Source organism: Pleurodeles waltl, chromosome 7 (genome assembly GCF_031143425.1).
Source record: "Pleurodeles waltl isolate 20211129_DDA chromosome 7, aPleWal1.hap1.20221129, whole genome shotgun sequence".
In the NCBI taxonomy this organism is placed as follows: domain Eukaryota; kingdom Metazoa; phylum Chordata; class Amphibia; order Caudata; family Salamandridae; genus Pleurodeles; species Pleurodeles waltl.
The window spans coordinates 187,747,096-187,819,184 of NC_090446.1; positions in this window are offsets into that span (position 1 = coordinate 187,747,096).

The window sequence follows — 72,089 nt, forward strand, 5'->3', positions numbered from 1 at the left end:
GATAGTGAAGAGTCCAGGATGAATCCCAGGTTGCGTGCGTGGTTGATGGGTGTCGGTGCGGTTCTCAGTTTGGCAGGCCACCAGGAGTCGTCCCATGTGTAGGGGGTGGAGCCGAAGATGAGGACCTCAGTCTTGTCGGAATTCAGTTTCAGGCAGCTGTTCTAAATCCATTCGGTGATGGCCTTCATTCCTTTGTGGAGGTTGGTCTTGGTGGTGGCTGGGTCCTTGGTGAGGGAGAGGATCAGCTGGGTGTCATTGGTGTTTGAGTTGACATTGAGGTTGTGAGATCGGTGATGTTAGCGAGCAGGGCCAGGTAGACTTTAAAGAGGGTCAGGCTGAGGGATGAACCCTGGGGTACGTCGCAGATGATTTTGGTGGCTTCAGAGCAGAATGGAGGGAGGCGGACTCTCTTCCGGTGAAAAAAGGAGGTGATCCAGTCCAGGGCTCTGTCGTGGATTCCTACACCGTTGAGGTGTGCGCGTAGGGTGTGGTGTAGACGGTGTTGAATGCGGCTTAGAGCCCCAGGAGGATGAGGGCCGTGGCTTCGCCTTTGTCCAGTATGGTCCTGATTTCATCGGTGGCGGCGATGAGGGCGGTTTCGGTGCTGAGGTTGCTGTGGGATCTGGATTGAGATGGGTCCAGAGTGTTGCTCTCCTCGAGAAAACGGGTCAGTTGTTTGTTGACAATTTTCTCTATGACTTTTGCCGGGAAGGGAAGCAGGTAGATGGGCCGGAAGTTCTTGAGGTCCTTTGGGTCCGCCTTGGGTTTCTTGAGGAGGGCGTTGATCTCGGAATGTTTCCAGCTCTCTGGGAAGGTGGAGGTCTCAAAGGAACTGTTGATGATCTTCTGGAGTTGGGGTGCGATGACAGAGCTTGCTTTGTTGAAGATGTGGTGAGGGCAGTGGTTTGATGGTGAGCCTGAGTGGATGGTGTTCATGATTTTGATGATGTTGTTCTCATTGACGTGGGTCTAGGAGAGCAGGAGGCTGGTGGGTGGTGAGTCTGTGGTGCCAGTGGTTGACGTGGGAGTCTGAGTACTGAAGCTGTCAAGGGTGTCTGCGATCTTGCAGTAGAAGAAGGTGGATAGGTAGTCGCAGAGGTCTAGTGATGGGGGGATGTCGTTGACGTTGGAGCTGGGGTTGGAGAGCTTCTTCATGATGTTGAAGAACTCCTTGTGGCTGTGTGCGTTGTGGTTGATGCATTATTTGAAGGCGGTTCTCTTAGCAGTTCTGATGAGGTGGTGGTGTCTACAGATAGAGTTCTTGAAGGCTGTGTGGTTGTCCAGTGTCTGAACTTGGCGACACTTCTTTTCGAGTCTTCAGCATGATTAGTTAGATTCTTGAAGAATGTAAGGTTCATCTTCATATTAAGGAACTTCGTCTGGCATAAAATAGCTCCCTCACTTGAAATGTCTGAGAAATCACTGCTGTGTCTTCTGGAGCCTGATAATTTGTGGATTAAATGTTTATTCATTTTGAACATCGTCAGCCTCTTCATATTATCAGAAGAGAAACTGGTCCTTCTGATCCTAACAATTACACCAGCTGTACTGAAAACCTGCTCAGAGGATATCCTGAATAAAGGACATGCTAGAAATATTAGTGCCAAACTGCTGAGATATGGTCATTATTCTTTCATCCCAAATCAATATATCAAAGACTTTTGATCACGCAGAACTCTGATATGTCATCCTAGTAGTTTTATAACATCATCTCTATTGCCACAGTTGTTTTTTCAGAGTTTCATGTGGCTGTGTCCTTAATTTAAGTCATGGGACTGCCAAAAACCAACCCAGCATGGAGTTTGGTCAAAGTGGTGCTGCTGGTGTTATTGATTTAGCATGTGGTGTGTCTTGGAATGGAGAGTGTTTTGCCAGTTTTATTGATGCATCTTCCCCATTACCAAGTGGGCCTTCAGCAATTTTCCATTTCCATTGTCTTTCTTGATAGGACCCAGGGCTCCTCTCCATGTCACCTTCAGCTTAAGTGAGGCTTGAAGAATATGGTGGGGTGAGTAGATTAACTTTTACCTGGACAATTTGTTGAAGATCGTGTGTCTCATTCATGAACAGTCACAAGAATCTACTGTGCGGTAAGCTCAACTCAGAAAAGTCAGGTATAGCAAGCTTATGTTAATGTCGAGTTTGCTGGGAAGATTCAGTTTTCTGGAACAATTCCATTTTGGACGCAACGTCTCAGTCATGACTGCTTTCACAACAGCACTGAGAGATACCTGTTTCTGTTGGTGGTGATACAGCTGTTAATCCATGGCTGATCCTCGTAGCATCTTCCTGCCACGAAGAAGATGCAGCATATATGCCAATTTGGGCACCTTAGGAGAACAAGGAAGAGGGCTTAATTTCAGAGGTGTCAAGAGACTCCAGTGTCAGCTAATTCAGAGACTTCTATCCATCTCATTCTCAGTCGTGTCTATCTGCAGGCAATAAACAAATGAAGGAAGCGAGTCAGAGCTGGCCATTTTCATAACTGAAATCTAAGTCATCACAACAATATTATGCCCATGTGTACACTGTTTTGGTTGACCAGGCAATAGTTAGAGAAAACTCAATGAAACGCCAAATAAATGATAAATAACTGATGTCCCTCCAGGATCCATAAGACCCCTATGTCCAGGAAGACTCGGAAATTTGATTTAATCAGATAAAAATAATAAAAACCATGGACTACTGCAGCCAGACCACTAGCAAAATACAAAAAAAGGAAAAATATAATTGAAAACAGAAGCATGAGCAAACGTTGTCTCTTAGCTTTTAAAATGTCATAATAAATGCAATGATCCCAGTAGAAGGGCATTAAAAGTGGCATAAAATGGTTAATAATCAATGGTCATATACGCACACAGAATGGTGGACAAGCACATGCCTTAGCAAGGTAGAACATATAAAGAACAGAACAAAGGCAAAATAGCCATTTGTGAGGCACACACTGCTTTAAAAAAATGGTGGAGAAGCACATGGTAAGGAAGGGGGAGGCACAGAGAACAATGACAAAATGGACACCTATGAGACACACTGGTGCACTTGCCACTCACCTGATTTTCCGGCCTTCAGCAGAGGTGATGGTATTCCACACACACCCTTCTCGGATAGCTCTGAAATCAGGGTACATCTCCCCTTGAATTGAATGTTCCACAGGGCAAAGGGATCTGAGGGAGAGGAAGGGAGAGAGGAAGAGGGAGATGGAAAGAGAGGGGGAGGAGAAGTGAGAGAGGGAGAAAGAGAGAGAGAGAGGGTGAAAGAGAGAGCAAGATCAAAATAAAAAAAGAATGACATATTTGGATTTATCTGGATCCCCCTCAGCTTCTCAGATTCCAAGTTTGTGTTTCTTCAGACTGCCCTTGAATCTTTACTGCAGGATAGGGATCTTCTGCTATTTGTTATCATTGTTACTTGCCATGTCTAATAATTTAATTGTATTCATATAAATACCTAATACCACACACCTTCAAACTGGTTGTCACCTTCTTGATAGTTTCCCAAGAAGAGAAATTACGTATTCCTTTCTCTCAGACAAATAGTTCTCAGATTTTTCAGAATCATTGAATGGCTTCTTGTCAATTAGTTCAAATACGAGAATTTTAATCATTGGCAAGCCTTTTATATGAGTCACAAGATTTGGCTTTTGGGTGTTCTCAAGGTTTTAACATTGAATGAGAAGTTGTTGAAATGCCTTCCTAAGGGCTAGTTGGATTAGTGAACTAACCTGATTTTGTATTTTCTCTAGAACACACAATTCCCGTTTTTCATCTAATGTCCAGTCACGGCTTGCTGAGCTTTGAAGGTGTGGAGTGGTGCGCGGGAGGGAGACGAAAACATTAAATTCAGAAATAAAATAAAAAAATAAAACTTACCTGTGCGTCGTGCCACCGCTCCTCCATCTCCTCAGCACGCGCAGGCTCTGAGCCTGCCCCACGGCCAATCCTGACTTTGCTCAGAGCAGCTTTAGGTTTGGCTGGGAGCACCCAGCCAGGGCACTCCCAGACAGACTGGGAGCCTGTGCCTGCTCTCTCCAGCCCGGCAACACAGTGCCGAGTTGGGGAGAGCACAGTGCACATGTGTGTTTGGCCGGCCCGAGATGGCCGGCCAAACAGACATGCGCACTGAGGGGAATGCACAGTGCACTCCCTTCATCCCCGTCATCCCACATGGCCGTGCCCCTTTAATAACAAAAGGATAATAAACAATGTTTATTATCCTTTCATTGTAAAAGGTTTGCAGCTGCTGCTGCTCTTGGGGGCACGATGCCATAGCGGAGGAGCCTCCACTGTTAATGTCTCTTTTTCTTTCTTGCAAGTTTACAGAGCTCAGGACTGGATGTGGGAGAATGCTTCCAAAGATGAGTTCTATCATGCAGATCTTCTACAGGTAAGTTGGTTTCTTGAAATCACTGGTACGCCGCCAGGAGAGGAACAGCGTAGATGCCCAGGACGTTAACTTGTCCAGGAGCAAAGCCTTGCAATGGTACGTGGCTTGGGGTGTGGTATTCATGCAAGTTCTGTCTGATTTAACATATTGATTTTGAAAAGTCTTTTGGCTCAAAACATAGGTTTAGAAAAGGGAAATGTGCAAATGTTTTCAGTGGTTTGTTAAAACAAAGTGTTGGGGCGTTGCACTGGTATCCCGCTCATTAATGGGAAAATCAACATTGTACACTGTTCTTAATAGGCCTAAATCAGTGTGTCTAAATTAAGGGAATAAACACATTGTTTGGGAGAGAAGTGTATTGAAGTGTGTATTCAATACAGACTATTTTTTACTTATAACATTCACACAGGTTTCACAAAATGGTGCACAAGCACATGGCTTTGCACGGTATGTGAAGGAAGACAAGATGACGGCCTGTGAGATACAGCCCCTAGCGCCTCCTTGCGCCACATTAGCGTCATTCTTTTTTACGCTAATGTGGCCCAACGAAGCCCAAATTCCTGTGCCATATTTACAAAGTGGTGCAATGCATGCAGTGCTCCACTTTGTAACCCTTTGTGCTACATTATGCACGCACCAGGCATAATGTATGCAAAGGGGGCATTCCCCTGTTAGGGGGGCCAAAAAATGGTGCAAAGAATCTAACAGATTTCTTTGCGTAATTGTTTTCAGCACTTTTAACACCTGCTCAGAGCAGGAGTTTAAAGGAAGCACACCATTGATTACAATGGGCCTCAATGAGCTTTGAAGGATTAGCCTCAAAATTGTTGATGGTAATCCTGCAAAGCTCCGGACTAGCATAAAAAATTCTGATGCTAGTCCCCTAACTACTGCCATGGTGTGCTGTATTTTAAATACGGCGCACACACGATGGAGTTAGGGGGTGCTAAGGGGTGCAAGAAAAGTGGCGCTGCACTGTGTGCAGCACCACTTTTCTTAAATATGTCCCACACTGTTTTCACAAATTAGTGGACGAATGAGCACATAGGACCATGGAGGAGGCATGGGGGAAAAAGAGAACATGACTGCAAGCCCTCGATCCCAGTCACCCCCACACCACAAACATGCAGTTTTCTAGGGAAACATTGCACAAATATACACCAAAGATGTGCTGAAACTATCAATGGGCCTACATACAACCAGAAAAGCAGCAACAAGAATGTAAAAGATCAACCAATATACAAAATACCAGCACAGCAACACTGACTAAAGAAAATGTTTCAAATAAATTATGCAAATGCCATCAACATCTTACACACATAAAATGTTGGCCAAGCACATGGACAAGAAGGTGGCTGAGAACATTCAAGCTATGTAGGACTTGAAACCTGGTGCCTAATTTAAGCTGATGTTGCAGGGTGGGCCTACTGGCACTTATGTTTGGAGTCCTGTGATTATTTTTCCTCATCAGACTTTGATTCAAAGCAAGAGAGAGAAAAACACAAAGGGGAAAGAAGGAGGAAAAGATGGAAAAACAGTGACACAGCAAGAAAAGAAGCATGAAAATTACCATGAAAGAGTGAAATTAAGGGGCGGGCTCTGTTGCGTGGTGGATGACAGAGGCCTGAAGTGAAGTGAAGACTACGGAGCCTCGGTATTTCAGTTTCAGCACTCTGGCACTGGACAGAGTCGGCCAGGGACTTCTGAGCAAAACTTTGGGGCATATTTATACTCCGTTTGCGCCGGAATTGCGTTGTTTTTTTTAACGCAATTTCGACGCAAAACTAACTCCATATTTATACTTTGGCGTTAGACGCGTCTAGCGCCAAAGTCCATGGAGTTTGCATCATTTTTTTGCGTGGACACCTACTTTGCGTTAATGAGATGCAAGGTAGGCGTTCACGTCTAAAAAATCGACTCCGAGGCATGTGCGTCGGATTTATACTCCCGGGCAAAATTCACGCCCGGGAGTGGGCGGGTCAAAAAAAATGACGGCCTATATTTATACTTTTTGACGCAAAACTGCGCTAACGCAGTTTTGCATCAAAAAAATTAGCGCCTGCTAACGTCATTCTGAAGCGCCATGCGGGCGCCGTATTTATTGAATGACGTTAGCCGGCGTTAGCCGCCGGCGCCGTCTGGTGTGCGTTAAAAAAAACGACGTACACCAGGCAGCGCCGGCGTAGGGGGATATGGGACTTGGGCGTCAAGAAATGGGGCAAGTCAGGTTGAGGCAATTTTTTCTCCTCAACCCGATTTGCGCCATTTTTTTTCACTCCCAACCCCCATAGAAATGACTCCTGTCTTAGCAAAGACAGGAGTCATGCCCCCTTGCCCAATGGCCATGCCCAGGGGACTTATGTCCCCTGGGCATGGTCATTGGGCATAGTGGCATGTAGGGGGGCACAAATCAGGCCCCCTGATGCCACAAAAATAAATAAAATAAAAAAAACTTACCTGAACTTACCTTAATATCCCTGGGAGGGGTCCCTCCAGCCTTGGGTGTCCTCCTGGGGTGGGCAAGGGTGACAGGGGGTGTCCCTGGGGGCATGGGAGGGCACCTCTGGGCTCCTTCAGAGCCAACAGGTCCCTTAACGCCTGCCTTTTGCAGGCGCTAAAAAACAGCGCAAAAGCGGCCGTACGTCATTTTTTTTGACCCGCCCACTCCCGGGCATGAATTTTGCCCGGGAGTATAAATCCGACGCACATGCCTCGGAGTCGATTTTTTAGACGTGAACGCCTACCTTGCATCTCATTAACGCAAAGTAGGTGTCCACACTAAAAAATTACGCAAACTCCATGGACTTTGGCGCTAGACGCGTCTAACGCCAAAGTATAAATATGGAGTTAGTTTTGCGTCGAAATTGCGTCAAAAAAAATGACGCAATTCCGGCTCAAACGGAGTATAAATATGCCCGACGTACGGCCGCTTTTGCGCCGTTTTTTAGCGCCTGCAAAAGGCAGGCGTTAAGGGACCTGTGGGCTCTGAAGGAGCCCAGAGGTGCCCTCCCATGCCCCCAGGGACACCCCCTGTCACCCTTGCCCACCCCAGGAGGACACCCAAGGCTGGAGGGACCCATCCCAGGGACATTAAGGTAAGTTCAGGTAAGTGTAATTTTTTTTTTTTTTTGTGGCATAGGGGACCTGATTTGTGCCCCCCTACATGCCACTATGCCCAATGACCATGCCCCAGGGGACATAAGTCCCCTGGGCATGGCCATTGGGCAAGGGGGCATGACTCCTGTCTTTGCTAAGACAGGAGTCATTTCTATGGGGGTTGGGAGTGAAAAAAAATTGCGCAAATCGGGTTGAGGCGAAAAAATTGCCTCAACCTGACTTGCCCCATTTCTTGACGCCCAAGCCCCATATCCCCCTACGCCGGCGCTGCCTGGTGTACGTCGTTTTTTTAACGCACACCAGACGGCGCCGGCAGCTAACGCCGGCTAACGTCATTCAATAAATACGGCGCCCGCATGGCGCTTCCGAATGGCGTTAGCCGGCGCTAATTTTTTTGACGCAAAACTGCGTTAGCGCAGTTTTGCGTCAAAAAGTATAAATATGGGCCTTTGGGTCCAGCAAATATTCTTTTACAAATTAAGCACTGCCTGGAGCCATCCCCTATCCAGCCAACATCAAAGGACTTCTAGACAAAAAAATAACAGAAAAAGGGCATATCTTCATGGTCATTCACAGCCCCTAACACACCTCTCGAACAGCCGCACTGAAAATATGAAAACCCATTAAAAACAATATGAACTGCCTACAGCATACCAGGCCTAAATCACAACAACACCCCAGTATAATCAAAAAGTGGACAAAAACGCAAAGAAAAGGAGGAAATAGAACAGTAAAAACATCCATTGACCTTATACTCTTTTCCCTTAATCCCCACATGTGGTTGTCCTGCATCCACAAGTCCAAACTCCAGGTCATTATGGAACAATGATTACCAAAGAAAGTGAAAGCAATCCAAAAAGAAAAAAGAAAAAAAAAAGCATGGTGATCCCGGCCCTCCCTCAAACATTTTGTAAAGTGATATGAATAAATTGCTCGGTTTTTCGCAAGTAAATGTGATAAATACAAGAGTCGATATTTCCATAAATCGCGGACAAAGTATGAATAAGGCTTTCCCTATAGAATTCTAAGGCAAAATGAATAAAAAATAGGGTGGAGTCTTCAGGAGAGCAAGAGTAAAGTGGTATGGCATGTACAGTATCCTCATCCTCAATGATACTTCCTCTGTAAATAAATAAATACATAAATGAAGATGCATTGCAGTGCAAAAAAAGATTGAATGGTTCACTTTGCTAGACATTCTACTCTAAATGACTGTAGGTGTTTTTTACCCAAAGTAATTTTTGTTTACCCAAAGTGGTTTAATGGTGTAATCTTGGGCATTATGCAAAATGCTGGACAATTTGCACAATTTCATGGTGATAATGGAAATTTCACCTGAAGACCGATTATTAATGACAATACCAATAATTACAGTGGGCTTTGTGCCTGCTCATTACTTACCTTTGGTTGGCTTTCTTGTCTTCTCATTTGCTTTATTCTTATTCAGTTGTTTTTCTTTCCTCTTCTTGAGTGTGTTCTATCTTTGAAGCACAGCTTCCTTACCATGCTTTGATTGGACAACATATCCTTCCACAGCTCATATTGAGGGCACTACATTTTACTTTTAGCACTCTGTGGCGGTTTTAATACTCTCTCCCATGTATGCTGCTTTCACTCTCACATCCCTTCCACCCAACCCCATGCCCTCGGTGCATTTTTTTTTTACTAGTGCATATTTTTTAGTGTCCAGCAGCTGCAATTTAATGCTGGATCGCTCTTTTTTTTTAAAAAAAAACGCTTTTGAGCACAATTGCCAAAATATTTATATTTACTAATCCAGGGTTGCCATCCTCCAACTTGGAAGAGTAAATGCCATCCTCCGTCTTGGAAGAGTAAATAAAAAAATGGCAGCTCCATCATTTACTGTGCATGCCATGCGTGGTGAGGCAATGGAGCATAAATGTCATCACTCTGGCCAGCCATACCAGCATAATGCATATTCTTGCGTACATCTCATCAACCTCTTTTTTTCTTTTTTGCCGATACTGCACAGCAGCAATTAGAATATTTGTTTCTCCTTTTGCAAATGCTGCACAGCATCCACAAAAGCATTCTCAAAGCCTGTGCATTCTCAAAAGCCAGTGCATTCTCGAAGTGGAGAAGTGTGGCACAATGGTTAGAGCGGCAGACCCTGATGCAGAGATCTGGCCCCGTCCCAGGGTTTAATTCCCAAACCCAGGGTTCAATTCCCACCTCCGCAGGTCTTGGGCTCAATTCCCTTGGACCAGATAATTCTTGCCTTGGTGCCTAATCTAATTAATGGGTCCCACTCTGTAACTCTGGGCAATAGCTTGCTTAATCTCCACAACCGCCCTGACAGTGCTTGGATGCCTGACTTCACCCTGGGGCTGTCCAGGTGTGGGTGCTTCACAGGTAATAGCCAGGAGGGAACTCTGGGCAATAGCTTCTCAACAACGGCCCTGACAGCGCTTGGATGCCTGGCTTCACTCTGTGGCTGTCCAGGAGTGGGTGCCTCACTGGGAAAAGCCAGGAGGGGTTCCACAGCAGTATAGGTACAGCACCTTGAGACCCTAACAGGTGAATAGTGCGCTATACAGGTGCGAAGTTTTAGGACTTTATTCATATGATTAATACGTAGTGTGTTGGCTTTACCAATATTTGATATTATTTACTAGTTACGGTTTGGGTAAAAAGTTAGGGCTTTTTGCCCCTTGAGTTGGCCCACTCTTTGAAGACTGCTTCACTTTATGGAATCCGGACCTAGTTCTGTAATTACATCATTTCCACAAGGGCAAGCAAAGCCGTACAAGTTAGCCATTTAAGAGGGAGCATGCTCGCCTAAGGAGCCCTGCTTCAGCGCATGCGGTGCTCATTAAGTGAACCAGAAAGCAGTGCCACTGCGTCAATGTCATCCGACCATTTAGTACATTTTTGTGACCATTTTGGCTTCAGTGAAACGGGAAGTCCTCACAGGAAGCATTCATCCTGAAAATTTGGATCATTTTGTTTTCTCTGTAATTTGTAATTGTTAAAATTAAAAGTTGTCGAGGAGCGCAATCAGCAACTGTATTTTGTTAACGTTCGCCCATCAGGAATTAATGCCTTTAATCGGGCTGAAACAGTGAAATGACCACGACACTCATTTAAAGTGATAAAAGGCTGCTTTAATAGAACAGGTCTGGCAACAAATTACAACCTTGGCATAAAAGCCTCACAAAACTACCCAAACCTCGCTAATACAAATTCATCACCTAACCTCTCCCCCTCCCTCTAAACTGACGCCACCGCACTACCCCTTGTCCCATCCCCACCTTGACCCGATCAACCCATTAACCCATCTGTCCTGCTGTCACCTTCTCCAGTTACCCTTGCCTGTGAAAACTCCCTGCCCTCTCATCTTTTCTGATCTACCCCTTCCCCCCAGAAAGGCCACACAGGAAAACCCGAGCAGGCGTTTTCCTGCCCCACCCAAACCTATCTACCTGTCCCATAAACGTTCCCCCATCAATTCAGCAATCAACAGCCGAAGCTCCAACAAATAGTGTTCATTACCCAAAAAGGATAAGTGCACACCGTCCTGCCGAAATAGCTCCACATCAGAAACCACTATATTCTCATGTGTAAGAACCGAAAAACCTTGAATCTTACAAAAACTCCTCATCTCCCGATTAATTTTTCTACGCTGCTTCTCAATCCCTTTAAATGAATTGGCCCCCCTCCAAACCCTTCTCGGCACCAAGCTCATCCAAACAATATGAGTACCTGCCCAACGTTCCTTAATCCTGCATAAATCTAACTTCATCACCTTCAACAAACCAATACCCGACAATGCGACCAAGTCATTTTCCCCTAAGTGTACAACCAATAAATCGGGACAAACCCCCTGTTCCATCCTTCTTGCCAATACGTAAAGTAACTCACCCCATCTCATACCACTCTTTCCTACCCAGCTAATTTTTATCCTTGCCCCATCTAGACCCAATTGCCTCCCAAAATGACGTGATGAAGCTTGCTTCTCCGCCCGGCGAACAAATGAGTGTCCTACAATCCACACAGTGCACACCTTGTCAGGGCCCCCAACGCAACCTACAAGAAAAAATATGTTAAGTAACATGCCTTGTAAATCATGTATACCAAAACCCCATAGAAAGAAAAACGGAATAGAAACATAAAGGGGTATTAAGGGGTATAAGTAAGGACAGTTAATAGCAGAAAGAGAAGAGATACACCAAGCTCAGATCCCCATAAAAAGCCTCCTACTACTTAAACGAGCGCACGTACCGCTGAAAACATTGCGATCTCCACCTACCCAATTCCAAATACTGATCTGATTTACCTTGTCTTCGCACTTCTGTGGCAGCCCCGATCCTAAATGAATGTGTGCCGTAGCAATTGAGATCCAAGCCCAACCTACTGATAGACATCCTCAATACAGCTAATAACTGTGAGGCTGACAAATGAGTCCCATCCTGATGAACAAATACAAACCTTGAAGAGTGGGTCAACAGTGCTGCAAAAGAACTCCCACACCGCACTGGACAGTCAGCCGAGTGTTTAGCCTTTAATATAATCTCCTGACCCCTCCCCAACCGATCCCCTTTGGAAAAACGCAACCATATGCAAATACCTTCTGCTCCTACCTGAACATCCTCGTGTGTAATACCGTCTCTCCCCTTCACACCCAAAAGCTCCGAAATACGAAAGGCCCCATGAAAAAGCCAAGACATGCAGAGAGAAAACAAACGGACCTCCCAAGCAGAAAAACAAATACAAACCAAAATCCCCAACAATGCCCTCAGAAGGTGAGACGTGATGGGGCGCCTCCGATCCCACCTCACACCACCTGACCGAGCCCAACCCGCCAAAATCCTCCTACAAATCTCACCCTCAACAGGATTGTAACCCCAAAAATACTTACCATAAAAAGACACCCCAGATAACTTACCCGATATATTGACCGCCGCTAAACCAGCTTCAATCTGCTGCATAACAAAACGAACAGCATCACCCTGTCTCCTAGAGATCACATCGAGCCCACCCGACCTTCGTACCGTACCTGAATTCAGAAACTCCAACCAGGCCTGAAAATAAGTCCTCCACGTTGACGGAGCTATAGACTGCTGAACTAGCTACAACATCCTCAATATCCTATTTCCCACAACTCCCCAGGTATGACCGTCTTCTGAATGTCTGCTCCCGGCGCCAAACCACGGAATCTCTGTCACTGAAAACGAGATAGGACATCAGCGATGTCATTATTAATGCCAGGCAGATATCGAGCCTTGAACAAAATATTGAACTTGAAACAATTCAGGAAGAAAATCCTCAACAACTTAAGTACCTTCTCATCCTTTGCCTTCTGGGAGTTAACCAAATGAACAACTGTCTGATTGTCCACAATGAAGATGACATTCCTATTGGCCAAATACCGACCCCAAACCGCCAAAGCCACTACTAAAGGAAAAAATTCCAAAAATGCAATGCTAAATTTAGCATGCCTCCAACTCGCGGGCCAGGCCTCTGCTGCCCAATGACCATCCCAGAACGAACCAAAGCCATAAGCACCGGACGCGTCCGAAAATATCTTAATGTGCCAAAACCAATCCTCGTCCTCCACCAGCATCGTCACATCATTAAAGTCCTGCAGAAACCCAATCCACATCCGTAAATCTTCCTTTACACATGCCCGAAGGCGAATATGATGATGTTGCAAAAAGGCACCCCGTATCGCGAAGCCCAGCCTGCGACAAAAAGCCCTGCCAACCCTCACAACCTTACAAGCAAAATTCAAATGCCCAAGCAATGATTGGGCCTGACGCAACTTCAGCTTGGGTTTCCTCACAGCCTTGTCCAACATGGAAATCAACTGTTGTACCTTGACCCGAGGCAACCTCACCTCCATTCTTTCAGAATCCAATTCAATGCCAAAGAAATTGAGGCATGTTGAAGGCCCTTCTGTCTTATCTCTGGCCAACGGAACACCAAAAAGAGACATCAAACTCTCAAGTTCTCGCAAAGCTCTACCACAATCTCCTGACTTGGCCCGTCCAACAAAGAAAAAATCGTCCAGATAATGAGTCACTAATCTGCCACCACCCTGAAATTGAAAACACCACTCCAAAAATGAACGAAACATCTCGAAAAAAAAACAGGAAACTGAACACCCCATCGGCAACATCCGATCAACATATATGGCCTCCTCAAACTGCATTCCCAATAAGGAAAAATCCTCCGGGTGGACCGGCAACAGTCTGAAAACTGACTCGACGTCTGACTTCGCCATTTCTGCACCTTTGCCACACTTCCATACCAACGCAATAGCTTCATAAACTGATGCATAATGCACCACTGAATCCTCCGCTGCAATGAAATCATTGACTGAAGCATCCGCCGGCCATGACAGGTGATGAATCAGACAAAACTCCCCAACCTGTTTTTTGGGGACAACTCCCAAAGGGAAAATAGCCAAATTCGGCAACGGCCACTCTAAAATAGGCCCAACAATCCTGCCCAATTCCAATTCTTTTTTCAACTTAACCCTCACCACCTCAGGATGTTCCCTTGCGGACTTCAAATTATTAGTCCATCTCCTCAACCTCGGGCCTTGATAACACAACCTAAAACCTTCTGAAAACCCACTAAAAAGAACCTTCGCATCCTCAAAACATGGATAAAACTGCAACCAATAGGCAACCACGTCAAAATGAATAGGCGTAGGGCCTTTTACCTGCCAATTGCTGCATGTGTCCTCTACCTCTGTCGCTACCTCTTGACGATGGCCCATGCCAAACCCACTGAAGCCCACCAAAGCATTGGTATGCTGGGTGTCTCCCACCACAATTGGAGCAATCATGTCGAAATTTACATTGTTGTCTATTACAAAGTCCGCTGTTGAAGGACCAGCACGCCCCATTAGCTTGAAATTGTCCTCTATGTCCGAAACCCACCCCAACTTGGGTGGGACGCCCCTGAAAGGGCTTATACTGAACCGGTAATCCACTCGCCGTGTGCGTAGTGGGCGCATTCCTTGCAGTCCGTAACCACTGCATCCATAACTCGTTATCGATTTTGCCCCACATCTTATTCGGGTCCATTGCTTTCCTTGCCCTGAATTCCTCATCGTACCTAAACCATCCTAAACCACCATAATCCATTTGAGCTCTCCTCACAATGTCCATATATTTCAACAAAGCCACACAAGAATCTTGATGCTTCTCACAATAAACACTAGCGTAGATCAAAAAAGCTGACGTCCAATTCTCAATCGTGGTTGGAACTCTAGGTCTCCTCGCTAATTCCCATTCCTCTTCCTTTGACCCTTCTTTCGCCTGAACCTCCCGATGAAGCAATTTGAAAACATCAACGAACTCCCCTTTCCAAATTTTCTCTTTCAAATTCAGAGTGAGATGCGCCCCCAAAGGCATTGACACTCCCATATAAGGCAGCCTCTTGGACTTAATCCCACCCCCTGATCCTTCCCCACCCGTATTAACACCTGTGGCCGTCACACCACCCTCACCCGAATCAGACTTTGTAACCACCACATCACCATTACCCCCACTTACCTCCAACTTACCATCCGCCTCCATGACCGAACTCACCTGAATAGATGCATCCACCTTACTCATCCTTTGCTCCCTTGAACCACCCTTAAAATTCAAAGCACCTGTCCGTATCGAACCCCCCAAAATCTGCTGCAACTCATTCACCCCAACAGACCCAACTAACCCCTCCTCACCTCTCGGCAAGTTGCCTGCCACCATATCCCGGCGGTGAACCTTAGAATGGCCGCCCTGGACCACCCCAGGCATGCCTCCAGCCATCATAACCCACTGCAGTGACATCACTGGTTCTTCCATGTCGTCTTCATAATCAAGCAAGTCCTCATCCATAGATGTCCAACCAACACCAGCGCCCTGGCTAGTGGATAGCCGTGCATCGTCAGAGTCAATTAGTGGACCCAAAGGTCTAACTCCAGCCATCTCCCGCGAATTCGGGTAAACCGCTCTGGGTTTAACCCTCCCCTCAGGCCGGCGTTCTGAAGACACCCTGACCTTCACCGGCAGGCTCTGTTCACCAACCATCCGCCCAGACTGCTGATGACTCGCCTGCACCCCGTGTCCGCTCGAAGCATGGGACGTGTCATACCCAGAGGGTCCCTCACCACTATCAGCCTGCCAAAAATCTAGGCTAACATATGCCCTACCCATCGCACCAGTACTACTCGCCTCACCACAAACTGTGCCTTTGAGCACAGCCCCACTCTTATCAACTAATTAAATTTGCTCCCTAACCGAAAAACAGCCTGGTTACCTACCTCCCAAGACTGCACCCTATGCAGCATCGGACTAACCACCCTTGGAATCCACTGCATAAAACCCTTCTGACCATAAGAACCCACATTCCCCTTTGTGCCCTTAACTAAACCACTGTCTTGGCTCACCTGCACCTCCTCGTCGTCATCATAGATAACAACCACCTCGTCTTCAACATTAAAAACGGGCGCAGACATCTTAACTGGCGTGCCCAACTTCCTTTCCTCTAAAGCTGAAATCGGCCGAGAATCCACACTGGGCGCCGCCATATTGGAAACGCCTCCTAAGGTTCTTTCCTCTAACGTGCTTATATTAAGCTCGTCGCCTCTTTCCAAAGGCGATCGAGCTTGTCTCCGTTTTCCCATCCGCGCATGCGCGAATCGGACCTGTGCCCCCATGCGGCCGCCCACCGTCACCGCAGGCATGAGGCCAGAGCACCTCCTGCCCGCCGTCACATGCCGCAACAACGAGGAACCCTGACGCCTGAGCAACCTGCTAGCACCACGCCCCCGCACCCGAACCCAAGGACTGCGGAGCCATAATGGCGTCAGTCACAACATCGGCAACTTCAGGTGAGCGCGTAACCTTCCTACCGGTAGCGCTCTTAGCCTTAAACTTTTTAAATGTCTTCAGCGGCGATGAACAAGCCGCTACAGCAGCCGATAGACCTTCGGCTGAAAGCCTTTTAGGCCTTCTTAACCCCACCCAGGCCTCCTCCAGTACCCCTTCTTTAATTAAATACTCCCACCCTTCGTCCTGCAGACCTTTAAGGGCTTTAACTACTTTGCTCGGCTCCATAATACTTTGCAAATTTCAACACTAGCCACAAATATAAAAAAACTCCGCCCAAAAAACTTTAGCCCGCCTAACTTGCCTCAAGACACACCTCACTAGCAACTCCTGACATTAAGACAAACGCCCACTGGGTGTGACAACGACCAAAGAGGCCGCCCACACCCAGCCCCTACCTTTTATACTCCTGCCCTAAACACCGCCCTATCCGGATCCTCAACCAATCCCCCTTCGAGTGCGTGGACCATTCCACAGCAGCCCGATAAGCCCGGGGGGAGACAGGGCAAGCCCTTCGCTCCCCCCAAGCCCCCATAGTTCTGAAAGAGAAGCGCAAACTCTAACCTGCAGTGCATAAAAGCTAGAAAAATTGCACGGGGCAGGGCAGGGAGGCACAGCCATTCCGATTAGGGGCCCGCAACAAACCCCTAGCAAGGTGGGGGAACCTGAAACCGGAAGACCAAGCTCGCGAAAAACGCGGACACCAGAGTGGCCAGCATTTTTTTAAATTGTCAATCAGCGAGGCCCACTCATGTGGCAGAGCCGAGTTTAAATGGCCAGGGGTGGTCAAAAGGGATCACACTTCTTCGCCCCTGGCCCACCCACACGGAAGCGGGGGTGTTGCAGCCGCAATAAAAGAGTGGGCTCAGGCGGAGTGAAACTGGCATGGATGGACAGCGGGGTGAGTGCTATAGTCAAAAGAGGTGCCGCTCAAGATAGTGCTCTTTGGATGCCTCATGCCAGGAGCACAGGGAGCGAGTGGTCAGCAGTGGGCGGACACGGCACTTGCAGCCTGGGGAGGCACGGGGGGATGCAGGGGGCTGCACCCACAACACTCTGCAGCAAGGTTTAGCCTAGAAGCTACATGAAGGGCTAGATCCTTGCAGAAAAGGGGCTATTCACTCTAGGCTCTGGCAAGAAGTGCTGGGCAAAGTAAAACTGGCAGAGCTGGACACACAAACAAGGGGGGCAAAAAAGTTTGGGGATCTGGATTTTCTAGTGTTCTGTTTGACCGTTTTGTGTTTGCATAAATAAACTGGCTGTTTTTGCACCAAGAGTGACTCATGTGTTGTCACTGAAAGAGGCAGGGGTGCATGCGCAACTGCCTTGGGAAAGCATGGGGACTCGCCACTCTTGGAGGGGGTTAACTTATTGATAGCGTGCAGCATATACTTGCAGACAAGGTCACAGAGACAAAGAAAATAGCATTTAATTAAAAAAGACTTCTTGAAAGCCAGTTAACAAGCATTTTAATTTTGGGCAAAGGTGAAATTAGACGGAGCCTTTTAATTAATCAACCATGAAATAAGTCTTAACCTTATGTGCTCTCCCTCTCTGGTTAAGGCAGAAAAAAACAAAAACAGCTTTCCAAAAAGGCGTGCAGAGTGTGCTTTTTCTTTTTAAAAGAATCATCTGTACTGAAGTGCTCTGTGCAGACCACGGTGTTCTTTTTTTAGGCTCTTTATTCATAGAAATATCGTGTGGATTTAGCTTAAGAGTTGCATACATTATCCTTTCTTTTTAGAGCTCCTTTACAATTACCTCAGGGAAACCAAGTAGGGTTTCCTCGCCTAAAATTACTGATGCTCCAGAGTATCCGCCCCGTGGTGCCTAGGCAGCTGATAAACTAGTACAAAGGTGTATTATTGTGCATCGCTTAACGTTTTACCGTTCTGTCTGGCGTCTTTGTCTAGTAAGGGACTGAGGTTTAAAGGTTTCTAAAGGAAAGCAAGAACACAAAGCCTTCCTCCAGAGGATAACATTCAAAATGATGTTTGAATTGCATTGCTTTACTGAGTAACCTTTAAAATGTGCTTTGGTTTGGGTACTGGCCTCGCACATTGCTTGAACCCTTTATTCAGTGTGTTGTTCATTACTTTAACTGTAGGTTTCATAGGATCCATATCAGAAACGGAAATAGACCCCCCTGTGAAAACCAGGACGAAGCATGACTAACTTATGTGCTTCCACTAAAATTAAACAGTATTGCTGTTCATCTGGTTCAATTTTAAATGGCCTCGTTTGATAATATTTGGAGGACTGAGGTTCAGATTTGAGAATGCATTAATTCTGTCCTGTCTTTTCAACATTTAGAAGAAATTCCTATCCACTGTTATCGCAATCTAGGTCCGAAAGGGTGTATGTGAAATTTTCAGGATAACCATTGCTTATCATTCAGATAATGATATCCTTAAATGTTGGCATGGATCCAGCCCTCCCTCCTGAACATACAGTGTACACCCCCATGCTTTAGGCATCCTTAACCACACATGTTGCATGTAGGGCTAAAAACAGTGTAAATGATCTAAACATTGCCTCCAACGTTTTAATGCCTCCTTCTGCATCTCAGTATCTCAACCATGCAGCACCAGCTACCCTCAACATATTTTATTTTGATATTTATGTATTTATTGATACAAGCCCAGACCTGGTCAGAATTCAAACCTCATTACCCGTGTTCCAAATTCTTTCATGTAGTCTAAATAATTTAATTCCAAACATATAGGCTAAAATCTATCTTCAAACTAAACTTACCAGACACCTTGGGACTCTACTGTAGAGCTTATATTTGTTCTGCATTTTTTCATGAATTCACCCCAGTACCCTCAATGCACATAACAACTCTAATGGGAATTACAGCACATAACCAGCCTCACTCCTCAGTCGTGGCTGCTAAAACATATTGAGAGTGCTTCGAACTGGACTTTTGGCAGCACAGGTGCTATACAGATACCCTCTAATGCATGGGTACTCACAAACTTTTTCTCGGGGGCCAAAATTGCAGTATGGTTTGCGGCCGAGGGCCACACTGAAGTGACAGCGGGGGTGGGGGGGTGGGGCTTATAGGGGGCACAACCACCCTGCCCCCTTTTTCAAAACATTGCTAAACAATGCTGCATTTTGAATCCAGGTATAACTACAAACCTACAAAGAGGACATTTTGAAAAACAGCGCCATCTGCTCTCACCCCTACCCCAGTAACATACACAGCGCCATCTGCTCTCACCCCTACCCCAATAACACACACAGCGCCATCTGCACACAGCGCCATCTGCTCTCACCCCTACCCCAGTAACACACACAGCGCCATCTGCACACAGCGCCATCTGCACACAGCGCCATCTGCTCTCACCCCTACCCCAGTAACACACACAGCGCCATCTGCTCTCACCCCTACCCCAGTAGCACACACAGCGCCATCTGCACACAGTGCCATCTGCTCTCACCCCTACCCCAGTAACACATACAGCGCCATCTGCACACAGCACCATCTGCACACAGCGCCATCTGCTCTCACCCCTACCCCAGTATCACACACAGCGCAATCTGCTCTCACCCCTACCCCAGTAACACACACAGTGCCATCAGCTCTCACCCCTACCCCAGTATCTCACACAGCGCCATCTGCTCTCACCCCTACCCCGTTAACACACACACAGCGCCATCTGCTCTCACCCCTACCCCAGTAACACACACACACAGCGCAATCTGCTCTCACCCCTACCCCAGTAACACACACACACTACATTAAAAACAAATAAATAAATAACCAAAGAGCCTTACCTGCCTCAATAAAGCACTGTAAAGATGCCACAAATGTAGAAAGGGAGGCAGGCGGGTGGCAGACCTGGAGCCGGCGACAGGAAGCTGACGAAAAAGCTCCGTAAAAGTTAGCTGCAAGCGCTGACTTTTAAGGGGCTTTGACTTCCAGGATAGTCATGGAAACGCCATAAATAATGGCCGCCGTAGGTAAACATAGAGGAGGGCCGCAGGAGCATGCGCAAAGAAGCCACTATTGCGCATGCTCTCGCGTCCCTCTTCTATGTTTATATACTGCTGGCGGCCCGCGGGCCATACTTTGAGTAACGTCGCTCTAATGTAACATCACTTAGTTACAGGATCACTTCACAATCGCTCCTTTGCCCCCCACTATACCCCACCATGGGTCCTGACCTATTTTCTAACCCTGCCTAATTTGTAACTCGCATCTTGAAACGTATTTTCATGAATTTTCCTTAAGTTCTGATAGTTCCAGCGGGTGTTGTCTATATGTATAGGATATCCAAGCTATAATAGTCTTTTGTGCAGAAGTCCAAATTAACAGAGGCAGCACGAAAGGAATCCACTGTTTAACATCCCTGCACACATTTATTTCATTCAATATGTACTTGTTCAGCAACAAATACCAGCGTGCAGAGAAAAGGAAAGAGAAAGCCCTGCTAGAATTAACACACATTAAAATGCATGGTTTCAGAAAATCATCACAGAGATGGGAGCCAAAAGGACAATATACCATTAGTTCACAGTTTATATGCAGTTCTACTTATAGTGTGAGTTATGTGCGATTTTCTCAGCTTCTTTATGGGTCAAGGACGCACTTTGTTTTAAAATCACATTGATTTGTTGATTGACATCGTTCAAAATGGCTTTCTCATAGTTCCTAGTATAGCTGTTGAACAAGAAAGAGGGGACTGAAAAGATTTTATTAAAGGGATACCGTCTATGAGCAGTGAGCATATCTTTAATTCATTTATAAATTAATAGGCGTTTCTCATTGAAGGAGGAAATTTTACAAAGACCTCATAAATGTTCATGGTTCTATTACGGCATACTTCAAAAAGCTTGTGGCTTTCCTATAAGGGGACTCCCAGTGAATCAGATAGCCTCTACCTGGAGTAAGTTACTTATTTTATTATCCCTCCTGTGCAACTTCCGCTGCTCTCCCAATCATATCTTCTAGCCCCCGCTCTCTTGTGTCCTTTGTCCCAGTATCCCGTCATTGCCTGTATTCCTCACTGCCTTCAGCCTCCAGCTCATCATTCCTTCGAATCTTCCTTCCCCACCTCGGATTACTCCTTCGCATGAGCACCAATTCACAAGACTGCCAGCGGAAGCGAGGCCCTGTGGGCACTGATGACATCATAGGGTTAGGCCCTTGTCCCACCTATAGCCCCTAATAAAGCTCTTGCTACTTGGGTGCTCGGGGAAGGGCCGGGTGAGGAATAGGGTTTGTTGAGCACTGCCTACTTTTTGTTCTTTTATTTACTTTCAGACCTCTGAGAAGAAGGACAGCAGAAATACTATCAAGGCCACAGTCTATAAAATATGTCCGGTTTGCTTCTATCCTCCTGATTATTACTCCCATTCCTCAACTTTGTCCGTCCTCGATCCCTTTTCCATCTCTTTCTTTTTACAATTCTGAATGTTCCAGCAGTCTTAAAGTGCCATGATTTGGTCACAGGGGCAGACTTTGTGTTAAAATCAAGGCCTCCTTTAAGGAGAGGTGAGCCCTGGAGTCACAGTGCATTATGCAGCTCACACATATTCCATTATCTAGAAAAACAATCACCTTTATTGTTCATATTTAGTGTGTTCGTGTAATTAGCCCAGTGCTTAATCTGAGCCGGTGGTTTCCACTGCCAGGCATCAGCACTAATGATAGTCTACCACATGGTGGTGCTGTCTAATTTTGAGATGAGCAGAACACTGATTAATAATTCAAAATACATTAAAATGAATAATACTTGCCACTCATGCCGTTCTTATAGCTTTGGGTGGACTAGCATAGTCTGAATTGTCACACTTGTAGGAGTGTGATAGTTAGTAGATGTTTTTGTGATGTTATTGGTAGTGCTGATTGGGGCAATGAGTATTACAAGCTGCAGTGGCCTCCTGAAAAGGGTTGTGACACTTTTTTTCACAAATTGAGCACTGAATTATCATACCATGGTTTGAATTTCATGCAACCAGCTACTAAAGTTTCTTCCTTCCCAGTGCTGCTCACAGTACCAGAAGCCAAACACTGTCTTACAAGCCCCATTGAGGTGGTCCCTGTTGTACGGCCAGGCCCAGTGTTGTGGTCTTATACTGCCATTTTAGTTCCAGTGTTGCAGTGCCTGCTGTCCCGCCACCTTGCCAGTGTTGTGCTCTACTGCTTTGATATCAGACCCAGAGTTGTGGTCTCCTGATGTCATATCAGTCCCAGTGTTGTGGTTTCGAGCTGTCATGCTAGCTACAGTACAGAGGTCTGTAGCTAGCATGTCAGTCTCAGTGTTATGGTCCTGCTGTCATGCCAGTCCAGTTTGTGGTATACTGATATCAAAAAGTCCCAGTGTTGTGATCTTCTGCTGTGTTGTCAGCTCCAGTGTTGTGATCTTCTGCTGTGTTGTCAGCTCCAGTGGAGCTCCAGTGTTGTGATCTTCTGTTGTGTTGCCAGCTCCAGTGTTGTGATCTTCTGCTGTGTTGTTAGCTCCAGTGTTGTGATCTTCTGCTGTGTTGCCAGCTCCAGTGTTGCTCCAGTGTTGTGATCTTCAGCTCCAGTGTTGTGATCTTCTGCTGTGTTGCCCACTCCAGTGTTGCTCCAGTGTTGTGATCTTCTGCTGTGTTGTCAGCTCCAGTGTTGTGATCTTCTGCTGTGTTGCCAGCTCCAGTTTTGCTCCAGTGTTGTGATCTTCTGCTGTGTTGTTAGCTCCAATGTTGTGATCTTCTGCTGTGTTGTCAGCTCCAGTGTTGTGCTCTCTTGCTATCACGCTAGATTTAGCTATCATGCCAGTGCCATTGCTGTGGTTTCTTGATGCCATGTCGGTCTGAAGGTTGTGGTCTGCTGCATAGCCCAAGCCACTGTGGTCTGCTGCTGCCAGGCCTGTGCCTTTGCTTTGGTTAGAAGTGATGCTAGTACCCACTGTCACACCAGTGTTGTGATCTTCCTCTGCCATGCCAGACTCAGTGCTATGGGCTTCTGGCTGCACTGACAGTCTCGGTGTTGTGGCGTACCAACGCTGAATATGGGTAGTCATTGCAGTCCAGTACTACAGCTCCCTGTTACAAATGTCTGCCTCTGTACCTTATCCTGTTACTTTGATGCGAGGACCAATCCCAGAGCCAGTAGCTCAAATGTCAGTTCCAATGATGCAGCTCATTGCTCCCATGTCGTGATCAGCTGCCTCTTACTGACACTGTCGATTTCTACAGCTCTCTTCCCAGCTCCAGCCATGACCCGTGCTGAGGTTTGCCTTTCACATGCCTTTGCGGCCCAGCATTGAGTATGCACCAAAACAGTCTTCTAGGTCTCTCTAAAATTCAGTGTATCTAATGCATTTAAATAGGGGATTTAAGGGGTTATGGCGTGTCCTTTATTCGCACTCTAAATGTCATCATGTTTGACATTCCTTTGATTGGTTACATTGAAGTAATGTAGATCGTCTGCAAAAGTTAGAATAGCCCTCAAAGGGTTTCAAGTATCATTGATGATTTTTCCACTCAAAATGTATTGCTTGTGTTTCTAATTAGCTAACAAAAACTTGCAATAAGAAATGTAAACGTGGAACAATGCATTTCGGGAAACAAGTTTCCTTCAGGGTAATATTTTCAGACAAATTTACATCTAGAAAAACAGCAGATATTAATTCAGTCTCAAGCTCGTCAATACTTGATCGATACACAGACTTACGCTACTGGCTGTATAATATGCTGCATGCTACAATGTAGTTAGAACATTCATCATAGCATTGTCCACAAGGAAAACCACAAAAACATTCACGCAAATGTTTGCCTACTAGTTGGGAAAGACAAAGGCGCCCTGCAAAGCTCTGAAGTGCCACCGCACATGCCCCAAGTTCAACATATCAAAGTCTAGATTTTTGACCCCATGCCTCAGCACCCAGGGCTGTCATGTGTGTTCCCGTCAAATATTTTCTGTGATTTGGATTGCAGCCAGAGCCAGGCTCTGTAATCTGGAGTGGGGAGCAATGTGCACTCATTTTATCCATCAAAGCCAATGGCAGCTCACTAGGCCGTAGAGGACTTACTTGTGACAGCGAGAAAATGTACTGACAATGCAAGTCTTTCTGCTTGCCTCTGTCAGGGACAGTCATTTACAGGTACCTCTCGCATTTTGAATTCGTTGGGTATATCGCCCATCAATGTGGGACCTGGATTACGCATACTTCGGCATGTAGAGAGGATGAATGTATGTGTGTGTGTCATATGTAGATGTAGCCACACTGGAATCCACCTTGTGTGGATACGTCCCAGTTATACCTAAGATGGAGGATTGCGATTTTTCCAGATGTGAATTGCAGGGCTCACCCAGGACGTTCCAGAGATTGTTCACATCTGTCCAGAATTGTGGGTGAGGAGAAGAGACAGAGGGTCACTTTGAAACCTTGGTAGTTTCCCAGGCCCTTTTGAGCCATATTATTCTTTCAAATGGCAATCCCTCAAAGGTTAACAGGTAGTTAACGGGAACGGCCCTTCTCTTTTGTATGCTTAGTTTTGAGTCTCCCCTGATAGGAGACTCCCAGCTCAACCTCACTTTCCTGCTAACATACACTAACAGCAAGTGAATAAGTAAAATGCGAAACTGCTCAAGACAAGTCCAACAGCTGAGTTTTGGAATACTGAAAAGTTGCTGCAACTTTATTATACAGATAGGACACAAACGTCAGGCAGGCTGCCAAGATTTCTGTACCAGAATCTGGGGTCTAAACAGCAGTGAGACCACGAAACTCTCTGAACTCCTGGGTTTGAGTAGTATCACTAACTCCCTGTGCTAAATATTGGATGATAAACTTTTGGGTTCTGTCAGAATACCAGGAGAGGCTGTCCTGCTCCTGCCTTGAGGAAGATTGCTGACTGACGCCTCAAGGGGGCATTGAAGGTGCCTTTGCATGAAGTAAATAGTGCTCAGCATAAGAAGGAATATGAAGAAGCAGATGAGTAAGGAACCAAAGCCTCCTGCTGTGACACATGGAAGGATCTGCGCAGAGCAGGAGCTGACGCACATGCACCGGGCAGTGTAGGGTGCAATGAAACTCAATACTGCTTGAGTAATGCACAGGTGACCATGCACTGGAAATCATCAGTGCACCAGAGAATCCTGACCAAATCTGAATACGAGAAGTAAGGCACCTCAGTGTTGGAAGAGAACTCAACCAACCTGAAGTGCTCATTGCTGCACCTTGAGGTGAGCTCCCAGCTTGTCTAGGTGAAGAGTTTGTGATTGGGCCAGGATAAAACTTAAGAGTCACGAACCACTAGATCACAAGCAATGTGATCCAGGTGCAAAATCCATCGGGGGCTGGTGCTATCGCTGCTTACCTGAACCATCATGTACATGCGCATTTTTCACAGAGTGTGACTATGTGGGCTGGAATGAGACTAAGACTTTGGGACAGAGATACTGTCATTGCCACTTGGTGGACCATGCCATGTGCACCCCAAATGTAGATACCCTACCTCTGCTGAACACCAAACATTGCAGATGCTGTCTGCGCTACAAAGACTGAACGAATGGAAGGTACTGTGTAAAAGGAAAAATACCACAAAAGGAGGAACCCATTCTTTAGTGGAAGGAGTATTCACTAACATCAGCCAAGGCTAAGTCAGCCTCTCCGATGGACACAAGTCATCCCATTAAGCACATGGTGGGTCCAAGAGAGTGTTTTGGTTTGCACTAAGAAGAGAGATTAACGCCGAAGTGTACCCATTGGGTACAGTGCAAACTGACTCCTAGAACCACAAAAATATTATTTGAGTCCAGATTAATACCTAATGCCTTCTGATAGTTATGCACAGTATTGTAGAAGGATAGTGAAGTAATGTTTCTTTTAAGTCAAAGCATTCACTGGACTTCGTTTTACTAATTAGTGTTGGATGTTTCATTGCGTTCTGAGTCTTTATCCCCCACAATACCTCCCTGAGTACGCCATTAACTCCTCGACTTGTACTACTCCGAGGGTAACGTTAATCCCCAGAATACTAATGGTAATTGTCTTTGACTGTCACATTTTAGGCCAATTAAACATTGGCTGCCCTTGGACTACTCAAAAAGGTGTCACACTGACTATAGATAGACGTTCTGACTTTTACCATAATATAAACATCTTTACTGTGTGTATCTACAATTGCATCTTATTGGCATGCTCACCGCTAGTGAGAGATGCACACAGGCATTTATGATTGTGTTCCTGTGTATAGGTTGCATGATGATATCTTGCAGGACCATCAATCTTCTTTTAATCAGTGTACCTGAGTTCAATACAAACATCTTTTTTCTTGTTTTCAGATAACTTTTAGGCAACCTCTTGCTAAGAAACAAGTGTAGTTGGGATCTTTGCAACACACTCTCCTTTTAGGTTCACAAGTAGACCTAAACTTATATGACTGTCTTGGCTAAACTGAGAAATAAAAGCAGTGCGAACTGATAACGCGTCCAAACCTTGTTAATTTAACTTACAAGGGGACTGTTTTAGGCCAATTAATCTTTTGACCACATTTGAGGACCTCCCAGAACGAGATATCTGTTTAGCATTTCAATCAATAGATCAATAACCTAATCAATATTTACCATAACTAGTCAATCAAACTAATAAATAACATTTAATAAAATGAAACACACAATGACCTTTCAGCCATGAATAACCACACAAAATCTAGTAAGTGTTAGGATATTTAGCCCCTATTAGTTACACTCTAGTATCATATTTATTAGTCGCAATATCAATAAGCACATCAATACCACTATAACTTGGCAACTCGAGTAAGACTTTAGCAAAGCATAGGTCATGAACATTAGAACAAAGCACGACGTTAACATGAGTCAACTTTAGCAGAGTATCATTAGTATATTATTCAACAAAGCAAGAATTCAGTCATTTGTATATTTGCTCCTGATATCAGTAAACTCCTTAAATAACCTCTAATTAGCATCAGCATGCTGGGCTTCATGCAAAACAATTTAGCAACATGAATTTGGAAAAACATCTAACTATGGCCTCTATCAAAAGAACAGTTGGTACCTAGAAAGAAAAGGCAAACAGACAATTACAATTTATCATCAGATAGTTACCCCTCAAAATGAATCAGCATGCCGGATCAGTCTTCGTCCTCAGGACATCAGTCGATTCGCCATCAGCCAAGATAGAACAGGTAAGTCTCAGTAGGGCACAGCAAGAAGGGCTCTTCCCTCATAAGGAGGAGAAGTGCCCATCAGGCAAGGGGTGGGATGAGGATGGTTTAAAGTATCAGACAGCTAAAGACAAAGGTGGTCATTACAACCCTGGCGGACGGTGTTAAAGCGGCGGTAAGACCACCAAAAGGCTGGCGGTAAAAAATTTGCAATTATGACCGTGGCGGAAACCGCCAACAAAGACAGACACTTTAACACTCCGACCGCCACGGCGGTATAAACAAACAGTGCGGCGGTCACCGCCAACAGACAGGCGGAAGACAATGTACCGCCCACAGTATCACAACCTACCAATCCGCCACCTTTTCCGGGGCGGATTCACAGCAGATAAAAACACGGCGGAAACAGCCATTTCAAAGGGAAAACGCTCACCTCTACACACTCCACGAGGAAGGAGGGCACCATGGAGCCCAAACTTCATATTCTGCCAGCGCTAGTCTTCCTGCTCCTCTACGAGGATCATCAACGCCTGCGGCGAAGACCACGGTGAGTACTGCACCTACGACATAGGGGAGGGGGGAGGCAAAAACACAGGGACACACACATTCAACACCCCCAACCCCCACCCGACCCTCATCCACTACAACATACACACCAATGCTTATCTACACATTACAGTAACACCCCCCAAGCCCCCGGAAGAATGAAAAGACAAAAGGAAATGAGTGGAACCATTGTAATATATCAAAATACAGTAAGCAAATATATACATATATATATATACACAATAATCAAAATATACACCACGATTAGTAGTGCAGGTATTGCACCATTCATAGTCCGTGGACCACTGGGCCCAAAATGCATGGGCGAGGCCCACACAAGATACCCAATCCAAATGGAGAGAACACTGCAGGGGCATCAGATAGAAATACAACAGACACCTCAGGGGGAAGGGAAGGGGGGGCACCTCAGCCGGATGAGTGCACCACGCCAGATCCACGAGGGGGCTCCATGCCCATTGATGTATCCTGGGGAGTGCAAAGCCACAGTCTCTCAAGTCTTTACAGTGGGTGGGTTGCCCACTGTACCATCCTGGGGAGTGCAAAGCCACAGTCTCTCAAGTCTCTACAGTGGGTGGGTTGCCCACTGCACCATCCTGGGGAGTGCAAAGCCACAGTCTCTCAAGTGGATGTAGGTCTCCACTGGTTCTGGAGGGGGACTGGTGCCCAGGGTGCTTCATCCTGTGCAGGACAGACGGAGTGGATGCATGTCTCCACTGGTTCTGGAGGGAGACTGGTGCCCAGAGTGCATCACTCACCCCGTGACGGTCACAGTTGCGTCACTGCCCCTGCCACAAATGGGCTAGCGGTGCTTTCCATGGCGGTCTTTGCCCTGTTCAGCGGTCCTTGGCCTGTTCAGCGGTGCTTGAGTTGCCAGTGTCAGACCTGTTCAGCGGTGCTTTCCATGGCGGTCTTTGCCCTGTTCAGCGGTGCTTCCATGGCGGTCTTTGCCCTGTTCAGTGGTCCTTGCCAAGGCGGTCCTTAATTTCCCAGCAGGGCTGTGGCTGGCGGTCCTTCATGGGTCAGCTGGGGCTGTGGCTTGCGGGCCCTCCTGGCCAGCTGGGCTGTGGCTGGCGGTGGCCTCCTGGGCAGTGACGATGGGGCTGGCGGTGGCCTCCTGGGCAGTGACGATGGGGCTGGCGCTGGCCTCCTGGGCAGTGACTCTGGCGGTAGCCTCCTGGGCAGTGATAATGGGGCTGGCGGTGGCCTCCTGGGCAGTGACTCTGGCGGTGGCCTTCTGGGCAGTGACGATGGGGCTGGGGGTGGCCTCCTGGGCAGTGACTCTGGCGGTAGCCTCCTGGGCAGTGATAATGGGGCTGGCGGTGGCCTCCTGGGCAGTGACTCTGGCGGTGGCCTTCTGGGCAGTGACGATGGGGCTGGGGGTGGCCTCCTGGGCAGTGACGATGGGGCTGGCCTCCTGGGCAGTGACAATGGGGCTGGCGCTGGCCTCCTGGGCAGTGACTCTGGCGGTAGCCTCCTGGGCAGTGACAATGGGGCTGGCGGTGGCCGCCTGGGCAGTGACTCTGGCGGTGGCCTTCTGGGCAGTGACGATGGGGCTGGGGGTGGCCTCCTGGGCAGTGACGATGGGGCTGGCGGTGGCCTCCTGGGCAGTGACGATGGGGCTGGCGCTGGCCTCCTGGGCAGTGACTCTGGCGGTAGCCTCCTGGGCAGTGATAATGGGGCTGGCGGTGGCCTCCTGGGCAGTGACTCTGGCGGTGGCCTTCTGGGCAGTGATGATGGGGCTGGGGGTGGCCTCCTGGGCAGTGACGATGGGGCTGGCCTCCTGGGCAGTGACGATGGGGCTGGCGCTGGCCTCCTGGGCAGTGACTCTGGCGGTAGCCTCCTGGGCAGTGACAATGGGGCTGGCGGTGGCCGCCTGGGCAGTGACTCTGGCGGTGGCCTTCTGGGCAGTGACAATGGGGCTGGGGGTGGCCTCCTGGGCAGAGTCGATGGAGCTGGCTTCCTGGGCAGTGACGATGGGGCTGGCGATGGCATCCTGGGCAGTGACTCTGGCGGTGGCCTCTAGGTCAGTGACGATGGGGCTGGCCTCCTGGGCAGTGACGATGGGGCTGGTGATGGCCTCCTGGGCAGTGACTCTGGCGGTGGCCTCCTGGGCAGTGACGATGGGGCTGGCCTCCTGGGCAGTGACAAGGGGGCTGGCAGTGGCCTCCTGGGCAGTGACTCTGGCGGTGACCTCCTGGGCAGTGACGATGGGGCTTGCGGTAGCCTCCTGGGCAGTGATGATGGGGCTGGCGGAGGCCTCCTGGGCAGCGGGGATGATGGCGGTCTTCTCCACCGTGCTGCTCCTCCCAGACTTTGGAGATTTCTTCTCCCCCTCCGCCACCTTAGGAGGAGTCACAGCTGAGTCGACACTCCCCCCGGGACCCCCGTGAGCAGCTTGGCTGGCTGGAGTCTTCCCCCTCTCCCGCCGGGCACTGTCCAACTTCTATTGCTTCACAGGGGGGGGACTGGCTGTGCTGTGGCTCCGTGCCACACTGGCTGGCCTGGTGGCTGGATCACTCCACATACCTGTAACAACAGGCACCACTAGCCCCGGAGATTTTTTGGCTGAGGTGCTAGTACGGGACCTATGAGTTGGACGGTGGGGTGGTGGGAAATAGATTAAGGGTGGACAGGAAAAGTTTTATTGAGACACTGGGACGGGTAGCTGGAGGGGGTTTGGGAGTGGAGGAAGAGGTGGTGGTTGTAGGAAGTGTAACTTTTGTGGATTTGGGTGCAGGTGCATGCGCTGGAGGCTGTCGTGAGGTGGATGGCTGTTGGGTGGGTGTGTGCCTGCGTTTGTGTATCTTCGGAGGGGGCGTCACAGACACACTGGGAGAGGACACAGGGGACGTGGAACTGGTAGTGGGGGTGGTGAGTGCACATGAGCGGGGTGTGGTGGTGGGTGTGCTGGTGCGGGACGTAGTGGCTGTAGTGGTAGTGCATGCAGGTGTGAGTGTAGATGAGACTGGGAGGGAGGAGGAAGACGAGGAGGAGGGGGACACAGTGGAGGCAGTGGATGTTGGTGTGTCTGCATGTTTGTGATGCTTGCGTGAGTGCCTGTGGGATGTGTAGTGCTTATGTATGCCTGAGCTTCCCTTGTGTGTTGAGGTGTGTGCAGGCTGGTCTGATGGTGTGCTTGGGATAGGCAGAGGTACAGGGGATTGGGTCTGGGTGGAGGAAGTTGGAGGGGGGAGGCTAGACACAGGGACAATGGCTGCCATCAGTGCTGAGGCCAGAGTCTGAACGGTTCGATGAAGGGCAGCCTGACCAGAATGGATGCCCTCCAGGAATGCATTTGTGTATTGCAACTCCCTTTCTACACCCTGGATGGCATTCAAAATGGTAGACTGCCCAACAGTGAGAGACCTGAGGAGGTCAATGGCCTCCTCACTGAGGGCAGCAGAGGTGACAGGGGCAGGGGCTGAGGTGCCTGGGGCGAAGGTGATGCCCACCCTCCTGGGTGAGCGGGCACAGGGCAAAGGCTGAGGGGCTGCTGGAAGGGCGGTGCTGGTAGGGGGCGTGGCGGCTGTACCTGTTGAAGTGGGGGGCACAGATGGTGCCGCCACCACAAGGGAGCTCCCATCGGAGGATGAGTCCGTGTCGCTGGTTGCATATCCTGTGACTGCTGTGGTGCTCCCCTCGCCCTCCGTCTCACTGGTGTATTCTGAGTCCGTAGTGTGGCCCTCCATGGCCATGTGGGATGCAGCTCCCTCATGCTCCGGTGCCACTGTACCTCTGCCTGATGATGCTAATGCACAGAAGAACAGGGAGACCACAAAAAGGGGGGGGACGACAGAAGAAAGACAGGTTGAGTGCATGGCTTACCGCTACCGTTGGCGGACCATACAGACACAGCAGCCCCCTGCACTACGTCGCGCTGTTGGGCTCTACAGATGCAATTCCTGGGAAATGGCCTACAAGGCTATGAACGACATCTGTACACATAGATGACACAGTGGCATGAATACCTGTATGTGGCCCTCTACAGAGGTGGGGTGCCACATGGCCTGCCTTACGGAGGGGCCTTGCCTACGGAACTCGCCCTGGCCTAGGGAAACCCACAGCCCTCCTCCCCCACCCAGACACCTTCACTTCGCGCAAAGTCCGCTGAATGATAGTGTACTCACCCCCTTGTGTCTGCTGTGATGCCCTCGAGCGCCCATCCAACTCAGGGTAGAACACCGCCAGGATCCTGAACATCAGGAGGGTCATGGTTCGACGGGCACCCCTCCCACGTTGGGAGGCCATCCCCAGCTGAGCCTCCGCCGTCTTCTTGCTCCAGCGGCGAATGTCCTCCCATCTTTTCCGGCAGTGGGTGCTCCGTCTGTGGTGGACCCCCAGGTTCCAGACGTCCTTGGCGATGGCACGCCAAATACCCTTCTTCTGGTGGGCGCTGACCTACATGACATGTACAGGGGAAGAAGAGAAGTCATTACCAACTGCACCGTCAAAGTGAGTGGCCCACATCCCTACCCTTGCCATGTGGCACATGCATTCACAGTCCTTCATGCACGCAGAACTCTGCCCCCTTCCTTCTTACAACCAGCCCTCTCCACACAGGCATAGCCCATACAACATGCTCCCTGTGTACTTTCCTGTTGGTCTGGAGGACCGTAGAGTAGCGTGTACTGAGGGAGGACCCCGTCGACAAGCTTCTCCAACTCCTCTGCAGTGAAGGCAGGGGCCCTTTCCCCAGACACACGAGCCATTGTCTCTTCCAGACCGAGGTCACAGCAGCACTTGCAGTGTAGGTCCACTCCTGTCGAAGATCAGGTATCGAGTGATTCAGCATATAGAAAATGGCGGTCACATCTGCAGCGGTCACGTCCGCGGCGGTGCGTACCATCACCGCCGGCGTACATCGTCATTGGCTCCCAGGACCCATAGGGTCCAATGTTAACCAATGCAGCATTGCGCTGCGGTCTTCGACCGCCTACCGTGACGGTGTACGCCAGCGCAGTTACCTCACATCCCATTGTCCCAGTTTAGAGGTCAGGCATCTGCCATTTCAGGGGCCCACATGGCCTAATTACCAACTGCGTCACACATACCTAGGCCTTGTCTCACAACACAAATACAGGCCACATTTTGTGTATGAATGGTGTTCTGTGTAGACTGTGGGTACATACCTCTGAGTTGTTTGACTCTGTGGTCGCTGTTATCCTTCATAGGCACCGTCCGCTGGTTCATGTGAGGAGATGGCGGCATCCTCCGGTGTACCGACCGCTGGTGGACCTGTTGACAATGGAGGAAAGAAGTTTGATCATCACCTACAGGTTTGACCGTGCCACAATCCAGGAACTGTGTACCCAGTTGGAGCCTGACCTGATGTCAGCAATCGGCCATCCCACAGGAATCCCCCCTCAAGTGCAGGTGCTATCAGTGCTCCATTTCCTTGCAAGTGGGTCTGTTCAAACAACTGTGGCCATGGGATCAGGGATGTCCCAGCCTATGTTTTCCAACGTGTTGTCCAGAGTGTTGTCTGCCCTTCTGAAACACATGCAGAACTATATCGTTTTCCCTCAGGTGGAGGACTTGCCTACAGTGAAAGGTGACTTCTATGCCATGGGACATATCCCCAACATCATAGGTGCCATTGATGGGACCCATGTAGCTTTGCCCCCCCCCCCCGCAGGAGTGAACAGGTGTACAGGAACCGGAAGAGTTATCATTCCATGAATGTACAGATGGTATGTTTGGCAGACCAGTACATCTCCCAGGTAAATGCTATGTTCCCTGGCTCTGTGCATGACGCCTACATCCTGAGGAATAGCAGCATCCCTTATGTGATGGGTCAACTCCAGAGGCACCGTGTGTGGCTATTAGGGGACTCTAGTTACCCCAACCTGTCATGGCTACTGACCCCAGTGAGGAATCCCAGGACCAGGGCAGAGGAACTCTACAATGAGGCCCATGGGCGGACTAGGAGAGTGATCGAACGCACCTTCGGCCTCCTGAAGGCCAGGTTCAGGTGCCTCCATATGACAGGTGGTTCCTTATTCTACTCACCAAAGAAGGTGTGCCAGATCATCGTGGCCTGCTGTATGCTTCACAACTTGGCTTTGCGACGACAGGTGCCTTTTCTGCAGGAGGATGGTCCAGATGGGGGAGTTGTGTCAGCTGTGGAGCCTGTGGACAGTGATGAGGAGGAAGCAGAGGAAGAAGACATTGACAACAGGGACTCAGTTATCCAGCAATATTTCCAGTGACACACAGGTGAGAAAACATTCCTGCCTACTACAAGTACTTTAACACTTCTACCTCTATCCTGTCTGTCGATTTCAACCAGTGTATGGTCACTGAGTTGTCATTTTCCCTTACGGTTTCACAGTTCTGGTTTCCAACGTGTGTCATCTGCTTAGATTCCTCATGGACTTGAGATGTGTGACATAGGTATGTTGACATTACATTTGAAAAAGCATTTTGTCACTGTCATTGCTAATACACAATTTCGAAATCACAGACTGACTCCAGATTGTTTTGTGCTTCAAGGGTGTTCATTGAAGTGCTCAATATTGGAGGGGGTTGTAAAATGGTGAGGAGTGATGGCGGAGGAATGTCCATGGCAGAATCCAGTCTATTAGTCTCACAGGTGCATTGCCCATATGGGCATAGGAAGTGGAGCTGGGGCAGTTCCAATATAGACAGGGTTACAAAGTGGGACAGTGGTTTGACAATCAGGGTGGTCTCATTTCTTGGCAGGGGTCTTGGCATTGTGCTCTGTCTTGTTCCTGGATCTCAGGGACCGCTTGCGGGGTGGTTCTTCGTCTGCAGGGGGGGTGCTGGTGTGGTGGTCCTGTGGCGGTGCCTCCTGTCCACTAGCACCGGCGGAGGTGGTGGGCAGTTCATCGTCCATGCTAGTGTCAGGGGCCCCTTGTAGTGCCACAGTGTCCCTCCTGGTGTTAAGTATTTCCTTCATCACCCCTACGATGGTGCCCAGGGCGGAGCTGATGGTTCTGAGTTCCTCCCTGAACCTCAAATACTGTTCCTCCTGCATGCGCTGGGTCTCCTGAAACTTGGCCAGGACCGTTGCCATCGTCTCCTGGGAGTGGTGGTAGGCTCCCATGATGGAGGAGAGGGCCTCGTGGAGAGTGGGTTCCCTTGGCTTGTCCGCCCCCTGTCGCACGGCAGCCCTCCCGTTCCCCTGTGTTCCTGTGCCTCCTTCCCCTGGACCGTGTGCCCACTGCCCCCAGGTCCCTGTTGTTGTTGGGGTGGTGGGTTATCCTGGGTTCCCTGTAGTGGTGGACACACAGCTGATTGACGTGTCCTGGGCACAGAGGTATGGGCCCGCTGGGTGGGTGCTGTGCTGGTGTTACCAGAGGGTGGAAGGTCTGTGGTGGGCTGTGCCTGTGTGAGGAGAACCGATTGTCCCGAGGCCCACGATGGTCCGGGCTGGTCATCTTGATCCAGTTGGACAGAGCTGCTGTCATCACTGTGGGCCTCTTCTGTGGGTGGGGTGGAGATGTCTGGACCCTCCTGTCTGGTGACGTTGGGTAGTGGTCCTGGAGGGGTATAAAAGCATGATTATTGCATCTGTGTGTGTCATGGTGTGCAATGGGTGGGTGACCGTGTACCCCAGTGCTAGCATTCCTGTGTGGGGGCTTGTGTGATGATGGTTGAGGGGGGTGTTATGGGTATGTGCAGTGGGCATGCTTTAGTGATGGGTGTCCATGCTTTGTTGTGTCATGCAGGGCTTGGTGTTGGGATGTGTGGTTTGTGTTATTAGTACATTTGTGAGGAGTTGGAGTGATAGGGGAGGGGGCGAGGGTGAGAATCTGTGATAGCATGCAGGTAGGGTGGGGGATATGATAGTTAAAGGTTTGACTTACCAGAGTCCAATCCTCCACCGACTCCTGCGAGGCCCTCAGGATGCAGAATCGCCAAGACCTGCTCCTCCCATGTTGTTAGTTGTGGGGGAGGAGGTGGGGGTCCGCCGCCAGTTCGCTGTAACGCCAGGTGGTGTCTTGAGACCACGGAACGCACCTTCCCCCGTAGGTCGTTACACCTCTTCCTGATGTCGTCCCGATTTCTTGGGTGCTGTCCCACTGCGTTGACCCTGTCGACTATTCTTCGCCATAGCTCCATCTTCCTAGCTATGGAGGTGAGCTGTACCTGTGATCCGAATAGCTGTGGCTCTACCCGGACGATTTCCTCCAGCATGACCCTGAGCTCCTCCTCCGAGAACCTGGGGTGTCTTTGCCGTGCCACGGGGTGGTGTGGGTGATGTGTGGGGTGGTGTGTGTGGTGATAAGTGTGGTGATATGTAGTGGTGTGTGGTGTTTTGTGCATGGAAGTTGTGTGGGTGATGGTGTTGAGTGCCTGTGGCTGCTAGTTTGTGGATGGTGGTGTCTCTCTCTGACCTTCTTTCTGAATTTTTGGTAGTAGGGGTTTGTGGGTGATGTGGGTGTGTGTTTTATATTGTATTGGGAGTGTTGGTGTGGTGTGTGCATGTGTATCAGATGTGTGTGTTTGGAATTGTCCAATGTGGCGGTGTTTTGTAGAAGTGTGTGTATTTTGAGCGTGGCGGTGTGTACCGCCAATGGAATACCGCGGTTGAAAGACCGCCGCATGGATTCGTGGGTCGTGATAGCGTGGGTGTATTTCTGTTGGCGTGACAGTGGAGGTTTTGTTTTCGCCAGTTTATCACTGACCTTTGGTGTGGCGGACTTGTGTGGGTGTCTGAATTTTGTCAGATTTCGAGATGTGGGTCATAATAGCTGTGGCGGAATTCCGCAGTCGCGGCGGTGTGTTGGCGGTCTTCTGCACGGCGGTAAGCGGCTTTTACCGCCAATGTTGTAATGACCACCAAAGTCTCTCAGAATGGCAAAGGGTGATGAAGAACGGCAAGGAATGGCTCCGTAATGGCTGATTTCTCCTTGGGTCCCGCCGTTATATCAAAATTGTCGAACAAGTCTCTAGTTTCCCATTGGGCAATATTTGGTGCATCGTTATCTCTGTCCAATAATCCGTCACACACCTTACTAGAATCTTCACCTAAGACAGTTCTTGTGCAGTCTATTGGCTTCTATGATTGACGTCTTCAATGGGTGGAATGTCAGGTAAGAAAAGTTGCACTTGTCGCTCCAGTCAGTAGTTCCATTGTCTTCCCCTAGTCCAGGCGACCTTGTACCTGTTGCGAATTCCACTGTTGCATTCGGCAAGAATGTCCCTTGAGCAAGTCGGGTCTCATGAGAAAGAATTTACTACAGCTACACACATATCTCTAGTTTCTGGAAAAGTACAGCTTCGTCTCCTTCAGGAAAACAGCACATTGCACGTTAGAAAAACACAGTTAATATGAGACCAGGCAGCTAGGCCCAGACCTTTACTAACTAAGGCCAGGTGAGTAACTTTAGCATAACCCTAATACATAATCCTTAATGCTAATACAAAATCATACATTAGTACACTGTTAATTCATTATTAGTTTCATTAATCACCGCCCACATTGGAGGCCACTCCCCGTGGGCACATTTCAAACGCGTGCATTAGTACCACATTAACACATTTTATGCTATTTCATTAGACATTACATTGCAAGCTTTTCATATTAATATTGATTATAAAAGTCACACTCCAACAGAAGCGCAATACATATTCTGGCTACTGCTGAATGCATGAGACATATCCTCTATAGTCATCAAGGGTCAGCACAGCAGATAAAATGGTAGGCGTGGGTAGCATGTGATGAGTCTAAATGCACAATGAGAGGATGACCATCAATATGCATTATGTAGCAAGGGCTAGTGCCCAATGAAGGGCATGGTGTTGTCAGTGCATAAGGAGATAAGGATAGTCCAACATGGTTGTACAGGGTGGGGGATGTTGTGCATCCCCAGCATCTTATTATGTGCTACAAGAGAGGAAAATTAATGTGATCATGTGTATTTGTCTGCAGTCATGTCTCCTGGGCAGTGACAGAAGCAATAAAAGTGCATATCTGCCAAGCAACTACTTTTCCTGTCCCTCTCCTTTCGGAGTACCACTGCTCAGTCTACTGCCTTTAGCAATGTGCATTTTCTTCTCTGCAACCAGCTACCCATACATTGTGCTTCCCTCCTAAGTGCAAGTCTTACTGACTGGGAGCAGCTTCCATCTGAATCTGCAATCTGAGGCTGTGGTTCTTCCTAATGGTACAAGTGGTCCAGAGTTCATTATGGCTGATCCTGCAAGATCATTTATCAGGACCAGGCTGGCTATTTTGGCACTTTTGGGAATTTACCACTTGGGCTGCTAGGTAGGGGTCTCATTTCAGGGCTGGATTGGCTTCCATGATCAAGCCATGCAAGTGGCTGGCTACTATACTTGAAAAACTGTGCTTTCAATTGCACTACCTCGACCAATCTTTCCTAAAAATGTATTTGTGAGACAAAATCCCTATATTTACAATGAAAAGCCACAGGGGCCATCCTGTGTGCTATGTTTACATGCACAATGCAATGTGGGGCTGGCTTGACCACTTCTGCCAGGGCTGATTTTGATTACTAGTTTGGCCCTGCCCAATGCCACTATGCATGTTGCAGTGGTTGGGAGGTGGTCAAGTGATTTGTGACCAGAAGCCATGGTATTTGTGAGCTAGTGGAACTATAGTGTCACTCGGGGCTCCGTCTGTTGTTTCAGCAAATGGGTGTTATTTCATTCTTACTTGATTAGAATATGTGCATGCATTAGGGGACACCATAATGCAAATGTGTGTAGTTATATGGCTAACCCTCCCTGTTCTGCTGGTGATCACCATGCAATTACCACATCTGGCCTGGATTATTTTATGGTCTTCGTTACAAATTAGGCGGAATAGAATGAGGTATTCATCATACATGGTAAATTCCATAACACAGGGATTAGGTATTTACCACGTATGTTAAATACCTCATATTCTAAGTTTTTAACTTGCATGTGAGGCTCAACAGTATTTAACACACACAATTCTGCACATTGTTGTTTTCTTAGAACCTTTTCCCTGATAAAACTCTACATGTTTGACTTGCCTGAACCTACCAAGGTAAAACTGCAAGTGTGTGATAATTATCACACAACTCTTAATCATATTCAAGTGAAAAAAAGGCGTTTGCACATGTGTCAGAATTTACCCCATCACTTGCAATGCGTGCCCATGTGGTATTCGCTAATGATCTGTGAATTGACAATGTTCATATGCCAGATGTCCCAAGTGAATTAGGTATGCTGATATATATCTTGCTCGATTAGGAAACATTCTCTCTTTATGGTTTGACTTGACAGTGCAGCTTTCCCCAGACAGTCAGTTGAGTATCAATAGAGTGCTTGCCCTCCACACAGCTGTGATCATTTTTTTATTTCTTAAGCTGCCTTTGCTTCAACCTATAGGGACACATGCATGACATTGTAATGCTATTAAAGTGCCTTAGGTACCTAGATAATTAATGTTGTTTTTGTCTGGCAGCAATATATATGGGAGGAGGGCGGTCAATAACCTCCACGGTTTTTAGGTCTGGCATGTCAGTGCAACTGCCCATTGAACTTTTAACCTACACTAATATTATTATACATTTATGTGCTTCCACGCCAATCCATAACTACTCCTGTGCCATTTGCTTGTAATGCTTCACATTGTCATTCAAAATTCCTTTAAAACCAGACCTAGTGTTTTGCCAATGCTTGTTAATATTCTAATCTTCCTCCTAGAAAGTCATTAATTCAAAAAGCACCCATGTACACAGAGACATGGCACTATTGAATTTCCTAGCACGTCAGACACTAAGTTAGACAGCGCTGGACAGAAACATCTAAAATATTCCAGAAAGCATGCCACTGATGGCATGGGAAGGATGACGGCTTGGTGGCTGAAACTTAGGAAAAAATAATAACTGGTACCCCACAGGATGGGAATGAAAAGTGCACTGAATTCTCACCACATTCTGAGGGAGCATATCATTTACTAACCTTCTGGTGCAGAGAAAACCAAAGTTAGAGACCCACAGAACAGAAAGTGCTTGTGTGAGGTAAGGAGCAAGGCGAAATGCAACTCCAATCTTCATTTAACTCTAAAGCACAGCAGCACCGAGGGTCGATCAGACCATGTTTTGATCTCCATAACTAGTTCAGAAATAGATGTTTCCCTACTGTATATTGCCACAGCAAATCAACTGAATATGTCTCTTTCCTCGCTGTGTTGTCATTGGCTTTCTAATTATTTTAATATGTTTAGCCAGTGTGCGCGTGAAACTTTGCACCCCTTGTCTATCAAAACACCCAGGCTCTGGAATAAACAATACTCAACTACACTCGCCTTGAATCTCTGCAACAATTCACAAAGATGCTCAACCCTTAAGATTTCAACTTCCACTAAAATGCTGGGGTGAATTTCTCTTCATCTTGGAAATTAATGTCATTGCTGAGACAAGATCAAAACAACATTTACGTTCCTTGCTTCTTGTTCAACAAGGTTGATGGGGAAGAGGCGAGTGGCATAAGAAATTCTAATTCCTGATCGCAAACTGCACCATCGCTGCAGAGAACCCTGCATTCCATGAAAATTGCACAGGGCATTGATCAAAGGCCGAGATTGGTTGTTCTAGCATTTTACAAAATGCAAGATGTAGATGAGACAAGTTCATCGTCTGATCCAAGGTCCAACTAGTCAGACTAAGCTCTATGTTCAATGTTTGGCTGGCTGATCTCTCTGGGGTGACGCTAATTGAGTCCATATGGTCCCAGACAAACTCTCATTCTTCCCAAAACAGTAAGATTAAAAGACAGATGTTCTTTAATCCTGTTCTTTCTGTAAAGTGTTTTGGGCAAGGATGCTAACCTTGAGCTATTTGAGGTACAGAGTACAAGGCATATTGAAGCTGAGGGTTTGCAACATTGTAATTTCACCTGTTTTGCTCAATTGAAAAAAGAATCTTTGCAACTTGGCAAAATACAAAGAACTGAAAGATGTTTTTTTTTAAAAAGGCTGCTCTAGAGGCCTTTCAGAGCAGCAGGAATTCTCCCCGCAGCCAACATCAGCTGTTTTAAGAAACAGATGGACTGAGACCACTTGCAACCATTATTCATCACATATTCTGAACACGTCTATCATCAATGTCTTAAACCCTCCCCTCCTCTTTACTGGCCATTCTACTCCACATGCTTTGCCCATAGTATAATTTTCTCAAAACTCCCCAATCCCAGTAGTACTGTCCTCCGTAATCCCTAAACTGAGTTCTAAACATCCTGTACCCTCAACCGTCACCAGGGACTCTCTTGAGGGCTTGTTATCGAATGGGTAGATGAAGGAGTGGAGGCTTCTGTAGCGTCCTCCCCAGTCCAGGAACATACAAATAAATACACTACACACAGAGCTCTGTAAGAAATATCTTTATTCCGTAACATACTAGCGCACTCTGCACGCATTTGGACTTAACTACCATTACCACATCTTAACACTTTCCCCAACAGATTACGTGATTCCTGTCTAGAGTCCAATCAGGACTGAGGAGATCCCGGTGTGCATAGTATCAAAGACACTACATCTCCCCCTTTGTTAAATAAAAGTACAAACAACATTAGCATCATATTTCCTCAATGAGTCACTGAGGCACTTGCACTGGTCTGCCAGATTGGGTTGTGTAAGGGAGCTGAGATACACTGTCATTATGCATTGATGACACATGCTCAGATGTGTGATCTGGACGTTCAGGTGGGGTTGCTTTTTTTGTGATCTCATGAGCTGAGAAACATTGAGGAAAGTATTTAAAATGTGACAAGTCCAGTGTGATGGATGTTCTGGGGTGATGCACTGTCACCATGTGTCCTTTGCTCCTCACAAATCTCAAAGGATCAACAGCAAACAAAGCGTTTGTGTTCCAGTTCAGTCTCCATTTGACCAGTACCCAATCCCCTTTCTCAAAGACTGTTTCCTAAGGGCATCAGTACTGATCAACATATGTTTTTATTTAGAACGATTGAGAAGTATCTGTGACACAACGTTATCGGTATTCAACAGTCGGTCCAATGCCCATTGTGATAGCTCGGTTCTGATGGCTTTCCCAAATAGCAAGGTGTCCAGTCTCTCACCAGTTGTAGAGTGAGGAGTTGGTCAATAGGCAGGAAGGGCTGAACACAGGGCTTGATTTAGATCAATTCCCTCCATTGATGCTTGCTGAATTACCCTTTTAAGGGTGCACAAAAAATTGTTCAACAATACCATTGGCTTGGGGCAAGAAAGGTGTACTCTTTTGATGTTTGACATTGAGCAGAACAAGAAACTCATTGAATTCTTTGCTATTGAAAGGAGGGCAATTATCAGATTTGGGAATAGTGGGGATGCCCCATGCTGCAAGGAGGTCATCAAGTCTCTCGATGACTTTATCTTGGGTTGCCGATGATAAGTCTTCCATCAACAGTAAACACGAGTGTTCATCAATGACTATCATGAAATGATGTCCATTATCTAGAAGCCCAAAGAAATCAACTGCAACTGTCTCCCAGGCATGAGCAGGAAGATCATACATAGTCAATTGATACTACATCATCTTGGGGATATACTTTTACAAAGATGGCATACTTTTAGCTCATTCTTCCGGGTGAGGAAACCACACCCTGGCTGTTAGGGCTCTTTTGGTGACTATAGTGCAGCTATGGTCTTCATGGGCTAGCTTAATGACTTGCTGTCTCAGGCTCTCAGGTATGACAATTCACGAACGTCTTAATATGATACTTCCTCGGGTGACTGATATCTCATCCTGTACATTTTTAAATTTTCAGAATTCACAGTCATCAACAAAAGATTGGATACTTGTCTTCCAAGATTGCACTACAATAAGGTGTTTGAGGATGAGCATATCTTTATCTGCTTTGATAGCAGCACTAATCTGTTCAGTGGATAGAGCTGCTGGCGTGTTGGACCTCACAACAAAGTTGAAGCACTCTTAAGCCACCTTGGATGTTGAAGTGTGGAAATATATGTAAAAAGTGATCTGCAGTGTTATCTTTCCTTGGCGTGTCATCCCATTCAACCAATCACGTAGTCATACTCTTGTAGTCACAACTCCCCACCTCTTGATACGAGGGGGCATCTTAGCTTTCAGGTTTCCAAAGATAGTGAGCAACACGTAGTGATCTGTGATGATAGTGAAACATTTCCCATATAGAAACATATGAAAATGTTTGCAAGCCTACACTATAGCCAGACTCTCCTTCTCCAGCTTAGAGTAGACCTATTCTGTTTCAGGCAGGCTTCTATTGGTATAGACCACAATGTGTCTCTGGGAATTCAGATGGTCATTGTGTTGAGGAAGGATTGCCCGATCCCCACTGGGCTTGCATCTACTCTGAATTCAGTATGTAAAGTTAGGGGTCAAAATAGCCCATTTCAGTTGCATCTGTATTGCATGTTTTATTTCTTTGAAACTGTGATCGCATTCAGAAGGCCGCTGAAATGGGACATTCTATTATGTTAAGTCACTCAATGAGGCACTTACTGTAGCAAAGTCATAAATGTACCATGCCTAAGAAGGATCACAGCATGGTTACATCTTGCGAGAGGTAGCTATATGACGGTGCTTGCACTCTATGCAGGTCAGGAATAATTCCACCATCAGTTAAAACGTGCCCAAAAAATTCAAGTTTGGTTTTGTAAAACTCACACTTTGCTGCATTCAGAGTGAGACTTGCATCAGCACAGTTGTGTTAGATCCTTGACATTTTCCTTTTGTGTTGCCCCAAAAATCATGATATCATTTCTGTAGTTGAAAGATTGAACAATTCAGAGAATAGCATCCTTAAATATCTCTGTAGCTGAAGATACTCCAAAACCCAATCTTTTGTTTCTGAACAAACCAACTTGGGTTGAAAAAGTAGTAATGATCATACAGATCTCTTCCAGCTCGAGTTGATGATATCCCTTGTTCAGGTCAAGACAGGAGAAGAATTTAACTTTGTTCAGCTGCATGATCATGTCCTCTATGTGTAGACCAGGTATTCTTTCTCATTCAATTGCTTTGTTTGTCTAGCACACATCAATACAAATGCACACTACACCTCCACTGTCCTTTTTTGGCACCACAACTATGGGCAAAGCTCATGGCATAGGGCCAGAGGAGCATTCAGTAAGGTAATGTTTCAGCATTGTTTCTTTCTCAATGGCTGTTTATAAGTGAAAAGGTGCTCTGCTGTGCCGTTGGGCAACAGCATGAATATCCTCATTAACATGAAGTTGCATTTTCATTTTTTGAGCCCTTCTAGGCCAAGTAATAACAGCAGGAACTGACTCACAAATCATCTATTGTGTGCTTTTGCTTGCTTTTCATGGTTAAGGCGCTGTTCCTGCTTTCATATCAGTAGCTTGTCAATCTGCCTATTCTTCTGCCCTTGCAACCATTAGCATTTTCTCTAAACTGAGTGGGTCTCTTAACATGCGTCTTCTGAAGGAATGTAAAAGGCAGCTATCAATGATTTTGAGACGCATAGCTTCTTCATCATTAAAGTCACAGAACTGACAGTGTTTGAGAAGTGTGTCAAGTTGCTAAAAAAATTCATCCATCATTTCACCAGCTTGTTGGCATGCTGGGTTGAAGATGTGCCTCTCGTAGTCGACATTTAGCATTGGATTGAACTTGGCATCTAACGCTTCTTTTATCTTTTGGCATCAATTTGTGAGACTTTCTTTAGCACTTTTTTCACTCCATCATCAGCAAGGTTTTTAAAAAAATGTGATGATATTCTTATCATCTTCTTTTCCTAGTGCATCTATGAAGTCATTGAACGTTTGATCAATGCGTTCTGTCTGGCACCAATGTTCTGTTTCTTCGCAGGGTCAAACAATAGTAGTGGCTCCAGGAATGTAGCTTCATTGTGTTTTGCGCTTTCTTCTGCTGGCATTGAAAGCATGTGCTATTCAGAGGGTGTTATTTTCACCAAGCAGGACTAGCAACCTCTCCACACAACATCCCTTTGCGTGGGCCTTTTCACCTCGCCTGATTTTTGAGGTCGTGTAACACTTCACTCGCTTGTGCCAGTAAGTAAGTTTCCGTTTTTGTACCTGGTTGCCTGGTACACCTTCAGCATTTGTTTCAAATTGATGCTAGCTCTGTGTTCTGACTCAGTATCTCTTCTTTCAGCCTTACCAATGGGTTTTGGCAGACTTCTGAATTTGCTCCTCACCAGGGCCCTCCACTTCTTCAATGGCTATGTATGGGCTGAAGTAGTTCTTTGACTGCACATCCAACACCCGCAGACCACTTTGTATCGATTTCCAGGAAACATGGCACACACAAACAGTATGCTGCACCTTGGCAAACTCTCAGGGCAAGCAGCTTTGTTTCTTTGGGGCATGTATCCCTTACTCATGGCCATTTGTAGCATCCTCTCAAGACCAGGAGCATACAAATGACTAAGTTGCACACAGGGAAGAAACGCCTTTATGCCTCAACAAACTAGTGCATTCTCCACGCATGGCATCATAACTTTCATTGTCACACCTTAACATCTCCTATCAGACTACGTAATTCCTGTCTAGAGTCCACCTAGGAGCACAAGGGTCCAAACACGCATAATATCAAAGACACCACAGTTGCCACAGATTTCTACTCCAGGGTGAACCATACACCTCAGGACCAAGAAACTGTCAATGGAAGCAGGTCAGGGATACAAACGTCAGCTCTGCCAGTCACAGTAGGTCCAGAAAACTTCGCTGGCTTGCTAAGGGTGAACTTTCCTGACTTTGCAGGTCTAGGTGGGAAAACCCTTTCTGAAGCTCTTATGAAATGTGTATCAGGTTTTTCAGCAAAAGTGCCCTCGGCGTTTTCATTTTGCATCCATGACTGGAGTTCATCATCAAGTGGGAGCCTTCTGCAGGCAGAGACCATTTTTCACTTAGCTGCTGGGAGCTCAGGTCAGTAAGCCGTCCTAAGCGATGGTCTGGGTTCCCTACAAGTACCTGTTAGCACCAAAGCTCATAGCCACGAATAATTCCACTACTCACAGACCACGAAAGAGAACAATGCTAGTTGTGCCTCCAGTTCCTGAAACCCACTGCTAGGGACCAGAGAGGAATAAAATGTGTGAAATGTTTACACTTTTCAATGACATAAACCTGCGCTGCGCGCCACACCAGCAGCAATGTGGGCCCAGGAAACAGCTGTGCCCCGCCTGTCTGTTGAGACAAGCTACACGCTCGCTTTTCCTGTCGAATGCCAATCTCACAGTAGCCTCCCTGTCATGTTGAGTGCCCTGCTGTAGACAGAACATGGCTCGCCCCAGGGCCAGGAAGGGACGAAATCCGCGTGTCCTCTCCATACATACACTGCTATTGCTACTATGGATGCAGGCATTGACAGAGCCTCGTGCCTTGTAGATTGCATTCAGAACCATCTCTGGAAGTGGTGCATGTAGTGACAGGCAAGATCTACGATAAACAGATTACTTCATATTAATGCAATTAAAACTGAATTATGCATAGGCATTGAATTTCCCCTTCATGGGTCATAACTGCCAGCTGGTCCTCAATTCCAGGTGGTATCACTGGTCCCGGAATCATCGATACAGCCTGGTTTTATTTTGGAATATAGATAGGCATTCCGATCTCATGGTGTGTATATTTGTTAACATTTCAGTCTGTATTTTCCCATATGTTGGGACATTTTGTTGGAATTTATCCATATTTATGTTGTATTCTGAGAATAAATGAGTTCGTAAAATATTTCCACATTTATTTAACTGACAAACATGCACTCAAACCTTGATGCCTGTAATATTTTAGCAAATTAAGCAGCCAAATATAGTAACAAAACACCACACCCACATGTAAATATTAGTATTATACGATAAATATGTGTTAACACATACCTGTATTTAGGGAAATCCCATCCTGCTTTTTAACTTCCCAAGCTGTCTTCCTGCTCAGCCAGAATTCATGAAACACATCATGGTGAGTCACTCACAAGAAGCCACATTTTATGTATTTTTCCACTGTTAAAAATAAATATAAACAGGAAAAGCATTATTTTCTGTCTGTATTTATCTGTAAAAATCTGTAATAATGTAGAAATGGGAGTCTTAATTAAGATTTATCTCCCTAAAGTGCCATAGGGAATGGGGGATATGTTGTAGACATCGGCATTACTAACCCAATTTCCACATGGTTTTGTACAAAACAAGGACAAAAATGTAACAAATGGAATCAAATATAACAATGGCACTGCCCTGGGTTGCTTTCTAGTCTTTGATTTTGTTTTCTAATGGTAACAATATAGAGAAGTACTACCCATAAACAAATCAAACTTTTTCCCGTCCCAAAGTGGCCATACAGACCAAACAGGCCTCATTGCGATTCATCAAAAAGGTCCATCAACATGTGTTTATTCTCCAGTCTATGATGCTGAGTGGAAGTATGTGTGATCTTCTGAGGATTTTTACTGATTGCTCTGTCTACATTTGTTCATGACCGTTGACCAGTACCTCCTGTTGATTTTTTACAACTTCCTGCCATCAGTGAGCTGGCCAAAGAAGGTTGGAGGAGTGTGGAATCTAATGCTATATCCTTGTATGTCAAACTAGACTTCTCAACGTTGAGTAATTACTGTCCAACAACTTGAGGTGTAGAAACATTTATGCTCAGGGTGTGGTCTGGCCACTGCCTGCTTCCTCCCTGACTGGTGCCTAGGTAGTTAGCTCAAGGCTTGTTCATACCTAAATTGCTGCCCTCCTGCTAACAGACTGTTTGCATACTGGATGATGGCTGGATGCCTGCGTGCAGCCTACCTATGGCTATGTGGCTGGTTGTGGCATAGCTTTCGGGGACACTGTTGATTGGCTGTGAGACATAGCTGTAAATCTTGATTTTGATTGGTAGGAGAACTGACTGACTCCGTGGGTGCACAATTGGTATTTGGATCACAACTGTGGTCCTCACCGACCTATAAACATCACGTTTAAATTGAGCTGCAACGTGGGTCTCTGCTCACAGACATATTTTTAATATGTCTTTGTGGATCTATGCTGTTAGGTCTGGGTTTGGTAAGAATTTTTGGTCTACATATATTTATTGGCCATATAATAAAGACCAGGAATCGGTGATTGAAGATAAGTCACTTTATTTCCAATTAATAATCAGTCCAATATATCTGCATTTCAGGAGAATATTAAAAAGATACATAATTACAGCAAGCAAGCTGAAATATCACAGTTGATACAGTCTGAGTAGGATAGAATACAAAGCAATAACAGCCACTGCAATACAGGAACTGGGAATTAGGAACAGGTGTCAATAAAGAAACACCTGATCTCTCTCCTAAACATGAAATGATTCTATATTCATCTAATCAGAGTTCTAAATGAGGGGTGAGCATGTATTTCATGAAGTCAAGGGGAAATTTGGAAATGTTAGAGGTGTCAACATAGGGAAGGTTTCAGTAGAGGTCTTCCAGAAAAGAGAATAAGTGCTTCGCATAAAGCTTCACACTTGCAAGAATAAAGGAAACAAAGTCCCCCTCAAAGTCAAAGGGAATCTGCTCCAACCTCTAAAAACCTTCATCTTCTCCATTCCTGATATGCAATGAATAGAAGGCTTCATCTGCTCATTAGATCTTCAGATTTCTTCCCAAAATGTCTCTTCTCGGGCCTTGCTATCAATAGACTAATTCCTATAACAATACTCTTTTCCCTAGCTAATGCATACTTGAGAACGCACCTGCAAAAGAGAGAACATGCTAATCAAGCAAAATACTTTTCAAAATTAAGACCTTTAATCAGGCTAACTTTAACTAAACATTTATGCCCATATTTATGAAAAATGCTGCACAACTGCACTAGCGCAGTTGTTCTTTATAATTTTTAATGTGAGCTAACGTCATTCCATAATCATCCGTTCACAATATTTTAAAAATGACCACGATAGCACTAAGGAATGGTTAGCGTAAAAAAATGGCACTAACCATTGCAACACTCCTAAAGGAAAATGTACGCTGGAAACATTAATCCAATGCTGCAAAAGTGGCACTATACTGTTTTGTGGCACTGATTTATCATGCAAAACGGGTTAGCATCATTGTTGACTGCATTAGCATCACAAAACAATGCACAAGCATGAAAATAAAAATTTAAACCCTAGATGGAGATTGCAGGCCAGGAGAGAACCCTGGGGGACCCCAGTCACCCAAGTACCAGCCAGTAAGGTCCAGCAAAGTCCCAGGAGAAGGAGAAGAGGAAGCACAAGTGCACACTGTCGTGAGATCGTCTCCCGCCTTCTGTGCTGCCTTTGTGGCTGCTGTGGTGGTGTCTGGTGGTGGTGATGGTGGAAGGACCTGTTGTCATCGCTGACGTCTGCGGCACGTGCCAAGCTAGGGCAGTGACACTTCCATGTTGTCCTGGAGGTTGTTAATGCCCCTTCTGTGTGTTTTCTGTATGTGGTGGTGTGTGGACCTCTCTTTAATACCTGGTCTGACCAGGCATTACATTTTGATGCTAATCTGCCTTAGCGTCATTTTTTGGGTCCACTTTCTTAGTGTGCGTTGTTTTTGCATCGGGAAGTATATATGGCTCTGGAAATCTAGCATCATATTTTGGAAGGGAATGCCTACCTTTCATATCATTGTCGCAATGCAATGCAAGGGTGGTTGCTGCTCCCAAAAAATGATACTATCTCAGATATTTTGACGCTAGAGGGGACTAGTGTCAAAATATAAATATGGAGTTAAGTTAGGTGCTGCTTTAGGGTAAAAAAAAATGATGCAAGGTGGCGCAAACTTTCCATAAATATGGGCCTTAATGTGCATTTCGAATATATGACTATACATGTACACATATAACTTTTAAAATAAACGTAAAACCTGAATAAGAGAAACACGTTACTACTGCAAACTTAAAGTGTAAATATGAACATGAATAATTCATACATAAAATCAATTTAAATGAACATCAATGCACACATTTATAAACCTTCAGTTTCTCAATTTTTTTAACAATTTTAAATGTTCACACCCATTATTAATATTTAAGGCACACAATAAATATAATGTCAGAAATAAATGTATAACTGTGCAATGGTGATGTGCAAGGATGGAGTCTAAATTACGCTGCTCCAATAAACCTTCTGGTGGCAATGTTAGCCATCACAATAACACACATTTGAATCCTTATTGGATGAGACCAAGTCTGTTGGTGATGAACTTTTTTGCAGGGTTATACTCAAACTTGTTGCCTTCTTCCTCCTATTTTTTCAGATCTGTTTTGCTGGTTTATTGTCTATGCGCACTTTACCACTGCAGATCAGTGCTAAAGTGCAAGTGCTTCCTGTGTAAATTGTATTTCTGATTTGTTTATCCATGATTGGCATATTTTATTTACTAGTAAGTCCCTAGTAAAGTGCACTATGTGTGCCCAGGACCTGTAATTCAAATGCTAGTAGTGAGCCTGCAGCACTGATGGTGCCACCCACAGGAGTAGCCTTGTAAACATGTCTCAGACCTGCCACTGCAGTGTCTGTGTGTGTGTGTGTAGGTTTGCACTGCCAATTCAACCTGGCAGGTGTACCCACTTGTCAGGCCCAAACTTTCCCTTTTACTACATGTAAGTCTCCCCTAACGTAGGCCCTAGGTGGCCCCATGGGCAGGGTGCAGTGTTTTTAAAAGGTAGGACTTGTACTGGTGTGCTATACCTAGCACTCCTTTAAGTTAACATGGGGACTGTCTATAAATATCTTTTAAGTGCAGTTTCCCATTGGGAGTAGATCAGATATGGAGTCTGGGGTCTCTGACCTCACAATTCAAAATACATCTTTTGGTAGCGTTGGTTTTTATATTGTCTGTTTGAAAATGCTGCTTTTCAAAAGTGGGCATTTTCTTCCTTAGCTGTCCACGTCTGGGTAAGACTGACAGTTGGGCTATTTGTGAATTCCCTCTAGACAGTGACACAAAGGGGGCTGAGGTCTGCCCTGCATATCCTGAGTCTCCCTGGGCTAGAATGGGGAGGGAGGAGCTGACACCTGCACCTGAAAGGACTGTGCCTGTCCTCGCACAATGCAGTCTCCAACCCCCTGGAGTGCTCCTGGGGCCAGGCATGGTCAAGGCCTGGTCAAGGCAGGATCCTGTGAACAACAGAGACTTTCCTTTGAAGTTTGCCTACTTCAAAGGCAGAAATGAGTATAAGTAGTAGACCCAAAACCCCAGACTTTTAGAACACTTCTAAATCGGGAGGAACCTCTGCCAAGGAGAAGAGCTGGAGGAGGAGTACTGCTCTTTTGCTGTGTGTACGTTGCTGCTTCTGCCTTAAAGAGAACAAGGACTGGACTTTGCTGTGTATCCTACTTGTGAAGTTTCTCCCTAGGGCTTGAAGTAGAGCTTGCCTCCTTTTGGAAATCTCAGGGATATCAAAGACTTCAGGTTCATCTGCCTAAAGCACTGGGAACTGTCTGTTTTGTGCTGCTACGGAAGAAAAACCACCATGACGCGCCCACCGCACGGAGCAGTGTACTAATTTGCACCGCAAACCTGGTCTCACCGAGGCCACCACCTGACGCCGTCACCGAGCCATGACCAGTGGGCCCCGCACTCCACATCATCTTACTAACACCGCAACCTTGGCATCCCAGACAACAACGTTGACACCAATATTGCTGCCTGCACCGTGGCCTGAGGACACCACTCGTGAGGTACACAAAGCATCCTTTGCCCCGGTCCACCGACGTCATCAGTGTTGACTCCAGCATCGTCAACAGATGCCCCTGTCTGTACTGCAACCTGTGGGGGCGGCACAGAGCCTGCCTCGCACTGACGCCTTGGGCCTACCAACGACAGCACTTCAAGAATGACAATGCTGCTGCCTGCACCGTGACCTGGAGACACCACACGTTGCACCGCCCCACTTCACACCGCAGCCCTGGTGTCATCGATGCTGCAGGATGCCGTCACCGAGCTGCTGCCTACTCCGTGACCTGTGGGCACCGCACCTCGCATCGTCTAACTTCGCATGCAGCCCGGCGCCATTAACGCCAGTGCTCCTGACTTCGTCATCAGCCCTGAGTTCTACCTGCAATGCGTGTGACTTCAAGGGCTCGAAGGCCCCTGTACCGACCTCTGAAATCGATTCCCGCAGGCACCTCCCGATGCCTGAAATGCCACCCTCCAGATCTCATCGTGAGGACCATGACATCCTACATTTCCAAGGTACTGTTTGTCGGTCTTCCCGACACCGTAGCAGGCCCTCGACCCCGTGGTCAGCCTAAACTGCTGGATTTGTTGTTCACAACGCCGTGGTAGCCCCAGATGGAGCTATCGACTTCAAGGAACTGTATTTTTAAGTTAATTCTTGCAAAATTCGTATCTTTGTTACTGTATTTTGCATTTTACTTGTTTTGGTCTTGTTTTACACAGATATGTATTTGGTATTTTTCTCGAACTTGTGCGGTGTCCTCTTATAGTGTCTTCACTTTATTACTGTGTGCTATGTGCAAATGCTTTACAAATTACTTCTGAGAGAAGCTTGACTGCTCATGTCAATCTACCAATTGGGTGAGCAGGGGTTATCTGAGCTGGGTTTCCACTTTAATCTGACTAGAGTCTAGAGTGACTAACACTTGAATGTTTATCTGGACAATCACAGATGAACTAATAAAGACAAAACAATTTTTTAAGAAGATCTGGCCGATGGAATAATGTTGATGTATGGTACTTCATGAGGATACAGGTGCATTTTCAGGCACTGCAAGCAGTCTCATTGCTCTCCCCACTATTAGCTCATCAGAGGACAATTCTGTTTTTCTGTCAGGTACACTACGAACACTCATCAACACAAGAGGCAATGCGTCTGGCCACTTCAGCGATGTTGATGAAAACAATTTGGCCAATCTGGCTTTTAACTTTCCATTCACTGCTCCACAATGCCAGAAGACTCTGGCCGATGACTGCAATGTAGCCTCTGCTCCACTTGTAATGCTGCACGCAACATTTTCAGGGCCTCATTATTGAAAGGAGCCTCTTAGTCTGACTCCAGCGAAGTCAGGAAACCAAACCTAGACATCAAGTCCCTCAACAACTGACTACTGAGAGACTATCATTTTTTCTGGTTGGGTAGGCCTCCACCCAACGCAAGAAGATGCACAGAAACACCAAGAGATATTTCAGCCCATTTTAGACAGGCACACAGGTATTTCAATAAAATCCATCTGTATTCTGTTGAATGAACCACCCTGATCTTCTTATATGACTCATTGTCACTTGAATTATTTTCCCCCACATTCATCTGTTGACACAGAACACATCTGTGGCACAATTCGACAGTCATGCTGACTGGCAACACTGGTCTGCCATCTACAGAAACCCATACATCATCATCTCTCTTCACACATCCTGCTCTGATCCAACTCCGCAATCTCTTCACTTTCTCCCAGGTGTCACTTGTTGATAGTAAAATGTTATAATCTCACCTTTAGATTCATTTACATATTCACCGTTGAACATTTGTGACCCATAGGCACAGTATTATGCAACTTCATCAGCATAATTGTTGCCCACTGTCACATAATCATTACCACTGCAGTGAGTGGGACACTTCACAATTGCAATTTTTGCAAGCAGCTGTAGTTCTTCAGTCTATCTCATATCATGTTCCCACATTGCAGATCGGGGATCCAGATGGTGTCATAAATCCTCTTTGTGACCACAATATTCTGAAGGTGTGAACGCCACCAAAGCTACACTGACTATCTGTAAACATAGTCACTTTCAGCTATTCAGAGATACAGCAAGCCCTAGTAAGCGCTATCAATTCAGTCACTTATGCAGAGAACCCACCCCATCCCCCGAATTCAGGAGGCTTCGACTATCAGAGACTGGACAGATTGCGTAAGCAGCTCTCATATTTACTTAATTGCCTCTTAAACATGACCCATCCACAAATGGTATGTAATCAGACCCTACCTGTGGCTGGTCTTGTATATCTGGTCTCGGTGTGGTGCATAGTTCTGTGACATCAAGACAATCGTGCTCAACCTCCCCAAATTAATTTTCATTCTTAGTATGAGTTATCAAAGTAGCAGGATTCAAAGTAACACATCTCATAAGGGTAACATTCTCAGCCACAAGTATAAATTATTCATATTTTTCACACCGTTCTCTTCTGACTCCAACTGCTGCCATGGTTTTAGGGTATCTGAGTAGTCCTGCAGACACAAGATCAAGAGTAGCAGAAAAGTAAGCCACACGTTGTCTTGCATTTCTGTGCATCTGTGTCTTCCCTGAGAGAGCACAGCACTCCCTCTCACTACAGGAAACAGTAAACGTTTTATTGGAATCAGGCATTCCAAGTGCTGGGCCATGACAGAGACTTTTTCTTAGCTCCATGAAGGCAATCAAGTAATCATGATCCCATGGTATTGGTCAGACACATCCTTGTGTGTCAACCTCTGTAAGGGCTTGGCCACTAGGGAAAGGTTGGGTATCCACTGGTGACAGAAGCCTACCATTCCCAAAAGCATCCTCACTTCTCTCTGGGTGATAGGTGCATTCATTTGAAGAAGCGCAGAGATTCTTTCTTGTGACATAGTCCTTGCTCCTTCCTCAACATGATGTCTGGGATACAAAACTTCCTTCTGACAATGCTGCAACTTACTCTGGGACACTTTATGTCTATTCTCAGGTGAGTGACTCAACAATGCAATGGTGTCTAATTTTCACGCTTCTTGAATATCAGATGCCACTAACAGGTCATCAGTATAGTGAATTAGGACAGAGTTGTAGGGCATGATTAGAGTCTCAAGATTCTTTTTGAGGATCTGATTAAAGATTGAAGGGCTCTGTATGCCCTTGTGGGACTCTAAACCATGTCAAAATACAGTCCTCATGCAAAGGATCAGAGAAAAATGCCTGTTACAAATTGATTACAGTGAACCACTCAGACTCAAATGGATTTTGAAATGAAATTACAGTTGGATTCCGTATCATGGGACAACAGGGAACAACAATATTAGTAATCCTTCTCAGATCATGCACTATGCAGTATTTACCGCTAGGCTTCTGCAGGCCCAAAATGGGTGTATTGCATGGAATCCCCATTATCTCCTGCAAAATGCATTGCCTCAATCACTGCAGTAATCCCAGCAGGTGCTTCATGGGTCAGAGTCTACTGTGGGGTTGTTGGGTGATCAACATTGTGTTTTACTTTTATGTTAACAAGCTCAACTCTCTTCATGGGACCAACATCTTTTCCTGAAAAGTGCCAGACATCAGGCTTCACCATGTCCTTAAAATCTGATGGTAAATCCTCAGAAGTCATTGTGGGATACAACCCAACCTCTGGCCCTTGACTCATCAGTTTAAAGCCTACATCTTCATCACAGGTCTGGAACTCTACTCCTTTTGGGGTGTAATAGATAGTGCAGTTTAATGAGCACAGTAGATCACATCCTAGTAAGCTCACAGGATGCAAATCATACACCACAAGCTGGTGATTCTCCTCAATGGGCCCTGTTTTAAAAGGTAATCCTTCTGTTTCAGGGTTTGTCATTTCGTTATTCATGACTCCTCCAACTTGGATTATTTTTCTTGAGTGGGATCGGTTTGGAAATTTCACTGTTCTAACAGTAGGGCGGATAGCACCAATATTGATCAAAAATGATACAGGGTGGCCATTAACCTTACCACCTACAATAGACCACTGTGGTCTACTTCTAAGACTGGGCCAAGTAAGCAATCTTCCTCCACCCTCAGGCACCATCATTGTGACTGGTCAGATCCATAACCCTCATGTGCATCAAGCATAGGAAATTGATGAAATGCATTCCTATTTTATTAGGGATTTTGATTTAAATTTTAGATTTAATTTGAAATAAATAAGAGACTGTTTACATATTGAGCAGCATTGAAGCTTGTGAAACCTTCATCACAGGAGCTTGGGTGCATTAGAATTTGGCATACTCGATCTCGGTATATTCTGTAGCTGTATGGGGTTATTATTCTAAACCCTGAATTCTGAACCTGGTTTTCAATGGGATAAGGACAACATTCCTGCTTCCAATGCTATAACTTATTGCAATAATTACAAGAATGTGATCTCTTCAAAGGTAGTACATCAAGCCCAGCACTCATGTCAGCTAGAACAACGCAACCTCTACCTTGTTGCAGGTATCCATGTCCAACTTGTATCACACAAGCTCCCTGATCATACATTCCTTGCATTGAGCCAACACTCCCTGCAAAAAATTGGCTATGACTTCCTCGGTATGCACAGAGTGGAGGACCTGAGATGGCAAATGATCGGAAAAGCCATACCATCATTAAGAGGGTGTGACATGTCACATAACTTATAGAGAGTGGAATGCAAGTGGATTGATATATGTGGCTCGATTAAGAAGGGTTTGAACACTATGGAGGAATGGCGTAAATGTATTTCACTTTTGGACTGATGTACTTGTTAAATACTTCTGCTTCTGTTTTTTTTTAATGCCCTTGTACTTCTGAAGGAGTTGATTTTTGGTTGCATTACTAATAGACGTATGGTTTAGTTTAACATACCCATTAATGATACTGCAAAGTGTTATGTCAGTATCTTACACTGATATCGCAGTGCATCATAGACAATTAGACAGGCTGTTTTCTGGCTCACTTGCCCCTGTGGGGAACCGTATTTTTAACCTTGTTTCTGAAATAGTGAATGTTTTCCCTTTTTTGCTGTGCTGAATGCATTGTCAAGGACAGTAACAATTCAACCTTCCTTTTGTTTGGGTAATACTTGATTGGAATTATATTAATGCGCCTTGTTTATATTTACACTGTTCTCCCTGACCTTGTCAAGTGTTCCTTTTCTAAACGAGTAGATACCACCTCATGTACCTTTAGATGGGCACTTTCTTCAGGTAACATGGTAGCACAAGGGCTAAATAGAGTTGTACCCAATACTGACTTACCAGGATTCGATTCCTATAGCCTCACAGACAAATCATCGAATTGTAATTATTATTTATGAGTTACTATCTTTCTGTTCAATTACATTACACAATTGTATGATTTCTAATTTGGGCATTAACATATCTTGGGTCACTGTCTTAAGCCCCCTTTCTCTTCCTCATGATGTTAATTAACTACATGCACAGAGTTGAGCTGTGACCGCTCCTGCATGATTGTTATCTGTTCTGTACCTATGTAAATTGGAACTATCACACTCCTCAGGGATACGGTAGCGTAATGGTTAAATAGAGCAGTAAACTTCTGAATGTGGAGACCCACTTAGGTCAGGTACATGGGCCCCTTGGGGATCGCAGAGATGCTGGCCGCTCCTCCCTTGGTGGCTTGGGAAACGGGGTAAGTCAGACTGACCACAGCGCTCTTCTGTATAAATGTCTTGATAGAAGTGCGGCCAGCATCCAGGAGGGTCTCCACATTTGGAAGGTTATGATTCCGGCATAGGATTTCAGTGATTTCTAACATAGGTAATAGGAGTAGAGTTGTTTTAGCCTCTTAGTGAGGATTACGCACAACAGGTTCTGAAGAATCACCACCTGATCCGTGTGACTGTATTGGGTGAGAAGCATGTTGACCATGAATAACAGTTCTCTTGTGTAGGGTATACCCACTCACAGTTAAATAATATCTAAATCTCTAATTATAGTGGTAGACATACATTTAGTTGTTGGTTGGGAACCAATCGTTGTTTTCTGTACCTATCCCTCTTTTTTGTGTTTTTAACCTTGGCAGGGGTGCCAGGTTGCATAAAAATAGTTTTCTTGGGCACCTTTAGCCAATTTTAACAGTTTTCTCAGTCCCTCTCACATCCACCCACTACAGGCATTCTTTCTTAAAAAGATCTCAGCAAAGAGCCCTTTAGTAGGGCTAGTCAGGCATTGCAGTACCGGCCTGACGAGGAGCATGGCCTGATGATGAAGCATGTCACCAAATGGTGAGTGAGGGCTACTGTCCCTGTAAGACTAATGCATGTGGTGACAGAAAAGACCCCCTCTCCTAATTGGTGAAACATAGTCCGTTCTTTTGGAACAGTGCATCTTATTTCAGTTATAGGTTCATGTAGGGAGATTGATGCACTGGACTACATAATTCTCCCTAGCTTTATATCCCTAAAAAATGTTTGGGTATAAATAGACAAGTAACCAATACTGATAGACCAGGGTTCCATTATTTTTGGCCCAACAGATTAATTTTAAATTACTAAATATAAGTCACTAATATTTAGTTACTTTTCATTGTATAATTGGATGTTTTCTAAATTGGGCCCTAATATATTTTAGCTTACTGACTAAAGACCGAGTTCCTCTTCCTCTCAGTGTTAATTATTACCGTGCATGGAACTGAGCTTGGACCGCTCCCGCACGAGTATCAGCTGTTTGAATCAAGTATCACCTGTTTCGAATGATCATCCCTGCATGCTCCCAGGCGCACATGGCCAGAATGGTGCCGCCTTTTCATTTATTTAGGAAGAGGAGCAAGACTGCTTTTCATCCATCTCTATTTTGTATCTCGGATGGACGGACGTGCATATCTGTGCGCACTCGCAACTTAACCTCATTGTAGGTTTAGCTCTTGTATCCTTAGCCTGCAGCCCATGACCAATTTTTATAGGTACATTCATGCCCTTAATAGATTTTAGGATGACCATAAGTATTCAACCTCGTGTATACTTTTTGTATACTTCTTATGGCTTAAAGTCATTTGTTGGTTGCAGTGTCCTTTAAACATTCTTGCTCACTAGTGGTCAGTTCTGCCTTTTTCTCCTTCCTTTTTCTGTTTCAGAGCAGTGACCAAATATTGTATTATTCCACTTTGGTTTCTTTATCTGTTGCTGTGATGGACTATTTTTGTCATTTCTTTGGTGCTCCCCATTCATTGTGGGTGTTTTAAACTGGTAGTTGCCTGCATTTTATTGCAGGATTCCGTTCCTCCCATGCCGCTGACATTTGTTTTGGCTTTATTCCAGTGCTGTCATTGTTTACCTCTGGCTCCTAAAATAAGCTTCTTTTGCAACAGAAACACCCTGTTGATTAGCTCACTGCTCACAAAAACCACAAATCCCTGCCAGCACTCACAACATTGCACACAGGGCATTGCTTATCTCTTTTATTGGGGCCATAAATCTTCTCAGGCAGCTCTGTTCATTGAAATGCAGGGATGAATGCTTGCAAGACTTTTCATGCTCTTAAAATAAAAATAAAATACTTTTCCAGCCTTATTTTCCAATTTCTGTTCAAATTCCTAATGTCAGTAGCCGCCAGTGACCACCAAAACATGGCAGGAAAAGACGAACAGATGAGACAGGGTTGACCAATTTATGAGTCAAGAAAAGTCCAATGGATCTAACAAAAAAATAAATGCGAGACCTATTGCATTGCAAAGGCTTGTTTCATCCTCTTTCCAATTTTCATAATTTCAGCTGCATTACCAAGACCTCAGAGAATTCTTGATTCATTCACAGTGGGTGCTCACACATGGACACTGGGGTAAGAATGTTCTGCCTAATTAATAACTGCAAGCTCCATTTTGTACAGGACTCTCACATTAATATACCACCTGCTTCTCTTTCAGGCCTTGTGAGTGCGGCTGCCAGAGTTAACTTTATCAGTTCCCAGCCTCAATGTTAGGCAACCAGTACATATTTTTTCTTACACACCATATAACTTAGTCAGTGTTTATTACCCTAACCAATCTTTTTCATATTACAGATCATACTGTATCCTGACGAGACTCTCATATCCCTGGTAGGGTTGAAATGCCTTCTACAATGAAAAAGACAGACCTTGTCATTGCCTGGTCCATGAAGGGAATTGCCCTGTGGTTACCTTTTTAAAATTATCAACTGTGGCTGTCATTCTTCATTTATCAATACACCAACTATTGCAAAATAATGAAAATTCTAAATTTGGAACTTTGGTGTATTTTCCCTTGGTGTGCACTTTATCACTACTTTGGTTTTGTCACTAATGCAATTCTCTGTGTCTTTTGGTCGAAAGGATAAATATACTTTTTAGATCTATGTGACAAGTGTAGGTACTCGTCGCATTTCCTTTCATGGACAAACGCTTGACAGATTGTAAACTGTCTTAATGTGTCAAAAATGTTTATGATTAACTCAGCATCAGTATTTTCTGCTCAATTCTATATTAATGACAAATTAGCTTCACATGAATGTTGGTTTATGTTATACCCAGGTATACCCATATTCGGTTATATGTTGAAACAACGAGTGCTTCAACCACCCATGGCTCAACAACGAGGTCAGTCCAACGACCACTTCGTTTTTTAGTAATGCCTTTACCACGAATGCCTTAACAATGATTTTTCGTTGTAAAGGCATTCCTGGTAAAGGCATTAGTGATCAGCATGCACGGTTCCAGCATGCGTCCCCCTGGCTCCCAACCCCTAAAAATTACTGCGACTGCCCACAACCACCCCAACCCCCGCCCCCAAAATTACCACAACCCCAACCCCCCCAAAACCTAAAGCACCCCAACCCACCCCTAAAACCTAAACCCTGATCCCCCTCCCCACCCCTAAACCCTATTCACCCGAGCCCCCCACCCCACCCCCAAAAACTAAAAATACCCCGAGCCCCCACCCCCTCACCTAAAACCGAAAGCACCCCAACCCACCCCTAAAACCTAAACCCTGAGCCCCCTCCACCCGCCCCTAAAACCTAATCACCCGAGCCCCTCACTCCACCCCCAAAAACTAAAAATACCAGAGTCCCCACCCCGCCCCTAAAACCTAAAGCACCCCAAACCACCAACCCACCCCTAAAACCTAAACCCTGACCCCCCCTCCCCGCCCCAAAAAAACAGCCCCAGTCCCAGCCCAACTTACCTCCTCCTTGACCGCGTCGACTCCCTTCTTCTGTGCCTTAACCACGCATGTACGTAGTTCACACATGCGTGGTTAAGTTCCTCAAACAAGGAAGTCGTGGAAAACGAAACCGTTGTTTCGCTTTCATTTTCCACGACTTTGTGGTTTAGGACTCGCTGTTCTGGGTGTTTCCTCCCATGTTCAGGTAAACATTTGGATTGCTCTTGTTTCTAACTAATTTGACTGAGCTTTCATCTGAGCCATCATCAATTTCTCCTTCAATTGCTTCAACTTCATTTACAATTAATCAAAACAACATTTTGCATATCTAAAGATCTCATCAACCGATTTTTTCTGCCAACAGATCAAATGTTGTTGAATCATCCTGCTAATCTCAGGTCTCAAACCTGTCACAAACCATGACACAAACTTTCCAATTTTATTAGCTGCAAGAGTCTCCATTCCACTGTACAGCTTAAACACCTGCAACAGGCACTGTCTTCTTGGGCTCCTAACCCAATCAATTTCTTTAGCAGGTATTTATCCTTTCAAAACGGTTAGCACCTGTTGATAATTTTTCATCACCAAGGATGATGGGGCATGTGATATCGAATTTCTCTGAGGTTCCTTCTCCAGCCACTCTGCAGACACTTTACATTCTGCCTGCAAGTCACTCAGTACCACAGTGTCGAAGAAGGTATTCAAATCCACCCACAATGCTTGTGAAATCTTCACAAATCACTCAACCTGCTTATACTATACATTCCAGTGGCTTTTTATCTCAATTGTATGAAATCTTTGGTGACTGACACAAAATCACTCCGACTCCAAGGCCCATGGACATAAACTCCATCAAGCACTTCCCTCAATGGAAAATTTGAAGTGCCCTTTCCAGAGGCAGCCTTTCCCTTTGGTTTCTTTTGATCTTCCTTCTTCACCTATCTGCCTTCCCGCTTATCTAGCTCACTACATTTTCAAGTTTGGACTCAGCCATATGCAAATCAGTCATAATGCTGCTCCCCAGGGGAACAGTCCAGCCCGAGCTATCAAGACAGCTGTGACGTGGTGAGCAAAATAATGAAGAGTAAAACCCAGAACTGTGACTAGGGGTTGAGTGTTTGAAAAGTTTCAACACTCTGTCCATAATTTTATTTTGTGCTGTTGCTATGTGTGCCCTAAGTGGCTAGAGTATTCCCGACATGGGTTCCATTCTCCCTGAGCCACTTGATTCAAGCTAGTTTGGCTGATGGGGGTGACACCCCAAACCTGATCCCAGGATGCTTATTTCCGGTCCAGGGAGGACCTGGCTTGGCAGTTCGGGCTGGACTGTTCCCATGGGTAAAAGGGTAGAGACTGATTTGCATATGGCTAGGTCGAAACTGGGGTGGCATGGTGAGCAAAATAACAATGGATTGAACTCAGATCTGTGACTGGGGGTGAGTGTTTGAAAAGTTTCAATACTCTGTCCATCATTTTATTTTGTGATGTTGCTATGTGTGCCCTAAGTGGCTAGGGTATGCCCAAATATGGATCCCCTTCTTGCTGCACCATTGGATTCAAGCTAGACTGGGTGATGAGGGACGATACCCCGAACTGGTCCTAGGATGCTTGTTTCTGGTCAGGGTACACCTGGCATGGCACTTCGGGCTGGACTGTTCCCATGAGGAACAGGGTCAAGACTGATTTGCATATGGCCTGGACCAAACTGGGGTGATGTGGTGAGCAAAATAACAATGGAGTAAACCCAGATCTGTGACTCGGGGTGAGTGTTTCAAATGTATTAACATCCCATCCATCATTCTAATTTGTGATGTTGCTATCAATACCTTGTGCGCGGTTTCATCTTCAGCCTCTGTGGGGTTATCTACTTTCCTTTTGGGAAATATGTTCAGGTGATTTCAACTGTTCTGTCCCAGTGACTCCAGGGATTCTCTCAGATCTTCATTGGTGGACTGTGCAGGAAAATCTTTCCAATAGGATGCCTTTGCAACCAGCTCTGCCATGGTTCTCACTATGGATGCCAGTTCTTTTGGGTCAGGTGCCACTCTGGGAGACTGGTCCTTGCAGGCCCAGTGACCTTTGCAGGAGGACAGGCTTTCTTCCAGTTGGTTTGATGTTCCTTTCCTGGACCTCTTTGCTTCTTGGCTCAATACACAGGTTCCCAGACTTTGTGCCCGCAGCCCGAAGAAGGTTGGTTTCCCAGTCTCAAGCATATGGCAGTTCAGGGTCCCTGGATGATTCTATGCTCCCCCTCTCCTCTGAGGTCAGCTCCATTGTTATCCCTGCCGATGCTGTGACTCTCGGTTTGGAAGTTGAAAGGAGGGGTTTGTAGAGCAAAGGGCTTCCCCTGCACATAGCTGTGGCCTACCAACAGACACGCAGGCCTTCGCTTTGAAGTCCTATGAGAGGCACTGGGGTAATTTCCAGCGCTGGTGTGGTTCTCTTCAGTTGTCTCTGCTGGAATGTTGCCATACTAATGTTCTCCAATTTTTGTTGGAAGGCTTTGAAAAGAGGGTAGCTGGTCTATCATGTTGGCCCAAGGGGTCGCTATTTGGGCTTTACAGTTTCCTTGGGGGAATTTGGCTGATGTTGAGGATTTGGTGGCCAGGTTGCTGTATAGCTTTTCTCTTTCTCGCCCTTTGGTGAAGCTTTTGTTTCATTGTGGGATTTGCGCTGGTGTTGAGGGCTCTGATTTTGGCTCACTTTAAACCAATGGAGGTAGTGGTATATCATGTTTGTCACTAATAAAGTTGTGTTTCTGGTGGCCATCAATTCTGCGTCTTGGGGAGTTGGGGTCCCTGAAGGCTAGGGAAACTTTGTTGTGCTTTTCTGATGATGGGTTGTGCCTGGTTAGATCCTTCCTTTGTGCCCAAGCTGGCGTTTCTGTTTCATAAATCTCAGCAGGTGATTCTGCCTTCTTTGGTGCCTGAGTCTGAGTCTGCTGAGGATATTCAGTGGTCCTTATTGGACATGAAATGGGTCTTGCTGGTAAATTTGGAACTAACAAGCTCTTTCTGGAAGACTCCTTTGGGTCTTCCTCGCTGGGAGGTAAAACTTCTTCTTTATCCATTAGTCACTGGATCAAACAGTTGATTCAGTTAGCTTCCTGACTGGGTCTCCTCCTCGGGTTAAGGGGTGATCGACTCAGGGGTGGCTACGTCTTTGGCTGAGTTGAGAGGGGTGTCCACCTCTGAGATTTGCCAGGCTGCTACTTGACCTTCCTCTAATACTTTTGTTAGGCATTATTGTCTCCAAAAATGTTTTGTGCGATGATAACAATTTTGGGTTGGGGTGTTGCATTCTGTGCACTCCTGAATCGTTTTCTGACCTGTATGAATAAATCGCTTTTGGGTGCTGCAGTTTGGTGTTGTGTCCTTTCACGATATCTTTCTATATTTATATGGTGTTCGCTGCTTGGGTTTTCTTATTTGTAATTAATGGGACAAGGATGACCTGGGGTTAATGTCCTATTACTAATGGGTAATCTTCATTACTCCTGGTCCTGTGGGTGGCAAGACGACCTTATACCTTTACCAACACCCTGGCTCATACAATTCAAGTTTCACATTTGAGAATTTGACTTTTTTTAACCTAGTCTCAACTTCCTGTACACAAAGGTAACTGTAAGATGTTATCTCCTACAGCCCTGACTTGGCAGTGCAAGAGGCAGGGATAAGGACTTCAGTAAGCAGCCTAGTGCCTGGGGGCAGAAGCATTTAATTAGCCAAAGAGGGGGTTTTGTGAGGTCTAGGAGCTATCACACTGGCTCAATCAGTCACCGGATAAGAAAGCCCACCTTTCTGATATTACAGCACAAACATGTGCCGTTTCTGCCATTCTCATTATTAACTAGTGTTCGTGATGGGGCACTCCACAAGTGCAGTATTGCTGTGTTCATGAGTCCTAGCAATACGCTTGTGCATGTGAAAATTATCACAACTACTTCAGTGTATGTGGTCACTTGAAAATGTTGCAGATTCACCATAGAGGTTGTTGGAAGTCATTTTAAGACATCACTCTGGGATTTTCTGTGATCTTTATGTGGTACTGTACGAAGGCAGAATGGTAACGATATTTAAGGGTTGTTTCATAAAACCAAAACTTTCATTTGCAGCCTAGTCTGTTGTTTCAAACACTGAAGTGCCATTTTTGTCCCCCCAGTTGCGTGAATATTATTAACGCAGCAGGTGCAGTGGTACCGGTGTCCTGGTGGTCAGGGGCCCACTGCGGCCCAATGACTCCTTATTACTCCCCAATCAGAGACAGAGGGCCTTATTTTGACTTGCTCATGAACCCATTCTACTTCGTCACAATCCTGGCTGTGCTCCTCATATCTCAAACGGAAACGAAAGACTCTACAAATACTGCACTTAAAGTGCCCACAACCTATTGTATTTTTTGCTGAAATTGTCCACAAATCTCTTCTGAGCTTCCCCACGCAAGCAGTCTTTCCTCTTGCTAACTCCTGCTCCCAGGGGAAATGGTACACCGTGCTCCCTGACTACCTGCAAACAATTCTTCCTGTGAGTAAATTTATTTGTCATGTTTATTTGTTTTTCTCACACATATACCATTATTTCCCTTCCCAGTGTACTGTTAGTTGACATTTATTAGTGCTGTGTTTAGTCCCCTAATAGAAAAGCAGCATCTGTTAGAAAGTCGAAGGCAGCTGCTGGAATTAACACCTTAAAGAGGCAAGTTACCCAGCTCGCCACTTCCTGCAGCTATTTGAGCAGAAAGCATGGATATTTAGCACCAAAATGCCCAGGGTGGCGAAAGCGAGATCATGCAACTTTTGGCCTTTGATGGTATCACTGGACTGACTTCTTGACCCAACATTAGGCACACAAAAGCCTCCTGTTTGAAGGCGAGGGGCGCTGGTTATGGAAAGAAAGTGGAACTACAGGAGGTAAACATGGTTCTCAGAGAACCCTTTCCTTCCGCTTCCTGCTGCTACCTTTATGTCCCCTCTGGCTGGAGTAGCAGGGGCAAAGATAGGTACCAAAGGACAAACAAGGGACATCAGATGCTAGCACTGGCAGCTCTTCACTTCCTACTCTGTAGCCTCTGAAGGAGAGGTGACCAACTGGTAATGGACATCATGGCCACTCGAGGTGATGCCCAGTATACTCCCCGGATGATGAGTATGCTTTCATCTGACCTAGGGAAGCAAAAGTGACTCTGCTATGTTTGGTGTACCCAGGTGGCTATCATACTTGTCAAAACAAGGAGACAGACTCCAGTGATCCCCAACTGACCTGTAAACTTTAGCTGAGAGAGAATTGGCCCCATAAAGGACCTCCAGTAGTTCAATGTGTTAGTGAGATGGTGCCTCCAATGGTGCCCCTGGCGGGACGTCTCATGGCTTACGACAATCATTACTCATTTACTTGAGAGCACAGTGGCCCTCGTCAACTGGTGCTGTTTACAGATGCCATTTTTAAGCACTGAAACAATCGATAATGGAGCCTCTTCCTCACTATCTCCTTAATATGTGTGTGATGGTTCTAAGAACTTAGGCTCATATTTATGGGAAAATAACGGAGCGTGATGCTGCGCCAAAATTGGTAGCGCTGTGCTCTGTAATTTTCACAATGCAGAGATGTGCAGTATTTAAGTGAACACGGCACACCCTTGTGTTATCCCCTGTACTGACACTAAATTTAGCTGCCAGCACCAACGCAGGCATCCTTGCACCATCGTGCAAGGATGTCTGCGTTGAGGGGTGTGATTGTTTATGTGCGGGAAGGTGTTCCTTCCCTCACATAAACAATCACTTATGGTGCTTTGGCACTTCTGTTTGTGCTGCCTGTCGGCCAGCTCCCACTACGTTTTACTCCGCACCAACAAATCCGGTTTAGTGGCTCATGTCAGAGAGGGTAATCCTTTCTGCGAGGAGCCACTAAACCGGATTTGTTGGTGCAGAGTAAAATGTAGTGGGAGCAGGCTGACAGGTGATGCTCTTTGGGCGGATTGGCGAGCAGGTACCTCCTGGCCTTCTTTCATTCTCAGAGCACTTTTTAGCAAAAAATATTATGTCTCAAGTTTTGGCTTTGGGCTGCTTGGGCACTTTTAGCATCACTTACAAGGGTCCAGGACTGAAGGGCGCCACTTAGAAGGTCATAACTCACTCAGGCTGGGTTCAGGGCCGTGTTTAATTCGGTTGGAGCCTTTTCTGTCCCTGAGACATTGATTAGAAATCTAGATAACTAGCCCTTTGAATCACTCTGGAATTCTTCTGAGGGTACAGGGCAGTCCTCAGGCAGCAGGGCAGTCCTTGTTGCAGTAAGGCAGCCCTCTGAAGTAGACAGTAGGCCACAGGCATCTGGATGTCCTCCGAGATTTCTTCTGCAGGTCTAGAAGTAAATTGAAGATTGTGCTGAGGGTCCATTTTTATACCTGTGCCCCCATTGAGGTGGGAGAAACCTCTGGAAGCTTCCCCCACAGAAGTGTCTGAAAGTTTGTGCCTCCATGCACTGGTCCCAGTCTTCCTGGAGGCACAATAGGTTAGTGTGAAGTCCTTTCTGTGAGAACTGAGGAACAGTTTTTTTAAGTGCAAGTAAGGCTGGGCACAGCTCCACTCCCCCATCCTGCTTGAGATGACTCATCCAGGCAAAATCTAGTCCTCCTATTGTATTGTTATCTGGAGGGAATACACAAAGGCCAATGACCAATCACACCTAGTCATGTGTCCCAAGAAAAGGCTGCAAGCACCAAATGGTTAGGACAGAAAAATGGCAACTTTCTAAAAGTGGCATTTTCAGAATTGTGATTTAAAATCTGACTTTCCCTTTAAATTACAATTCCTCAGACACCAAGCATGACTTTCCTATGTGTTCCTAATCAAAAGTTAGCACATAGAAAATGTAATAAGGTAACCCATGTAATTCCATGGAAGAGGTAATCCTTACAGTAGTGAACAGCGATGCGTAGGTTTTTCAAAAGTACATATCCAGCTTTTTAACTTTAATACATCCTGTCTTATGGGCTGTTTAGGGCCTACCTTAGAGATGACTTATATGTAATAAAAAAAGAAGTATAGGTTTAAAAAGGGAAATATTTTGATAAAGGGAGAATTAGTCTGCAATGGCAGGCCTGAGACATGTTTTAAGGGGCTACTTAAGTGGGTGGCACAATGAGTGCTGCAGGCTCACTAATAGCATTTAATATACCAGCCCATGGTATATGGTGTACCACTTTAAAATAGGCTTATAGGTAAATTAAATATGCCAATCTGGTGTAAACAAGTTTTACCTTGTTTTACAGGGTGAGTACAAGTAAATTAGCACTGGCTAGCAGTGGTAAAGTGCACAGAGTCCTAAGGTCAAGAAAAACAAACTCTAAATAATAGGAGGGGAGAATAGAAAACGTTTAGGGGAAGACCTCCCTAAGGCTAACGGGTTTAAGAGTGACAAAACCCATCCCTTCTGTTTGCTATGCAGGTTTGATGCATATCTATCATTTTTCTTAGGAAGACAGGGTCTTTGTAAAGTACTGATGGAAATGTACCTGGTCCCTGTGGCAACGCCCTCAGTAAGCTGTGAACAGAACACACAGGTTTCACCCTGGAGCAGTTGGGTAGTTTATGCCTCTGGCTGCAGGAAAAAGTCCATGAACACTCAGTTAACCTAATTGGCTGATCTGGTCCAATTAATACTAACTAATTACATTAGCTGGACCTCTTCTCCAACAATTCAGTGTTACACCTAAAAAAGACCACTGCTGAGAAGCTGTTGATAAATTCTGGGCTGCCTGTCCCTGAAGGGTGGGATACATTTGAAATTCTGCCTGGTGGGGTGGGGAAGATGGGAGGGGCATAAATAAACGTTATGTTTAAGTTGATTTTAGCATGGTGAAAATGAATAAAACAAATAAAAAAAGTACACATTTTTATTATTTGTTCCCCCTTCAAAGTCATGTCATTACAGATATATAAAAGAGAGCAACATCAATACATTGTACTGGATCAACATTTTTCTAATGCATTTATCATCAGTTTGCAATTCCTACATGTAATGTCCGTTTTGTTCAAGAATTTACGTCAATACAAAGAACAGTGTGGAGGGTCAAAATTATCTTCTTCTTCACTTAATCTATTTGTCATTTCCCACAATCCTTGAATATTTTCAGGTAAGTTATCAAATTTGGTACGATAGACAACTGAATCTCTTTAAAATGTAGCCTCTAATTTACATCTTGTTTTCCACAGTTCTACAGATGGACTTGTAGCCAGTGTGCCCTCCTCTTTGTTAACAACACTATAGATTGATAGTGTTTTTTCAATTTGTAGATGTTGAGCATCAGCCTAGTCTGCAGTGCTATAATGAGTGTTCTATTGAGGTTGCTGATGCTTTCATTAGGGTGGTCACCACCTGTTTCCAGCATTCCCCGATCACTGGGCAACACCATACCCTTGTACTATACCCTGCTACATCTGGTGCCCGTTTCTCACGTGATTAAATATTATGTAGACATGGTGGTGATAGGTAAACTATTGCTAATATTTTTAACTCAGTGACATTCTGGGCACAGAATTGTTAGGCACAGTTTTATGGTACGCCAATACTATATAGGCCTTCCTACTTGTGTGAGGTTAGCAATAGCGCTCATGGGAGAGAGTCCCGGAAATCCCCCCCTTCAAGTAAATGTTGGAGCCATTAAAGTTAATTTTAAAATTCTATATTCTTGTGCTCTATATTGTAGATATTTGTTAACGTTTGAAATTTTTGCAGGTCAATATTTTAGAGTTAACATTTGTGTTGTTTTAATTTAAAGTATATGGCCATGAAATTTAGGACATCACTAATTTGACCTCAATATTATTGTAAGTCGATATTGTTGTGTCCAAATTCAGTATGAAAACAGCAAAAGCTCCCATTAGCCTTGTACAGTTTGCCAGGAAACCATGTTTGAGTCTTTGTAAGGTTCTCCTCACCTCCTACTGCCTATGAGTGAATGACTTATCAAGTATCATGGCTCACAAGAGTGCATCGCAGAGTCCATATTATGACTGGTGTCTGTGCTTGGAGTGCATTTCTCTTTATGGTTAATGCTAGTCAAATCCATTTCAACTCACAAAAGATTCACTCTGGTTTAAACTTCCTTTCTGCTAAAGTATGGCTTCAAGGAAATTTGACCACGTGTCGCTAAAACCTTGAAACTGTTTTTAATATCCGATCATGGATCCATAAAACATTGCCATAGTAACACACAAATTAGACAGGAGAACATTAAACCAAAAAAATACTGTACCAAAGAAAAAAATGCAAAATTTTAAATATACATTTCGAGACGTAGAAAGTACATCAATAAAACACTTTTCAGTACATTACATATTTAAATAATAAAGGTTGTATCCGCGCTAAGAGCAATTATTTCATAACCTATCATATTTTACACTATGTGCACCTGTTACATTTTATGAAGCGCAAATGTAAACTAAACTACATGCAGAAGATAAAATCACATTGTTTTGCCCTTTTGGTGTCTTTGAACTGCTCTCTAGCGTGAAAAGAAGATATATTTGGCAACAGATTAACAACCAATTAGTAGATTTGCAGAGCAGTACCCCATCCCCGAGTACAATAGGGGCAAATGAAGTTACACGTATTATCACAGATTCCCTAAATTCGAGTACAGTGCCCAAAATAAAGAAAATGTACTATCCTTTTCTGGCTGTACTTAAAATACAGAAAACAGACTCGGATTTTATTATCAAGCCTCATACATGGAGTAGGCGGGAGTAGTGGTAACCCAAACTTAGAAAACATTGAGTTTAGCTGTGCAGAACAGACCAGGCCTCATCATGGCCATGATTGATAATCCTTTTAGAGTCAAAGTATTGGAACAACATTTATATTTATTTGCTTATTTATTAAAGAACCGTATAAAGTGGGGACCTAGCCATATGGACAGTGGATTCCCTCATAAGAAACAGGAACTAAAGTGTAAGTACAAAAACAGGTGCAGAACTGTATCTATATTACCGGGGGGGAGGAGAGAAGGGCTTCCATAGGTGAAAGTTTTGTCTTTCATATACCTTGTTAATAGATGGGTCTTTGGGTTTCTTCTAAGTGAGAGCGGATTGTCATTGAGTCCAAGACGGTCGGACAGATTGTTCAAGTATCTGAACCAGACATGAAGCTTGATAATATATTTAAATTTTCCTTACTTTCTAAGATCAAATGTAGTTTGCTTCTGGTACTTACCCGCACTTGTATGATAATGGGTTTGTCTTCCAAATAGGAAAGAAGGCCTAGATGTAGAGCATAGTGGTTGATACAATCCATGCAATCATTGTGCTTATTCTAGCAACCACCATCGAGATCAATTTGATGCACAATACCGACAAGCATGATCCATGTGAGATGTATTAAGGAGTTCTGGGGATATCCATCAGCAGATAATCCAGTTGCTATTGACTTTTCTTGAAATAATGAAACAAGTATCACATATTTTTGGGATCCCCTCAGTAGTGGATCCCTGTTGCATACACAAGTCTTCTTTCTGACATGTACTCCTTTCCTGCAGCATCACCTGAATGTTGTGGTTAGAAAGCAGAGACTATCGCCGTTCTTCTCCACCTGTGCTGAAATTTTAGGTTTTAGTAAAATGCTTCTTGAAAACGAAAAATCCAGTGCGACTTCCTGCAGATAGATAAACTCGGGTGTATCCCACAGATTGGATGTGTACTCTGTACTGCAGCACACATGCAATGCTTTGGTTTTCAAAAAATTAATACTTTTCTCTTGTTTACACCTACCTCCATCAGACATTAGTTTTTTACACAAAGCCCAGCTCATCTATCTCAGTATATTCGACTTTGCGTCAGTAGCTATGTACATTTGTATTGATTGTGTGATAAATCATTGATGCAAAGCAGCGCAAAGTGACACATCATAGCAGGAGGATGTTATTTTGCATGGAGCAAATAGCACGTTTCCAGTGCAAGACACATTTTCCCTGGATTGTAAACACTTAACATTGCTTTGTGTCAACCGAAGGTTTAATAAATTGGCGAAGGTTTATTGGCGAACACCCATATTATTGCTCTCAAATCTATAAATTAATCCATACAACTTCAGGATCTGGGACAAAACCGGACATAAGGCCTGCAATAGACCAAATACTGCAACAGGTTTATCTTAGTCCACGAATTAACTTAGATGCCCAACACACTCAGGAGCTCACCACGCTGGGCTACACAGTTTCCATCCTTAAGAGATGACCTGAACTTGCTGGAGGTTTTCTAGTGTAGTCTTCACCTTGGTTTGGTTTGAAAAAGCAGCCAACATTTTGGCAGGTTGGT